Genomic DNA, 72,089 nt, shown 5'->3' with positions numbered 1-72,089 from the left:
CGGCCGTGTCACCGACTCGGGGCTCCTCCACCTGCCATGGATGGTGCTGGTGAGGATCTTGTGACAGATCCGAAGAGCGGTCGGGAGCCGGGTGCCCTTCACCCCGGCATGATAGTCTTCGTGGCCCGTGATCGCTCTCCACATGTCGACCGGGGTCCACTGATCAGGCCACTCGCATATAGCATCTCGATATGCAAGCTGATCAGTCCTGCTGAAAAATCCTGCCTGGACGTTGAACTCGTCCAACGTCAATGAGCGGTACCCCTGGTTTATCCAGAAGTCAACTGAGCAGACGGCCTCCCCAAAACTGTTTGTCGACTCAGTAACGCCGACAGTGGCCAGAAACTCCTTCGTCGCCGTCAAGTACAGGTGAGAAAGGGGATCAAGGAGGAATCCCCATCCTATACTGTCGAAGTAGCCTCGTACTTCATCCTCCAAGCCCACTGTACGGAGGATGTCGAAGTCGAGCACCCTCGACGGCTCGAAGGTGAATGACTCTATGAGCTGCAGCCGCTCCTGATGTCTGTCTGTCATCTCACGTCGAGCTGGGGCCCTCTGCCTCTTTCTAGATGATTCTGCCATTTCTGAGGTTTCTTCTTGGGGTTCACTCACAAACAGGATGCAGAGGAATGAAGATTGGAATGCAAAAAATGAGAAGGAAAACGCTTATTTATAGACAAATTTTTGCCAATACGGCCCGTATTGATTCAATACGGCCGTATTGGTGTAGCCGTTATTGGGCAATTTTGGCAACCAATACGGCCCGTATTGAATTCAATACGGGCGTATTGGAGGTCAATACGGGCGTATTAGATTTAATACACCCGTATTGAAGCTGAAAAGTTGCTTCAACAGTCGTCTTAATACGACCGTATTGAATTCAATACGGGCGTATTAATTTTTTTTTTTTTTTTTTTTTTTATAAGATAAACAGAGAATAAGTGATCTTCTAGTACACCTATCATCTGTATGCATGTATGCAGTATGATGCACCTAATTCTATTTGATTCATTTTTCAAAAGAATTAACCGATGCGTTTTTTGCTTGGATTTTGCCATTCCTCTAGACGGACTGTGCGCTGCCGACTTTTATGACCGAGGAATGATGCATATTTGTTTTTTGTGTCATCAACCCAATGATCTTTCCCTTCCTTTAGAAGATGTGTCAACCCTCCTATTGACCACTATATCTCCATGTTTCCACTAGATTATTAAAAAATCGTTGGGACAAGAGAGAAAAGAAGGAAAGGATATATTTTCAAAAGTTTGTGTTTTAGAAGGGATTATTTATTTTCATTTTGAAAAATGGATTTTGTAAGAATGGCTTGGCCAATGGTAGGCTTAAGTGTTTAGGCTTGTTTGATTAAACACTTATGAAGTTAAGCACGTCTTGGTTATTAACATTTGTGATTTGATAACTTGGATAGCTTTTCTTGAGCCCCTTTGTTGAATTCAGTTGGAGGTACCATCATGGATTTATTCTGTTTTTCGATTGCCCTAACTTTTGCCTAAAACACCCATTTGTGGTGTCTTAGCGGGCTTTTGTTTTTGTTCATTATTTTGTAACCCTAATTTTTGCCTAGGTCACCCTTTTGTGGGATTCCTAGCGGGTCTTTTGCTCTTATTTTTGCGCAGTCCCCTTTTTGGGTTTCCTGCCGAGCTTTTTGTTTTTTAGGATTTTTGTCCTGAATGGATTTCTTTTTATCCATGACGGCACTTATTGAGGCCAAGGAAAGGTGCTCCAAGTTGTCACACACACTTCCACATAAAAATGATGCGGGTTTATTGATTATTAAGACGATTTTAACCTCATTTATGTTTATTCAAACAGGGTTAAATAATGTGGTCTAGAATTTTATTGTAAGCAAGAAAAGAAGCAACAAGAAATAATGAAGAATGATTTTATTATAATCATAGTGGAAACATGTGCCCTATCGAGGCTCGGGGGTCGGGCTGTCCCCGAGGAGTAATCTCTAATAGTCATCAGGTTTACACATCCCTATCGGAAGGAGGAGAACACTTGATGATGACGACTGGCCTTGACGTTTGTGAACCAGCCTTCCTAAAGATCTGGCTTAAAGAACGTCGAGAAGGATCTTGATTCCTCTTCGTTCTTTGATCTTTAACAGGGTTGTATCCTAACCCTTGTTTCCCCGGATTATCCTTAATGATGGGTAGCTCCGGAATTCCTTGGGAGTCCTTGCCAAGTCCTTGTCCCGGCAAGTATCCATTCTTGGTGAGCATATGAGCTACCTTCTTCATTTCTCGGGGAAACGTCTCAACATTGGCAATTTCCAATGCTTGGAAGGCGGTTTCCAAAGCTTCCTCTGCTGCATCCACATAAGGTATGGTGGATGGCTTGCTGATGAGTATGTCATCTTCAGCTTGTACGGTCACCAGTTTGTCACCCACTATGAACTTGACTTTCTGGTGGAGCGTAGAAGGAACAGCTCTTGCATCATGAATCCAAGGTCGGCCGAGGAGACAGCTGTATGCAGGAGTAATATCCATTACTTGAAATTCGACATTAAAGATAGTGGGCCCAATTTGGATTGGAAGACTGATTTCTCCCACCACTTCTCTTTTAGAGCCGTCGAAAGCTCGAACAATCATGTTGCTCGGGCGCATTTGGACTCCCTTGATTGCCACTTGATCAAGCGTTCTTTTGGGCATCACATTCAAGGAAGATCCGTTGTCTACCAAGACTTTTGCGATGTGATACTCCTTGCACTTTACAGAGATGTGCAAGGGCTTGTTGTGATTTGATCCCTCGGCGGGGATCTCTTCATCGGTGAAAGTGAGGTGATCATTAGCCGTGATGTGACTAACAATCCCCTCAAACTTGTCTTGGGAGATGGTATGCGACACATATGCCTCGTTCAAGACTTTCAACAGAGCTTGTCGATGCGGTTCGGAGCATAGGATCAACGACAACAGAGTAATCTTTGCTGGCGTCTTATGAAGTTGATCCATGATGGAGTACTCGCTCTGTCGGATAAACTTTAACAGCTCATCAGTCTCCTCCTCGGATTCTTTTTCCTCGGTTTTCTCCTTTTCTTTTCCTTTATTCTTGGGAGCTTTATCGTGAAGATCTTCGGGAGTGTAGATCCTGCCACTCCTAGTCATGCCCCCAAGTCCAGCGATGTTATAGATATCGCTGTCAGCAGAAGAGTGGATGTCGTATATCCATGGCACAACCTTATTTGATTCGTAGGGGAAAGGCCTTGGAGTGATGATCCTTAACGGTGTCGGACCTTTTCCTTTGTCTGTCTTGATTACCAACAACGGAGTCGCCGTGTGCTTGCTTGGTGCAGTTGTTTGTTTGCATTTAATTACCAATGGCGTACGATCCATTCTGAACATACGCATCGATTAATTCTTTCTTTTTATTAATATTTATTATTAAATTACCGAGAGAGATAAATGCAAATGAATGACTAATGAGATGCAAAGGCAATAAATCTCAAAAATACAATTTTATTAATTGAAGAAAGTGTACAACTTTTATACAATGCTTTGAAGCAGCTTTTTACAAAAAGAGAAAAGCCGGTAAAAACCCACAGGCGGGTTCATATGTCTTTGCCATTCATCTTCGGCTTCCTCCACATGACGGCCCATTGCTTCAATCTGAGTATGGACCGCTTGGCTCATATCATCACTGATTTTCTGAGCATCTTTCGCTTTTTGTATATGATAGTTGATCATGGCCTGCAGCTCATTAAGCTCATCCTCAGCCCGATCTTTCTCCTCTTGGAGTTTGGCCATTTGTGCCAATCCTTCCCTTTCCTTTTTGCGGAAGTCGGAAAGGTTTGCGGCTTGTCGTTGAACAACTTCCCGCCATTGTTGCGCATCGGATCGAGTCAAAAGCAGATCGTCTTGCATATCCTTGATCAACTGTGCCTGCTTTGAATACTCAGCCTCAAGGTGTGCTATCTTCATGTTGACTTCTTGGAGTTGACTACTCGGTTCAACCTTTGGCATTTTGGGTGCCCGAGTAGCCTCCTCATTGAGGTTAGCACAATCATCCTTGAGCCGCTCTATCTCGTGATCTTTCTTCTTGCATTGCCTTTGAAGACCATCAATAGTAAAACTGGATTCTTCATTTTTCTCTTCAAGAACTCTCATCTGAGCTCCCATGATTTCCAGTTTCTTGGTCAAGGCGTCGACTTGCTCTTGCAACACCTTCCTTGTTGCTGTGGTTGCACAAGAAGTGGATGGTTGAGGCACCCCCCTCTCGCTCCTCCATTCCTCATAATCAATGGAGACGGATACCCGAGGCTTTCCAAGCTCGAGATCTCCCTCATAAGTTGGTCTCTCCCACGCTCTCATGACAACGTGCATGTCCTTCTGATGTTCGGAATCGAAGGAGAAACACAACCCTCCAAGCTCCTCTATAGTAGGAATGGTCTGAGTCCTCATCAGTTGCCTCATAACCAATCTAGGTGAGTAGGCCATGCAACCTCTGAGGCCCATCAATGGTATGCTTGGATAACTGCCGCATCTCATCAATACATGGCTTGGACGGAACCAAGGGCAAACCCACGTGAAGTGCTCGATACTCCACTGTTCCATCTCTTCCTTCCACTCAGAAGCATATCGGCGGCGTACGGGAATTTTCGAAAAACTCCTCAAAGGGTCGGGCAAGGTCCCCATATGACTAGAGGCATAGAAATGAGTGATGCTCCACACATACAGCAAGGAGGTGCAGCATCGGATGATTTTTCCTTGCTTTTGTTGAGACAGATGAACAGAGAGCAAGGTGTCGGCAAGAATAGCAAGCACGGGACTCTTCATGTGTACGTCCCAAGCGAAGAAAGCGTCCATCGCAGCATGGTCCACTGTGTTAGCGTGAAAGGTGAATAGGATCATCCCAAACACAGCTAACGCTAGAGTCTTGTTGAAAGCTAACCAATCTCCCTCACCAGCCAAGGAAGAAAGGTGGTCCTCAATCATAGCAAGCTTCCAACCTTTAATACTGCCGTTCCCCACTAAGGCAGCTGATCGTGATGGTAATTTGACCTGAGTGGCAACTCTCTCCACGGCCACATGGTTGTCATGAAAGATATAGACCCCGGCTGATTTGGGCCATCGTAGCATGAGCTCGTACTCCTCGAGAGTAGGAACTAGGTCAAACTGGGGGAACTCGAAGCAGTGCAAATCGAGACTCCAGAAGTGAACCAGTGCTCTCAGAAATGCTGGATCCACACAGATCTTCATCAAGTCGAGGACTCGTCCATATGATTTCTCAAACTTGACGCGAGCCTCTCTTGGCATCAAAGTACAGAGGTGATCCAACCTCTCAGCACGGTATAACAAGAAGTCTACTTTCTTCAACTGCCCATGCATCTCCTTAGACCTCTCCATATTCTACAATACAATGCATGATATGAGATGATGGAGATGAATATGCATGCATAGTGTTTATTCAACTAAGCATTATCATGTTTTGGGATTTTCCTAAGATGATGCATGATATTGCTTGGTTTGGGTACATACATATTTTTTCCTTTTGGATATTTTGTATCTTTTTTGTATTTTTTGGGTGAAAAGGGAAACTACCTATATGAATGCAATGAAGGTAGATGTTAACACCATGTACTAGAAGATCTTTATTTCTATTTATTCTTTTTATTTAAAAAAAAGAATGTTGTATGTTTAAAAGGTGCAATGTATGCTCATACAATGTCACATAAAAATGCACAAACAATTCACTCATCCACGAACAGTCACGAGCGAATCACGAGGTAGGGGTATCCTGCAGAAAAGTGCATATTCAAGGTGGTTCTAACTGTTCTCACCGGTCTGAGGCCCCCAAGGTGCCCCCATTATAGGGACCCAATTTCTCTCGTCGTAAGTCGATGGAAAGCTCCAACGCACTGTCGGACTCGAGTTCATGGTTATCACCTTGAGTGATGCTTTCCGACAACGGTCTACGGGCACCTATAGACCCATTCGACAACCGGCCGTACTAACATCCACTCCCTATGGCTTACCACTCATGCCCCCGGGTATAGAGGGAACTGTTGTGTGCAAAGGTTTGTGTGCAGTTTTTATTTCAAACAATTGCAAAAAATTAAACATACAACAGTTATTTAAAGCCAAATAAATAAAGCATGTTATCATACAAGTGAGGGGTAATAAAGTAATTTTAACTATTATTTGTTAAAAATAATCTGTCACTAAATGGGACTGACTCTCAAGGCTTCCCCAGTGGAGTCGCCATCTGTCGCCACCGGCCCGAAACGGGCTTTCGGCATTCGCGAAGGATGGTTGGACTCTTTTATTTGTTTAAAAATATGGATTGCTAGAATGACTTATTCTCAAACTGAGACCTCGTCAAACGAGCAATTTTATTAAAAGGCTCACCAATCCATGTTAATCCCAAGCGGGACCCTCCATGGATTAGCGGTTTTCATAAAAAGGAAGGGTTCATGGAGTCGCCACCAATGTTTTACTCAAAACATTGGAAAAAGAGATTTAAGGCAATCGATTCAAAAATCGACTTCGGCCATTACAACCAGAGTCGGGTAAGGGAGTCGGTTACGCGTGGGGAAGGTGTTAGCACCCCATAGCGCCCCTTTCGGGTTCCCTATGACAGATTATTTAAAAATAATAGTGCGAAATTACTAAATTACCCCTATTTATTCTAAGCTATTATAAATTAACTATCTACATGATGACAGTTTAAATATGTACACACAGAAAGTGGTAAAAGAAGGGACTTTAAAGAGATAAACCTTTGAAGCGTGCTTTCTTATATATCTTGACAGAAATTGGGAAGCGTTTTGGCGTTCCCTCTCTCTACAAGACCGCTCGCTCCCTCCTAAAAAAAAATAATTTTTGACTTGGAAATCCGATGGATTTCCCTTCGACTTAGTTTGAGACTCAAGCAAAATGCTCAGAACTCAAAAACTTCGTCGGATCAACTCTCCGAGTGATTTCTAGGCAGAGCACTGCTCAAAAAACCCAGAATACTCAAGAAGAGGGTTAAAACTCAGTCCCAAAAGTGTGAAATGACGTCCCATTGACGTCATATTTATAGGGAAGAGGCTCAATACGGTTTATGAGGGTCAATACGGTCCGTATTGAAGTTTTGAACTACAATACGGCCGTATTGAATTCAATACGGCCGTATTGAAGTTCAAAAACCTCAATACGGCCGTATTGAAGTTCAGTGCAGCCGTATTGAGTTCAATGTAGCCGTATTGAACTTCAATACGGCCGTATTGAGTTCAGTGCGGCCGTATTGTAGTTTAAAATGTTCAATACGGCCGTACTGAACTCTTGGGAGGCCGTATTGGGCTTCATTCCCTCCACTTTCTTATTTTTTTGCTACTCTAAGACCTCTAAACCTACAGATAATCATCCTAGGGTCATCCAGGGTCTTCCAGGAGTCCTTCCGGCTGACTTTCCTTTAGTCTTCGATAGTCTTCAAGCTTTATTTCCGACCCGGACAATTTTAGGGATCTACACCCATCATATGGTTCATGGCTAGAAGAATGGAGGAAGATAAAAGAGATATCATGTATGGATCCATCTCCTAGGCCCAATTTGAGTAATACAGAATTTTATTGCTTTATTCTAATTTTACCCTTGTACATTGGGGTATTTTAGTCATAGAATTATTTTATTTATATTTCCAATTTTACCCTTGTATTTTGGGGTATCTTAGTCATAGGACTTATTTTCTTTTGTATTTCCCATTTTACCCTTGTATTATGGGGTGCTTTAGATAATAAGGTTTTAATTTTTGGGCTAGGGTTTTTAATTAGGAGGGTGACGCATTTTTTGGTAGCTTTCGACCTATTTTTGGACTTAGAAAGGCTTAGGCCCAAGTGGAGGGCAAAGGTTGCATGGTCTTATCATGCACCTAGATGTAGCCTAACTAAACCCAAAGATTTCATCCTTGGCCACTAAGTTGCATCTAGGGTTAATTTAGGTTTCATTTGGTGTGCATTTGGCAAGGTGAATTTTGGCCAAGGCACCCTAAATGCAACCCTAGATGCCTCCTACTCCTATAAATACCCAAGGCACCACACCTTGTAAATACTTTGGATTATATGATATTGAGTGAGCATTTTTGCCTCAACATCTCTTCCTTAGTCACTAGGTTATCTTTGGCTAACCTTCTCTTATCTCCACCATTGGAAAGTGAGAAACCTAGAGTGGCCTCCATCTTCATTTTGGAGTGAGCCAACCCACCTTGAGCACTAAACACATTCGCCTAAACCTTCACCATTCTCATGCCCAAAACTCTTTCACCTTAAACGTCCCCACTTCTTGACCTTTGGTGAGCCTAGATCTTTTGGCAAGGTGACCCTCTTCAAGACACCATCATCAACCATGGAAGGGAGGTCTCCATCAAAGGTAAAGTAGTAAGAAATAAGGCTAGATTGGTAGTCAAGGCTACAATTAGCAAGAAAGTATTAATTTCATTGAAACCATTTCCCTTGTTAGAAAAGATGGCCTAATCAAGAAAGGCGGGGGGTGAATTGGTTGATTAAGATTTCCTGCACAACTATCTTGGATTTTGAAAAGCTTTTCTAAAACTTCCCAAAGAAGTGTATTGATTTATAGTTGTATATAGGATACTTAGTTTAGATTCACTGTCGCCACCGGCCCGAAACGGGGCTTTCGGCATTCGCGATTGATGGTTGGACTCGTTTTTTGTTTTAAAAATGTGGATTGCTAGAATGACTTATTCTCAAACTGAGACCTCGTCAAACGAGCAATTTTATTAAAAGGCTCACCAATCCATATTAATCCCAAGCGGGACCCTCCATGGATTAGTGGTTTTCGCAAAAGGAGGGTTCGTGGAGTCGCCACCAATGTTTTACTCAAAACATTGGAAAAAGGGATAAGGCAATTGATTTAAAAATCAACTTTGGCCACTACAACCAGAGTTGGGTAAGGGAGTCGGTTACGCGTGGGGAAGGTGTTAGCACCCCACGGCGCCCCTTTCGGGTTCCCTATGACAGATTATTTTTAAAAGAACAGTATAAAATTACTAAATTACCCCTATTTATTCTAAGCAATTATAAATTGACTATCTACATGATGACAGTTTAAATATGCACACAGAAAGCAGTAAAAGGAAGGATTGAAAGGAAACCTCTTGAAGCGTGCTTTTATATATTGCAAAGAACTGGGAAGCGTTTTGGCGTTCCCTCGCTCTACAAGCCCGCTCCTCGCTCTCCTAGAACAAAATTTTAACTAAGGGAATCAAAAGATTTCCCCTCGACTAAGTTCGATCCTCAAGCAAAATGGCTCGGGGCTCAAGAACTTCGTCGGATCGACTCCCAGAGAGATTTCTAGGGCAGAACACTGCTCAAAAACCCCAGAATACTCAAGGAGGGAGTCAAAACTGAGTGAAAAAGTGTGGAATGACGTCCAATTGACGTCATATTTATAGGGAATAGGTGCAATACGGCCTACAGGGGCAATACGGCCGTATTGAAATTTTTGAACTTCAATACGGTCGTATTGGAGTTCAATACGGTCGTATTGAAATTCAGAAATTTCAATACGCCCGTATTGAGTTCGCTGCGGTTGTATTGAAGTGTCAATACGGTCGTATTGACTTCAGTACGACCGTATTGAAGTGCCAATACGGTCGTATTGACTTCAGTACGGCCGTATTGGGCTTTTTCCCTCCACTTCCTTATTTTGAGCTATTCTAAGACCTCTAGACCTACAGAGAACCCTCCTAGGGCCTTCGAGGAGTCCTTCTGGCTGATTATCCTTCAGTCTTCGAGAGTCTTCAAGCTTTATTTCCGACCCGGACAATTTTAGGGGTCTACAGCTGCCCCCCCTTTACTTAGTCGGACGGCCTTTTGGTGTGTCGGCTGACAAGTAAAGGAGTTGACCCAATTGTCCGGGTATTGTGCCGACCTTCTGACTTGTAGCGTCTTCCGGTGGAAAAATGTTGAGTAGCCTCTCCAGGTGGGTGCATACCTCGGCGCTTCTGACATCCTCGGTAGCTGAGTTTACCTTCTCCAAGGTCAACTTCACTCGACGTCCGAGCCGGAAGTTGGACATCAACGCGCCTCTGATGACGCTGATGGTTGAGTACCGCCTCTCCAGGCTTAGCTTCACTCTTTGTTCGAGCCGGAAGCTAAATATCCTTGTGACGACGGTGAGCAGTGTGAGTTTTGCCTCTCCAGGCCTTGCTTTGCTTGTTGCCCAAGCTGGAAGCTGTAAGTACCGTCTCTCCAGGCTTAGCTTCACTCTTTGTTTGAGCCGGAAGCTAAGTACCTTTGTGACAACGGTAAGCGGTGAGTACCCCTTTTCCAGAGATAGCTTCGCTCATTGCCCGAGCCGGAAGCTGCATACCTCCGTGTTTGTGACGACGGGGTAGCGTGAATATCTCCTTTCCAGGGATTCGTGATGATTTTGTCTCCACAGTCCACGATGCTGCTTCGACGGTTGTTTTTTGATTTTGTGCCACTAAGGGCTGGATAACGCAGGGATCCGTCTAGGGGATGTGCAGTTACTCATAGGTTCTTGTGTCCCAACTTTCCATTGCGTAGTTGGTTCCCACTGGGGAATTTCTGATTCCTTTGGGTGCAGACACAAAGATGCTCTTTCTGATGTGAGCGGTGCCTTATGATTGGCTGACGTCCTTTCGACGTTAGTGGAGTATCCCGGTTATCCTTGTTCGGGTGTCTCTTTTGGTTTTCCGATTTTGCTGCCTCTGTGTAGGCTGTTATCCACTGGGGGATTTTGTCGTTGATTTTGATTAGCCTCTTCTGTTAGGCGTATCAGCTTGACGTTCAATGATTGGCTGAGAGCCAGATTCCACTTGGGGAATGATTATTGATTTTTTTATTTTTCTCCTTCTGCAGGGATGCCTCTTGAGTAGGCGACTGGGGATTTGGGGATTTTATGTATCCCAGAGTATTATTTAGGAAGCCTCTACAGGCTTAGCCTCACTCGACACTTGAGTTGGAGAGCTATCTTCACTGAGGAAGTTTAAGTCCTTTGACTTGGATATTCTGCTTGGGTGATCGTGCGTCCATTGGGAATGTCGTCGATCTTGCTTTGATAGCTCTTGCTGGGGATTTTGAGTCCGTGAGCGTGAGTTGAGGTTTCTCTGGGGAGTATTATTTCTGCGAGCCTCTCCAGGCTCAATTATTCTTTGATGTGGGGGATGAGGAGTATTGTTTCGGCAAGCCTCTCCAGGCTCAGTTATTCTGTGCAAACTGATTGTTGGATTTTCTGTATCCTTGCCTTTTTTATTTTTTGGCTTTTTCTGTATTTTGCCATTTTTTTATGTTTTTTGGCTTTTGCTGTACAGAATTTAAATTGCTAGAGAAAAAGTGGCAAATTTCATTAAAAATGAATTTATACAAGAAAAATTTGGGAAATGGGGCTAAGCCCAACCAAACTAGTACATGAAAAAGCAATAAAACAGAAGCCAGTCTTCACTCCTCTGCTGGCGGGTCCTGTGGCGAGTCCGGGAAGCGGCGATGCATCCAGACGGAGAGGTTGTCGAACCCCTGCACCAAGGTATCTAGTCGAGCATCGGTACTCTGCTGCCATGTACCGACACTATGCTGAAAAGCATCGAATCGCGTGTCGATGCTCTGCTGAAAAGCATCGAATCGCGTGTCAATGCTCTGCTGCAGTGTGTCGAAGCGGGTGTCAAAGTATCCCCTGTCCGACCGTGACGTGCTAGCCTCTGGCTGCGGGGTGTCGCCTCCCTCAAAGTCGAGGTTGTTGAGGAGGTCGTCGAAGGTCTCGAGGCCATCTACTCGCACAAACCCCCCTCCTGGCGATCTAGCGATGATCTTCATGTTAATCAGGGTGGAGGCACCAATCAACTTTGGCGCCAACGCCCCTGGCTCTGCACCATCGGGACATCCCCATGTCTCCGCTAGCTGTGAAAGGAGTGGGGCAACCAAGATGTACCCCTGTCTGGACTCTCCTCCCTCTCGTACCCCAAACTTCTTCACGTGCTCAAGGAAGAAATATCCAGGATTGGCCTTCCGGCCGGTGGCCATGCAATATAAGGCCAGCAGATCCGGTCGTGTAATCGACTCCTGACTCTTGGACCTGCCATGAATAGTACTGGTGAGGATCTTGTGACAGATCCTAAGAGCAGTCGGGAGCCGGGAGCCCTTCACCCCTGAATGATAATCCCGTCGACCAGTGAGCAAACTCCACATCTCAACCGGAGTCCACTGATCAGGCCACTCGCATATGGCATCTCGGAATGCCAGCTGATCAGTGCGGCTGAAAAACCCTGCCTGGATGTTGAACTCGTCCAACGTCAGCGTGCGGTATCCTTCATTCATCCAGAAATCCACCGCGCAAACATCCTCCCCATAGCTGTTAGTCGACTCCGTGACGCCGACTGTAGCCAAGAACTCCTTCGTGGCCGTCAAATATAGCTGGGATGGTGGATTAAGGACAAATCCCCATCCTATGGCGTCGAAGTAGTTCCTGACATCATTCTCCAAGCCCACTGCTTGGAGAAGCTCAAAATCGAGCACTCTTGACGGCTCGATGGTGAACGTCTCTATAAGCTGTAGCCGGTCCCGGTGTCGATCTGTCATTACACGTCTGGCTGGGGCTCTCTGCCTTTTGCGAGAAGATTCTGCCATTTCCGATAATCTCTCTAGGAATGCACTCACAAGCAAGGAATGTGGAGAATGAAGAGAGGTATGCAAAATGAGGGAGGGGAAGTCTTTATTTATAGGCAAAAATTCCGCCAATACGGCCCGTATTGGATTCAATACGGCCGTATTGGCCTTTCCGTTGATGTACAAAGTTTACAATCAATACGGATCGTATTGGATTCAATACGACCGTATTGGGGTTTAGTACGGGCGTACTGGGTTTTAATACGCCCGTATTGGAGTTGAAACGTTATCCTTAACGTTAACTCCAATACGACCGTATTAATACCAATACGGGCGTATTGGATTTTTCTGATTTATGATGATTTTTTTTTTTTTTTTTTTTTTTTTTTTTTTTTTTAGATAAACAGAGAATAAGTGATCTTCTAGTACACCTATCATCTGTATGCATGTATGCAAATGAGATGCACCTAATTCTATTTGATTCAGTTTTTCAAAAGAATTAATCGATGCGTTCTTTGTTTGGATCTTGCCATTCCTCCAGACAGACTGTGCTTTGCCGATTTCTGTAACCGAGGAACGATGCGTATTTGATTTTTGGTGTTATCAACCAAATGATTCTCCCTTCCTTTAGAAGATGTGTCAACCCTCCTATTGACCACTATATCTCCATGTTTCCACTAGATTATTCAAAAATCGTTGGGGACAAGAGAGAAAAGAAGGAAAAGGTATATTTTTCAAAAGTTTGTGTTTTAGAGGGGATTGTTTTATTTTTGAAAAATGGATTTTGTAAGAATGGCTGGCCAATGGCAGGCTTATTGTGTTTAGGTTTGTTCGATTAAACATTTATGAAGTTAAGCACATCTTCGTTATTAATGATTGTGCTTTGACAACTTGGATAGCTTTTCTTGAGCTCCTTGTCGAATTCAATTGATGGTACCATCACGGATTTATTTTGTTCCCTTTTTTTGACGGCCCTAACTTTTGCCTAAAACACCCATTTATGATGTCTTAGCGGGCTTTTGTTTTTGTTCATTATTTTGTAACCCTAATTTTTGCCTAGGTCACCCTTTTGTGGGATTCCTAGCGGGTCTTTTGCTCTTATCTTGTGCAGTCCCCTTTTGGGTTTCCTGCCGAGCTTATTATCTTTAGGATTTCTTTATCCATGATGGCATTTATTGATGCCAAGAAAAGGTGCTCCAAGCTGTCATGCACATTTCCACATAACAATGATGCGGGTTTATTGATTTTTAAGACGATTTTAACCTCACTTATGTTCGTTCAAACAGGGTTAAATAATGTGGTCTAGAACTTTATTGTAAGCAAGAAAAGAATCAATAAGAAATTAATGAAGAATGATTTTATTATAATCATGATGGAAACATGTGCCCTATCGAGGCTCGGGGGTCGGGCTGTCCCCGAGGAGTGATCTCTAATAGTCACTGAATTTACACATCCCTATTAGAAGGAAAAGGACACTTGATGACGACAACTGGCCTTGATGTTTGTGAACCAGCCTTCTTAAAGATCTGGCTTAAAGAACGTTGAGAAGGATCTTGATTCCTCTTCGTTCTTTGATCTTTAACAGGGTTGTATCCTAACCCTTGTTTCCCCGGATTGTCCTTGATAATAGGTAGCTCCGGGATTCCTTGGGAGTACTTGCCCAATCCTTGTCCTGGCAAGTATCCGTTCTTTGTGAGCATATGGGCTACCTTCTTCATTTCTCGGGGAAACGTTTCAACATTGGCAATTTCCAATGCTTGGAAGGCGGTTTCCAAAGCTTCCTCTGCTGCATCCACATAAGGTATGTTGGATGGCTTGCTGATGAGTATGTCATCTTCAGCTTGTACAGTCACCAGTTTGTCACCCACAATGAATTTGACTTTTTGGTGGAGCGTAGAGGGTACAGCTTTCGCATCATGAATCCAAGGTCGGCCTAGGAGACAGCTGTATGCAGGAGTAATATCCATCACTTGGAATTCGACGTTGAAGATGGTAGGTCCAATTTGGATTGGAAGATTGACTTCTCCCACCACTTCTCTTTTAGAACCGTCGAAAGCTCGAACGATCATGTTACTCGGGCGCATTTGGACTCCCTTGATTGCCACTTGATCAAGAGTTCTTTTGGGCATCACATTCAAGGAAGATCCGTTATCTACCAAGACTTTTGCGATGTGGTACTCCTTGCACTTTACAGAGATGTGCAAGGGTTTGTTGTGATTAGGTCCCTCAGCGGGGATTTCTTCATCGGTGAAAGTGAGGTGATCATTAGCCGTGATGTGGCTAACAATTCCCTCAAACTTGTCTTGGGAGATGGTATGCGACACATATGCCTCGTTCAAGACCTTCAACAGAGCCTGCCGATGCGGTTCGGAGCTTAGGATCAACGACAACAAAGTGATCTTTGCTGGTGTCTTGTGAAGTTGATCCACGATGGAGTACTCGCTTTGTTTGATGAATTTTAACAACTCATCAGTCTCCTCCTCGGATTCTCTATCTTCCTCGGTTTTCTCCTTTTCTTTTCCTTTATTCTTGGGAGCTTTATCGTGCAGATCTTCGGGAGTGTAGATCCTGCCACTCCTAGTCATGCCCCCAAGTCCAGCGATGTTGGAGATATCGCTGTCGGCAGAAGAGTGGATGTCGTATATCCACGGCACAGCCTTATTTGTTTTGTAGGGGAAAGGCCTCGGAGCGATGATCCTTAACGGTGTCGGACCTTCCCTTTCGTCTGTCTTGATTACCAACAACGGCGTCGTCGTGTGTTCGCTTTGCGCAGTTGTTGGTTTGCATTTAATGACCAATGGCGTGCGATCCATTCTGAACATACGCATCGATTATTTCTTTCTTTTTATTAACATTTATTATTAAATTACCGGGAGAGATAAATGCAAATGAATGACTATGAGATGCAAAGGCGATAAATCTCAAGAATTCGATTTTATTCATTGAAGAAAGTGTACAACTTTTTATACAATGCTTTGAAGCAATTTTTTACAAAAAGAGAAAAGCCGGTAGAAACCCACTGGCGGGTTCATACGTCGTTGCCATTCTTCTTCGGCTTCCTCAACATGGCGTGCCATTGCTTCAACTTGCGAGTGGACGGCTTGGCTCATATCATCACAAGTCTTCTGAGCCTCCTTCGCTTTCTGAATGTGATAGTTGATCATGGCCTGCAACTCGTTAAGCTCGTCTTCGGCTCGATCCTTCTCCTCTTGGAGTTTAGCCATTCGTGCCAATCCTTCCCTTTCCTTTTTGCGGAAGTCGGAAAGGTTTGCGGCTTGTCCTTGAGCGACTTCCCGCCATTTCTGTGCATCGGATCGAGTCGATAGCAAGTCCTCTTGCATGTCCCTGATCAACTGTGCCTGCTTTGCATGCTCGGCTTCAAGGCGTGCTATCTTGACATTGGCTTCTTGGAGTTGACTACCCGGTTCAACCTTTGGTATTTTAGATGCCCGAGTAGTCTCCTCGTTGAGGTTAGCACACTCATCCTTGAGCCGCTCTATCTCGTGGTCTTTCTTCTTGCATTGCCTTTGAAGACCATCAATGAGGAAACTGGATGCTTCGTTTTTCTCCTCGAGAGCTCTCATTTGAGCTCCTTGGATTTCCAGTTTCTTGGTCAAGGCGTCGACTTGTTCTTGCAACACCTTCCTTGCTGCTGTAGTTGCACAAGAAGTGGATGGCTGAGACACCCCCCTCTCGTTCCTCCATTTCTCGTAGTCGGTGGAGGCGGATACCCGAGGCTTTCCAAGCTCGAGATCTCCCTCATAGGTTGGTCTCTCCCACGCTCTTATGACAGAGTGCATATCCCTTTGATGCTCGGAATCATAGGAGAAACACAACCCTCCAAGCTCCTCTTTAGTAGGAACAATTTGGGTCCTCATTAGTTGTCTCATAACCAGTTTAGGCGAGTAGGCTATGCAACCTCTGAGGCCCATCAATGGTATGCTTGGATAACTGCCGCATCTCGTCAATACATGGCTCGGATGGAACCAAGGGCAAACCCATGTGAAGTGATTAATGCTCCACTGTTCCATCTCTTCCTTCCACTCGGAAGCATATCGGCGGCGTACGGGGATCTTGGAGAAACTCCTCAATGGATCGGGCAAGGTCCCCATATGACTAGAGGCATAGAAGTGTGTAATGCCCCACACATACAGCAAGGAGGTGCAACATCGGATGATTTTTCCTTGCTTCTGTTGTGATAGATGAACAGACAGCAAGGTGTCGGCAAGAATGGCGGGCACGGGACTCTTCATGTGTACGTCCCAAGCGAAGAAAGCGTCCATTGCAGCATGGTCCACTGTGTTAGCGTAAAAGGGGAAAAGGATCATCCCAAATACAGCTAACGCTAGAGTCTTGTTGAAAGCTAACCAATCTCCCTCACCAGCCAAGGAAGAAAGGTGGTCTTCAATCATAGCAAGCTTCCAACCTTTAATACTGCCGTTCCCCACTAAGGCAGCCGATCGTGATGGTAATTTGACCTGAGTGGCAACTCTCTCCACGGCCACATGGTTATCATGAAAGATATAGACCCCAGCTGATTTGGGCCATCGTAGCATGAGCTCGTACTCCTCGAGAGTAGGAACTAGGTCAAACTGGGGGAACTCGAAACAGTGCAGCTCGAGACTCCAAAAATGGACCAAGGCTCTCAGAAAGGCTGGATCCACACAGATCTTCATCAAGTCGAGAACTCGTCCATAGGATTTCTCAAATTCCAAACGAGCCTCTCGTGGCATCAAGGTACAGAGGTGATCCAACCTCTCGGCATGGTACAATAAGAAGTCCACTTTCTTCAACTGCCCATGCACCTCCCTAGATCTCTCCATAATCTACAATACAATGCATGATATGAGATGATGAAGATGAATATGCATGCATAGTGTTTATTTGAACTAAGCATTATCATGTTTTCGGGATTTTCCTAATATGATGCTTGATATTGCTTGGTTTGTGATAAATATATATTTTTCTTTTGAATATTTTATATATTTTTGTATTTTTTGGGTGAAAAGGGAAACTACCTATATGAATGCAAATGAAGGTAGATGTTAACACCATGTACTAGAAGATCTTTATTTCTATTTATTCTTTTTATTTAAATAGAATAGGGATGTTGTTTGTTTAACAAATGCAAATGTATGCTCATACAATGTCACATAGTCAATGCACAAACAATTCACTCATCCACGAACAGTCACGAGCAAATTACGAGGTAGGGGTCTCCTGCAGAAAAGTGCATATTCAAGGAGGATCTAACTGTTCTCACTTGGTCAAAGGCCCCCAAGGTGCCCCCATTATAGGGACCCAATTCCTCTTGTCGTAGGTCGATGGAAAGCTCCAACGCACCGTCGGACTCAAGTTCATGGTTATCACCTTGAGTGATGTTTTCCGACAACGGTCTCATAGGCTCCTATAAACCCATCAACCGGCCGTACTAACATCCACTCCCTATGGATTACCACTCATGCCCCCGGGTATAGAGGGAACTGTTGTGTGCAAAGGTTTGTGTGCAATTTTATTTCAAACAATTGCGGAAAATTAAACATACAACAGTTATTAAAGCCAAATAGATAAACATGTTATCATACAAGTGAGGGGTAATAAAGTAATTTTAACTATTATTTGTTAAAAATAATCTGTCACTAAATGGGACTGACTCTCGAGGCTTCCCCAGTGGAGTCGCCATCTGTCGCCACCGGCCCGAAACGGGGCTTTCGGCATTCGCGATTGATGGTTGGACTCGTTTTTTGTTTTAAAAATGTGGATTGCTAGAATGACTTATTCTCAAACTGAGACCTCGTCAAACGAGCAATTTTATTAAAAGGCTCACCAATCCATATTAATCCCAAGCGGGACCCTCCATGGATTAGTGGTTTTCGCAAAAGGAGGGTTCGTGGAGTCGCCACCAATGTTTTACTCAAAACATTGGAAAAAGGGATAAGGCAATTGATTTAAAAATCAACTTTGGCCACTACAACCAGAGTTGGGTAAGGGAGTCGGTTACGCGTGGGGAAGGTGTTAGCACCCCACGGCGCCCCTTTCGGGTTCCCTATGACAGATTATTTTTAAAAGAACAGTATAAAATTACTAAATTACCCCTATTTATTCTAAGCAATTATAAATTGACTATCTACATGATGACAGTTTAAATATGCACACAGAAAGCAGTAAAAGGAAGGATTGAAAGGAAACCTCTTGAAGCGTGCTTTTATATATTGCAAAGAACTGGGAAGCGTTTTGGCGTTCCCTCGCTCTACAAGCCCGCTCCTCGCTCTCCTAGAACAAAATTTTAACTAAGGGAATCAAAAGATTTCCCCTCGACTAAGTTCGATCCTCAAGCAAAATGGCTCGGGGCTCAAGAACTTCGTCGGATCGACTCCCAGAGAGATTTCTAGGGCAGAACACTGCTCAAAAACCCCAGAATACTCAAGGAGGGAGTCAAAACTGAGTGAAAAAGTGTGGAATGACGTCCAATTGACGTCATATTTATAGGGAATAGGCGCAATACGGCCTACAGGGGCAATACGGCCGTATTGAAATTTTTGAACTTCAATACGGTCGTATTGGAGTTCAATACGGTCGTATTGAAATTCAGAAATTTCAATACGCCCGTATTGAGTTCGCTGCGGTTGTATTGAAGTGTCAATACGGTCGTATTGACTTCAGTACGACCGTATTGAAGTGCCAATACGGTCGTATTGACTTCAGTACGGCCGTATTGGGCTTTTTCCCTCCACTTCCTTATTTTGAGCTATTCTAAGACCTCTAGACCTACAGAGAACCCTCCTAGGGCCTTCGAGGAGTCCTTCTGGCTGATTATCCTTCAGTCTTCGAGAGTCTTCAAGCTTTATTTCCGACCCGGACAATTTTAGGGGTCTACATTCACTGCAATTCTAAATTCACTGATCATTATGCAATGTTTATACCTCACAACACATACCAACAGGCATAGAAATATAGATGAATGCAAGGTCAAGTATAGGGAGAGAGAAAAATACACAACCAATTTATCTTGGTTCAACCACGTCCACTTGTGACCTACATCTAATCCTCAATCAACCCAATTGAGATTTTCCACTAGTCTTTAATACCAAAAGTTTTACAATCATAATACCACATGCAATACATTTTTACACCATTAAATAAATCATTTCTTGCACCCCAAGAAGCATTGTCTTGTAGCAACCCACTACAAAATTTTTCCTTCTTAAGAAACCTACTTAAGAAAATAATCAATACAAAAGTTGAAGGAACGAAGTCACCCAATGTACAAAACATATCAGAGTAGGTGAATCAACTAAGTAGCTTATCCTTTCACTCCATGAACAAGATGATCAATTGAATTTTTGAAAACTTTCTTGAGGTTACCGCAAATGTTAAAAAACCTTTTCTTACAAATAAAAATGTATCTCAAAGAGTATTTGTATAAGATATCACAAAGAATCAAATCTATCTATTCAAAGTGTGAAAAATGATATATATATATATATATATATATATATATATATATATATATATATACAAGTTTTCTAACTAAAATAATTGATTATTTACATGGATAATCAATTATTTTGTTCTTAGCAATTTTGGAAATCAACTAAGAATAGCTTAATCGATTATTTTGAGCAACAATTGATTATTCCAAAAACCAATGTCTGAAATAATCATTTATTTTGTTGAATAATCAATTATTACAACAATTGTCCCTCAGGTAATTGAAAAATAGAGCAAATAACTAATTATTACTTGAAATAATCAATTATTTTAAGTGAAAACTTAATATCTTGATTTTTCATATCATTTCTCTTTACAATTAAATTATAAAACATATCTAAATCATCAATCATCATCTAGATAGAGATAAAAGGCTAAGATACTTACCAAGCACAAAGCACACAAGCAACAAATCTTAAAACCACACAAAATAAGATATAATTTGCATTGTTATTTATCTAGAGGCTCAAAACACAAAACAAACTACAAGTTTATCTCTTATCTATCAATAGGCTTATTTGTAATCATCAAAACAAACTAGGATCATGTCTTCATCTTGAGCTTGATCAACACTTGTTGCTATACTTGAAGCTATTAGAATCATGGTAACTTTTATTGCTCTGAAAAATATTAAGCTTTTTCAAATGGACATATCAAGCCCCTTTTTAAATGGAATAATTAAGGAGGAAATGTATGTTAAACAACCTTTGGGTTTTGAAAATCCAAATTTTAGAGAACATATTTTCAAACTTAAAAAGGCTTTTTATGGTCTGAAACAAGCTTCTAGAGCTTGGTATGATAGACTAAGTAATTTTCTACTTAGCAATGATTTTGAGAGGTAAAGTTGACACGACCCTTTTTAGAAAAAAGTCTATAACCAATTTCATTATAGTTCAAATTTATGTAGATGACATAATTTTTTGTGCTACTAATGAATATTTGTGAGGAATTTTCCAAGTTAATGTAGAAAAAATTTGAGAACAACATGATAGAAGAACTAAAGTTCTTCTTGCGACTCTAAATTAAGCAGATTGACGAATGCATCTTCATTTTCAACAAAATTATACTAAAAAAAATTCTTCAGAAGTTTGGAATAAATGACTTCAAGCCAATGCCCATTGATGGAAACCTTAGGAGAGACTAGATTGATATAGCTTCTTCTTCAAGATTTTTGAATAGATGTTTGACTCCTTGGACTCCTTCAAGCTTCTTCAATGGCTTTCATTGATGTTAAAAGCCATTTCTAACAAACAAAAGAAGATATGAACTCTTTTAGGTGATGCCACACTCTTGAAGAATGATAAGTCTTTTCAATTTCTCACCATACTCAAGAGAGGATAAGAGAAAATACAGAATTTCAAAGAGAGAAACAAGCTTTAAGAGAGATAATTGGAGAAATTTTTTTGGCCAAATCTCAATAATATGCTCAAAGTTATGTACAAATGGTTCCAAGAACCTAAATATATAGTTTAGGTAGCTTGGAGAAGAAGCTAAAGTCTTAGGTAGCTTAGAAAGGAAGTTAGACATCTAAGAGACAAGGATACACTTAGATCTAGTTCCACCAATCACATACAAGCTTTAGGATACATGTTTGACACATGTAGGAGACAACTAGATATAAAAGAGCCTAGGAGCAAGTGCCAAGTGTCCTCTTGTCTCTAGGTGGTTGGAGAAGTAGTTCTAAGCGTGGAAGCTAACCAAGGTGTCCTTGGCAAGTCTTAGCTAAACTAAAAACCAAGGAATTGGTTTGCTTTGATTAACCAAATGAAGGTTAAATCATCCAAATCAATTCCTTGGGCTAAGAGAAGAAAAACAAGCTCAATATCACTTTTGGCTATTTTCATACCTTTACTACTTCCACACCATTCATAATGGCTATTGCCATACCACTAGAATGACTATTTCCACTCCAACTACTAAACTCAAAAAAATAAAATTGGTGACCATGAATACAAGGTTAAAAGGAATACATTTCATTAAGGAACATGCCTTTCAATATGGATTATGCCTCTAAATCCTATAGGCATGACCTAAAAATAAGGAAACATACACTCCTAAATACAAGGGTAAAAATAACCTATACATTTAACTACTACATAAAAAGAAATGGAAAACAAACTATACAAAGTATATACAATAGTGGACTAAGCAACTAGGAGAGAACACATACTCTATGCTCATGATAAACAAAGGTCTAAGAAACACATCCTCTCTAGTGGCTTCCTCTAGCCTCCCAACCATAGACCTTGCCAAAGGTTTTATAGCCTTCAAGGATGGTCCTCTATCATAGACTCTAACCTTCATCCTTCTTCGACTTATCTCTTCCAAAGGGATCCTTAGGAAGTGTGTTTCCATCACCCACAACCATGCACCCGTCTGTAAGTCTATCAAAAGATGAATTAGGTAAACCAGTAGATCAGACGATCTATAAAGGTATGATAGGATCCCTACTCTACCTAACTGTATGCAGACCTTATATCATGTTCAATGTTTGTCTCTATACTAGGTTTCAATCTGATCCCAAAGAGTCACATCTAAAAGTTTTCAAATGAATATTTAGATACCTTGTAGGTTTTATTAACCTTTGTCTATTTTATGAAAAGAATAATAATTTCAGGTTAGAAGTATTTTGTGATGCTAACTATGCTGGAGATGGGATTGAAATAAAAAGCACAAGTGGAGCCTATCAATTCTTGGGAAACTCCCTCATCTCTTGGTCAAGAAAGAAACACAACTCCATAACTTTTTCAACTACAAAGGTAGAGTATATCTTAGCTAATGGGTCAAGTATCAACTTGAAGACTACTTTAGTCTTGAAAATGATATACCTCTATTTTATGCTAACACCAGTGTCATTAATTTGTCTAAAAATCCTATACAACATTTCAAGGCAAAGCACATTGAAATAAGATATCATTTCATTCATGATTATGTGCAAAAAGGAGTTTTTGATATAAAATTTATTGACACTGATCATCAATGGACTGATATCTTTACAAAGGCTTTAGTTGAAGAAGGCTTTAGATTCATTATAAATCATTTTGATTTAAAATGTATGTCAAATTGAACATGCATCATCTTACTATGTATCATTTGACTCATATCATCTTATGTTTACGTGTCAGCTTATTAATTTGACCTGATATCTACACTAACCTATCATCTGAGTTTTTCATAGGGCTTTAGATGCATTTAAAGCTCATTAATATGAGGAATCATGAGATACATTGTTTTTTTGGGAAAATAATGCATGAAATAAATAGAAACCCAGATACTTGTTATTTCAGCAAACAATTTTTCTCTCATGAATCTTATCACCACACAAAACCATGACATCATACCTAACCTGTGACTCGTTGTACCAAACTCATGCTTAACTTTATCCTTTTCCCCTATCTTTAAAACTCCAATCATCTCATATCTTCTTCTCACCAATCCTCTCCCACGAACTCAAACATAGGTATCTCTTTCACCATAAAAAACTTAGAACAAACAATCTTGTACCCAAACAACCTCTCATTCATTCTCTTGTGAAAGTTTACTCTTTACCATGTCTTTCCAATCACTTTATTTGACTGGGTTGTCCAGGGACTCTAGCCTTCATTTGCACAATTCCTATCACCAAATTTATGATGACAACTCAAGTCTGTTGTCAAATCATTATTATTCATTACCCTTTGGTCCATCTACTTCTTCACCACCATTCACTCCACCGCTCCCTCCATTCAAAACTAAAAAGGACCACGACAACATGATCGTTGGCCTTTATTAATCTCTACACTACATCCTGAGGAGGCAAGCATGTATTGAAAGGATGTTCAACAAGCAACTGTCTCACCTTAATCTTGACCTATGCTCTGAGAAGGAGGATGACTTGGCCTAACTTTTGTTAGTGCCAAAAAGGGGAGAGTGATTAAAGTTTTTAAGTTTTTCTTTGCACTTTTATTTCATTATTAGGAAATTTTATTTTTAAATATATATATTTTTTTTTGCTTTTATTGATTCTATTTTTCCTTTAAAGTACAAGCTCTGAATAGATTACATTTGATCTATATTATACAAGTTTTATTTATCATATCATGCATATTTTCAAGGGGAGTCCTTTATGCATTACATAAAACATCTAGAGTAGATTCACATAATATGATCATATATGCTATGACTACTAGAGTAGAAATACATGTTTTGAATGAAAATATATGCTCTGATATAAGCATACTATGTTATAATGATTTCATATGCTTTGATATATTTTTTATATGCTTTAATATTTCTTTTATGCTATGATATAATTCAATATAGCATATGCTCTATGACACTTTAATATATCCTGACTTGCTTAATAATGAAGAGATAAAACAAGCACGCCATGCTAAATCTATCTTATATGGTTTGTTTTAGCTTTGAAATATGAATACCATTTCACATAGAAGTTTTATGCTCTAATTTTGCTCTCAAATTTGAAAACTATGTCTCATAGAATATGTATGTTTACTAAGTTTGATGTAATAGCTTAGTCTGTCTCATACGCATTTACAAATGTTGATAGATCTAAGTTAATGCGAGAGTAAACACGTCTTTAAAAAGAATATACTTGCAAAAATCAAATTGCTTGAACAATCTTTCAGCATCTTTGCTATGTATCTTACATCAATCGGATAAAAATATCTTCAAATAATGATTTTTTTATTCTCATTTAAAGTTAAAAAGGTAATGATTTCTAAAGAAAAATACTTTTTGAAATATGACAAATCTTCTAAAATGATGGAAATTCTTGAGACGCAGATATATTAAGGAGGGAAGCACCTAAGCCAAAAGAGCAAAAGATTTCTCACAAGGTGCCTAATCTAGAAGTCTTCTAAGATCCCTAAATCTAGACGTCAAAATGGACTTTCACGAATAGAGAAAATTGGTTGAAAGCTCAATTTTTTTGAATATTATCTCAAAAGTGAATATAATGGAGTGAGGAGAGTTCTATATATTTTATAGGCAAGATTAGAGTGAAATTGGAGCCACCTTTCATGAAGCTTAAATTGGCGCCAAGAAGTTGAAAATTCAAATATAATTTGAATTTCAAATTCTTGGGCAGCTAACTTTTGTCACATGTGCAGCCCAATTTAATTTGAGTATCTTTTAGGGTTAATTTAGATGTATTTGGGGTTGATCATGTGCTACCAACCTTAGGTTAGCACATGTGCACCAAATGCATCTCAAATTACTCCTAAATGTAACTTAAATTTGCTAATTTTTCCTAATTAATATTTTACTCTCAAATCCTACTCTAATGGCCTAAATACAATTTCCAAACTATATCAAACACTAAGAAATAATAAAAGAAGCAAAATGAGCCCAATATTGGGTACCAAAATATCCAAGGCCCATTAAGCCCTAAAATAGGCCCAATAAGCCTATATCCCAAGAACCCTAATCTAAATGGTCCAAAACACAAGACCAAAATATATGGATCCTATACTAATATAATACATACAAATAGTGTGTCTCAAAGTGTGGCCTAAGAAAATAGTAACTTGGGCCCACTAGGCTCTAAAATAACCAAATCTTCATGTCTAGCCTATTCGTCTTGGGTCTTTCAATGTGTCACATCTTGACCTCCTTGGAATGATTTCATCATAAAAAATAAAGAAAGATTCAAAAAGCCGATTGTCTTCTAAAGCAAAATACTTTTCAAGAACAAAGAAAAAAAAAACATTTCAAAAATACAAAAACGTATTTGTCACCATAAAAAAAGGGAGATAGTAAAAAGATGAACCCTTAAACTCAGAGTTTTGATGCTATCAAAAAATAAATTTTTATATAGAAGAAATATATGTGAAAAATGCCTTTGAAATGTATCTTTGAAAGACTTATCAGATGAAGTGTAAGACACAGATCGTTTGTAAGACACTGTCAATTAGACAAAGCATACAATATGTTCATGATGGATCCCTTCATGAGTCATTATTTTCCCTTATTTATTTATCTTTTTGGTACTTATTTTAATTGTTGATTTGGGCTTAATCGCTTATTAATTGAACAATTTCACTCTTTGGGCTTCATTGGGCCAGTAATTCAAATTTTAATTAATTCTAATTCACTTGGTCTAATTTTTGTCTATTAATTATTTTCAGGTTAATTGTGAAGCATTTTTGGGCTTGGATATTATTTTTGGACTTCAAGAGATAAATGCCACGTCAACACCACTTCACCACATCAGCATTTTATTTTATTTTATTGTATTTTCAGGTCAGACTTGGATTGGGGGCCATTTTGACTTTTCTAGGGTTTTTAGGGACCTAGAGTAGGGACTATCTAGCCACCATCTAATGTGACCATGTTTCCCATTTTTGACTGCTATTTTATTTGAGTCCTTCTTGCATTTTTGTTGCTACCTTCACGTTTTTTTGTTGTTCTTCTTATTTCTTTACGTTTTGTTGCTTTGTTTTGACTAGAGACTTGCATTTTGATATTGAAAGTGAATACAGATTCTCAATTTTCTCTTCTTCTTCCTTATTGACTATGTTCTACTGTATTTTCATTTTAATGGAAGGCTAAAGCCCTTGGGGTTGGCTCCTTGAGCGGATTGAAAACTCTATTTGAGGTTTTATTCGTATATGCATCTCTGTTTCGCTTTCTTCTTCTTCATTGGATTTTTGTATTAAATGTTTTCAATATCCGTTCATGCTTAATGAATCCAGGTTGGCTGTGTTTAAGACCACAGTTTGCTTAATCTTGGGGAGAGGTTCAATGTTGTATACATTTGCTTAATAGGTGTAGGGAAGTCTTGAGTTAATCTTCGCTTAGTTGGTTAACTCAGATGGAACAAGGATTAAGTTGTTAACAGAGAAATCTGTAGTGAACCAGGGATAAAAGAGTTGCAATCTTAACGAGGAGTTAACCTGCTTTACTTACTATTTTACTTGCATTTTATTGTGTTTTAAACCTTGATAAATCTGAATCAACCCCCCCCACTTCATGTTTAAACCTTTGACAGAAAAGAGTGGTCCTTGGGAGATGACCTAGGAAAGCCTCCTAGTACTATATTTACTTGTTTTTATTTGACCGGGTATGGCCTGAATCATCCCTCCAAACATTGATGGATGACAATTACTAATGAGAGAACTCCTTTACCCCAATGATCATGATTCTTCAAGCTCCCTAGACTTAGATGATGATGATGACTGAAAATGACAATGGAGGTTAGGTGTTTGATGAAGTGTTTAAGAGGTGCTTTAGGGTTTTGGCTCACTCTAAGGTTGATAAAGGCCACTCCTAGGGTTCACTCACTCAAGGTGGATTTAGGTAGGGTTTGGCTGAAATTAGCTAAGAGACTAAGGAGAGAAATCAAGACACAATGGCTCACTCAATATCAATATACTCCAAAGTGATTACATGAAGCATGTAGGGTATTAATAGATTAGGATGTGAGGTTATAAACCAATTTAGGGTGACAGCTAGGTCATCAATATGCATGCATTTCCAGAAATTACTCCAATAAACACCAAGAACACATCTAGGTCTAGTTTCTGAACCCTAATAATACCCTAATAATAAAATAAAATCATATCATCTAGGGTACCCCAAAATACAAGGGAAAAATAGGAAATACAAACAAAATCAATCCTACTATCTAAGGTACCCAAAATACAATGGTAAAATAGGAAATAAAAATAGAAAACAATAAATCCTATACTAGAATATCAAGGCTTAGAAGAGGATCTATACTTTACACACATGATGAGCATAGCTCTAGGCGTGGTGGCCCCTCTATCCTCCTCTACTCTCCTAGCCATGGACCTAGTAAAGGGTCCCAAATGAAGCTCCAAAGATAGTCCTCCATGAGTTCATATATATTAAATATTTATCATTTATTGAGACTAACAACAAAGTTTTCTTTGAATGCTTCATTCCTTAACAGATCAAATCAAAATACCATCTCATGAATCTATTAAAGAGAAGAACTTTGATTTACATTAGAATCCAATCCCTGAAATCACAGAGAAAAGTAGATAAAGTCACTACCGTAGCTGCTCTACATTAATATCTTTTCTACAAGCTCTGTTTGGTATCGAAAGTTGATAAATAGCCTCCTTGATCAAATAAGAGGTACTATTTGATGAAATACATTTAATGCTTGTATTAAATGAGTCGAATAGTCACCTTCCATCATAAGGGAAGACGAAGATGAAAACAAATGGAAAAAACTTGTGAGTTAAATTCAAAGTGTTACAACAGTCATCTTCTCCAGGCTAATATATAAGAACGAGACTCAATGGAGAAGAAAAAGAGAATGAACATATACATTGATACTCATACATTTGTACAAAAACTCTTTCTATAAATCTACTATTTCTTGTAAGCATTTCTTGCTCTGTAATTGGTTGTCTAATGTCTAAGTGAAACGAACACAAGTTCTATATAGCCTTCATAACTATTCTTATAAGGTTGAGCCTAGAGAGACTTATCTAAAAAAGGATACTTATTCTTAAGCTTGGAGAAGCTTGTTTGCAAAAGAATTGATGGATCTAATACAAACACAGTTCATAATCATGAAAAGTGAAAATTAGATATAAAAAAGACAAGAAGAGAAGGTGAAAAATTCATATGGTAAAATTAAATCAAAACTCGAATTTTATAGAAATTCATGGAATCTCGAATTAATTGAGTTGGTTAGCCATACATCTCCATCAAGATGTTATAGTTAATTTGTGTAGAAAGTGTACAGAGAGAAATCCATGAGAGAGAGGGGGAAAGAGAGAATTTGTAGAAATTTACAAGAGATGAAACTTTAAATCTAAAAAGTGATGTAAAAGTGGAAAAAGAAAGTCTCCTAGCACCTATTAATAGAATAAATTAGTGGGCCTAATCATAATAATTACAACTCTGACCCACTAATCATTTAATAACCCAACTAAACTACTTCTAAATATAATTTCCTAAAGAAAAGTCAATACAAAGTGCAGAGGTAGAAACTTGTGGTGCATTTAAAGACCTTGATACATTCGAACTGGTTGAAACTCATAATTAGAGCTTTGTCTTAAGTTTCCAAGGACACAAAGAACTTTCGAGTTTGATTTTGGGATCTTAAGATATGTTTTGTGCAAGACAACGTATAAAAGTGAGAAGAAATTACTAAAATTAACTAGAATTTAGAAACAAACCAATATAGCCCACTAAAACAAATCTCAACCAATTCATCAATTTAAGACACTTATAAATGTCAAATAAGTTCAATGTAATGCACAAAAAGATGTATCAATTATGCTCTGTCAATCTTTATCATATATACTCTAATATGATATGTTTGACATGCTCTATATGGCCATATATTCATCTTATAATAAGACTCAAATAGATCTTATGTACATAAAACTATGATTTTCAAAAACGTGTTTGTCATCATAAAAAGTAAAGAGATTGTTAGAATAAATGACGATATTATATTCCTTAGAAATATATGTTTTAATGACAACAAACTTGAATGTTTTTTATGAAGAAATATTTTTGAGATCATACAAATAAGACTATAGCATAAGATGAGTCTATATGATGATTGTTTTCTAATAAGTCTCTCGGCCAGGGCACTTCGTATGTTTAAGAAGAATGCATTTAATATAACATTTATTATGTCTGATGATCATATAATATATTTCTATGTTATTCCTTAATAGATCGAAGGAATATAAACTTCTTTGATACTTAAACTTCATAAAGGAATATAATATATTTCTATGTTATTCCTTTATATTTTTATTTTATTAATAGGGGTTGTTAAATATTAGTTTTAATTATGTAATATATTTTAGAATATATTATATGATATTTTATTAAAAAATAGTATAATATTTTATTAAAAAGGGAAGGAATCTTTGGGATAACTAGGTTTAATATGTTTAACTAGAAGATTAAAGGGATGTTAGGACTTTTAAAAGAGGAGTTTTTTGGTCAAACCTTTCTTAACCATCTATTTTCACGTACTCACTTTAGATCTTAGAGAACAAGAGCAGGAAGGAAATCACCCCAGAGTCGTGCACCCATCATGTAGAGCTTATATAGGTAAATAGGAGTGAGAAACCTCACTTTGGGTGTGATATGTTATGTATGAGGGGGTTTTCATAAATGTGTACTCTTTATCTTCTCTATTTTTCCTTGAATGATTTTGATTGATGTAATTAGTATGAAGTTGTTGGTAACTTTTAGTTTGGCTTATAACTTTTAATTTTAGTGCTCTTGTGGGTTCTAGTAGGAAACCCTAAGGGAATGCATTAGTGGTTGTTCGAGGAGATGGTGTGAGTATGTATTTATGTGTAAATTGTGTCTTTTAGAAGTGCACCATAACCTATGGAGAGTTTTTACCGATTGGATTCGAAGAAAAGAGTTTGGGCATGACTTATACCTTCTACTGAAAACTTCTAGTATGAATATACTTTGATATTTATGTGATTTCTCTATGTGTGATTAATGAAATTGGGTTCCAATTATTAGGTTATAAATTATACATTTGGGGATACAGTTTACACTCAATAATCACATAAAAATGTTAAAGAATAAACGAGTTATCTGAGTTAAAAGATAAACCTCATATTTTGTGCGTGAAATGTAATATGCATATGTTGTAAGCCTTTTGAGTAGACTTAAATGGAAGAATTAGGTTTTGTAATCTTCAATAAAGTTGTATCCTTGGATTTAGCTTTCAAATGTCGTTGAAATAACCTAAAAAGAAGGTTTATAACTCAAGTTATGATCAAAATAGTGAACAAAGGTCATACTATCAGATTTAGGCTGAAACATGACGATTTTGTATTTGTTTAAAATAGTAGATTGCATATTTAACTCTTTATGTCAACATATAAGTTGGATATAATTGTCTTACCTTTATAATAAAATTAAGATTAACTTAATATCATATATATAGCTCTAGTTAAGGTGTTTGGACCATGCAATATTGTAGAAGATTGTTATGGAAATGTAGTATGTGATTGTTCTGTTGATATGCTTGTGAGCTATGTATGAGTTGTAGTGATGTGATGTCTTATTCCATTAATTGCTAATATTTAATTGATATAGTTGAATTTTTAATAGCTATATTGAGAATGGTTGATGATTTTATGATAAAGGATTAGTTGACAATGAATTAATGAGATCATGCATGTGAAATGTTATGCATAGAGTCTATTTGCATGCATTATATGCATAAAAGTGTTTTTTTAAAGAGCACGATATGGAATACATCATTACGGAAGGTCCCTTATGTAAAAGCTTGGGAATCAACATTGGGGATAAATCGGTTTGGAAGTCCTAGTCCTACCCTCGTGAACATGGGATGTATATTGCACAGTTTAACTATCTCAACTAGGCCCTATCCTTCTAGTGAGAGTGCATAGAGGGTGTGACTTGGCATGTACTCTTATACTACTCTAGTATGTTGCTAGCGGCAAATGCACAAGTGTGATGTTTTTACTAGCGTCACATTTATGATATTATGTAGTTCATGTCCATTGCATACACATTATAATTATATATGTTGTCATTTATTATGTTGTGGATGAGTTGAGTATGATGATGATGTGTAACTATGTATGCTATTTCATTTTATGTGTTGTTTGTGTTTGGCTAGTCGGTTTGCATTCCTACACTATGAGCCAAAGTGAGATGTTTCTCACTCTTTTTTTTGTGTTGTTTTCTTGTGATTTATGTAGGAAACCACCAGCATGGTGCTAAGGGTGTTGGTAATGAGGCCTAATCCTCAATGTTGGATTTTGCTATGATAGGAAATGTGACATCAAGGATTAGTTAGGATTTGATTTGTGTTATTTAAATTGAATAGTTGATTTTATTTCCTTTGTAATTTGATATTTTTGCTAAGTCTAGTTATGTTAAATGTGATTCTTTCTACCTATATGAATTTTAAGTCTATTTATTATATTGAGGTATATCATGTTATTTATTATATTATATGTTATGGCATGTGGGGTGGAGGGTGTAACAATGGAAACCTTATGATAGACTAGATTGATGTAGTTTCTGTTAGAAAAGAATGACTCAATCCAAGAGCGGGGGTGAATTAGATTCTATGACACTTAAATTTTTTTTCCAGAGTTCTAAGGATCTTTATTTCAACTTAAAATTTTCTAATATGAATTCTCAAAGAAGTTCCTCGAAAGACTTGCCAATGGGAATGAGTCCTATATGCTTTCTTGATTAATCTTGATTAAGTTCAATGTTAAGAACACTTAATATGCAACACTTTGGTTTAGTTTAAAGCAATGTTATGCATACAAACATATTAATCAAGATCATCCACTTTAACACTCAACCAAGATTTTGCTCAATGTAAAAGATAAGAGTGAGAGAGAAGAATGCACAAGTATTTTATCCTGGTTCAGCCACTCCACATGTGACCTACATCCAGTCCTCAATCATAACTTGATCAAGATTTGTTCCACTATCTTAATGAAGAAGTTTTACAAGCATAGCACACATGCATATACTCCTACATTCAAGATAACCACTTTCTTGCCCCCAAGAAAGCGCTTCTTGTAGAAACCCACTACAAGAATTCCTTACCACTTGAGACACCTACTCTAGATTTTCCTTACACTTTACATAGAATTAAAGGAATGAATTCACCTGGAAGCTGAACAAATCAGAATGTGAATTCCAAAAGAAAATCTTAATCTTCCTCTCCCAAGAATGTAGTGATGATGATGATCTTTTTCAAAGCATTTCACAGAATGTTGTTCTTCTTGGTTTCACAAAGAAAACACTCCAAGAAGGTCACAAAGACTTCACAATATAGTTTTCCTCTCGTTGATTCTCAATTCATTCTTTGTTATGAAGTTTCAAAGTGTGAAAGCTATTTATAAAAATTTCAGAACCAGATAATCGATTATTTTAAGGGATAATCGATTATTTTGTTCTTCATGATTTCTGGAAATCACTCAAGAACAGAATAATCGATTATTTTGCAGGATAATCGATTATTCCAAAGAGTGCTTCCTGGAATAATCAATTATTTCACAGATAATCGATTATTACAGCACGACTCTTTTCACCTGTTGCTGGAATAATCGATTATTTTGAGTTAATTCTCAAAAACTCAATTTTATACTTCAAAAATCTTTCCAAGTATTTTAAATCATCATCATACTCACTCTTAGTCAATTTAGATTAAGATTAACTCATGCACAAAGCACACACATGGAAAATAAGCTAATCAAAACAATACAACTCATAAGAACTTATAAATTACTCCTATTACACGTCATTGTATTCATATCTTCTTCTTGACTTAGTTTGTGTCCTTGGTCAGCTTCAACTTTCAGAATCCACCCTTTGTTATCATCAAAACTCTCATGCTCTCTCATACTTCAGAGTTTAGTTGATTCACTACTCCATGAATCTCAACAATCTCCCCTTTTTTGATGATGACAAACCACTATGTTTTGCCAACCAGCTTTTCACATTATTAGGTATGAGTAGCTTATTCCTTGTTCATATTTAGACACCTACAAAAAAAACTCAAACCTTTCTCCCCCTTTGAACAATATTAGAAACAAATAGGTACAGATATATGTCCAGATATGGAGAATTAAATTTTGCAGATTCCACATGTATAGATCCATGCACAAGAGTCACTTGCTCAAAATCAATGCCACAAGACTAACTTAATATCAAGAAATTAGTCAAGCATTATCACCATAGGCATTGTTCCAATTAATCCAAATTAATATCAGAACTTGTATTAGAGAATTTGATACCAAATTTACACAATTGTATTTCAACACACAATACATCAGCCACATTGTCATAAGTATAATTTCTAATGCACTAGAAAATGTGCATTAATTCAATAAAAAAAATGCATACCAATGCACAAACTAAACCAATATGGCAACATCAAAATTCAAATCAGAGTAACCAAATGCAATATAACCACAATTAAATTCATATTGCACCAGAATTAAAATTGTTCAAACCAAGATAAAACCAAATTGTTCAGAAATTAAAACGATTATAACACAATTGAAATTTCAAACTAGAAGTTTTAAAACTAAAACTAGAACTTTTAAAACTCCTAAACGCATCACTATGAATCCTCTTGCATTCCAAGTTGAGTCTTAATCCTAGCAATCTCATGATCAAGGTTATCAAATCGATCAATAATACCAGAATAATATGACTCATGTTTCCTTGTCATTTCCATCATAGCATCAAGCTTATTGATCATAATTTGTTCAAATGGAGAAAATGCTTTAGGTTCTGGTTCTTGCTCTTGCACTAGTTCATGCTCTACTTGAGGTGGCAGTTCCTCATCATGAGATGGAACTCCATCTTCATCCGTTGCCGATTCAGGTGTTGGAGGAACATCACCTTTAAACTCCCATTTATCTTCTTGCTTTAGCATCCACATATGATGAAAAAGAATATTTTTCAATCTTGTTCGAGGCATGGAGATTATCTTTTTCTCCCCTTTAAGATCCACATCAACTTTCTCAAAAATTCTAGACAACAATAAAGCATAGGGTATTGGACCATCCTTCTTTCTCCTAGCCTTCCTAATACAATCATTCATAACAGACACCCAGTCTATCTTTATCTTTTTCTTAATGACATGCATAAGAAAAAATATCATTTCTAGACATTTTTGCATGGTTATGAAGTCTAGGTTTAAGCATCCAAGCTATTATGAAAGAAATCAACCTAGAGTTTTTCTTCATACCTCTAGCCAGAAATTTGTTGTAATTTGTGGTTTCCGGGTTCCTTTGACAATCCCTAAAAGTTGTCAACTCTTCAAAGTCACCAAAATTGAAGGGTTGGGGCTTCATACTTCCTAGTTATATCTCTCCTAATCTACTAATTACACCTTCAAGTAATACAACGAAAAAATTACCTACACTACTTGATCCAAAATATAAGGCTAAAAATATCTTAATACAATTACTACTAAAATGAATTAAAAATAAGAAAAATCTATAACAACAATAGTAGTCCTTTAAGGTAGGATAGGACTCTAAAGTTAGGGTACCTTACAAAATAAAGGTAAGTACCCTACAATTCTTCAAAACAACTTTATCAACCTTTTCCATTCTTCGACTTATTGTTAAGTCAGACGAAGAAATTCCCAGCAAGGTTTTGAATGAGAAAAATATAATACATGTTGTTATTTCTAACATGTTTGTTAGTGTTTTAGATAAATATAAGAACAAGCAAAACTGAAAGACAAAGTACGCATCATTACACATACTATGGTCAAACCAAACGAAGCCTGGCTGAGCTATACAAAAGATCAGTCGATCAAAAGCCAAATACAAGATGAAGCGTACTAGTAGTCAAAGTCTTGAAGTATTAAACAAGACTAAATTAAGAACAAGATAAAAGCTGGTCAAGCACCGGATGAAGTCTGTACATACGTTGGATGAACCTTAACGCACTGCAACCCAAAGGTCAATAAAAGTATCAGTCGGTGGGTAATACAAGACGAAGAATCGCTCCAGATGGAACTAAAGTATTCCATCTTCACAACTGACTAGACGAAAAGAAAAAGTCAAACCGGATGAAAGAAAAATCAAAATAGACGAAAACTCAAATTCCAGACGCAGACAAAGAATATTGAAAAGCGTTTGAAGTTCACTATTCACAACAAGAGAAATCATATATCGTCTACACTCATAGAAGAGCACACGAAGTCATCAAAAGAAAGAAGGAAAATAGGCAAAAGCGAATCCACAAATCAAAGTTGCGTGTGTCAAAGCATGTACACCTACTTTTCAGAAAAAGATAATGCCTCTACAGCTAGAATGATGTAAAGAGGACAGATATGCCTAGGTCATGATTGAAGTCAGATATAAAAGTGAACAAATTACGCAAAAGACTTCATGTAACACAGATTTGGCAAGAAAACATTTAATGCAAGATCAAGTGCATTAAATGAAGGATCTACATAGCCATGAAAGAACTGCTATCTGCACCAACGGGAAGCTCCGCTCCAATGAACACATTCAAATTCAAACAACAGGAAAATTTTTCACAAGGCTATAAATATCAAGACTTGAGAAGATAAGAAACAAAAAAAAAAAAAGTGAAGCAACGAGAAAAGCTAACGTTAAGATAATCTTACATCTTTTCTTGTACAGTTTTGTATGTCTGCGTAAAACTAAGATAGCTTATCTTAGTGAGTGTAGAAATTACCCTATCCTTTCTACGAGAGTTATATGCACACTCTAAACACATATCCTTGTAAAACTAAGGTTGAATACCTTAGCGAGTGTAGGAACCATACTATCCTCTTTGTGAGAGTCGCATACACACTCAAAATATTTATCGCTTGTAAAGCCTAAAGAGGCTAGTGAAAGAATACTTGGAGAACCAAGAGTAGTTGAGAATACTCAGTGAACCAGAAGTGGTTTAAGAATACTAGCGTCAATGAGTGAATTTAACGAACCAAGAGTGGTTGAGAATACTCGGGGAACCAGAAGTGGTTTAAGAATACTAGCTTCGACGAGTGAAGTTGACGAACTAGAAGTGGTTGAAAATACTTGTAATCCGTTGTGATTAGTGGAACCCTTCAGTTGAAGGAGACTGGACGTAGCTCAGGTCGAGCGAACTAGTATAAAAATCTTTGCACTCTTTATCTATTTTCAGGCACAATTTTATTTAGTTATTATATCATACTGAAAATTTCGTCTACTAATTATTTTTACCTACAACTATTTTCAGACGAAAAACATACTTGCACAACTCATTATCTTAAAGAACACTTTTCTTCTAAGAAACTTTTTTCCTTGTCCAGACGATAAACCTTCAGACGGAGAATCTCTTATTGAGCCAACCGTGCACAGTTCTCAAGTGTTCTAGATAATACTATTTTTAGACCAAAAATAGTCTCTTTGTGAAAACGATTTTTAAAATTCCTTCGTTCTTGCACACACATATTCAAAGCACGATTACCTTATCAACTTGCGAAGCTGAGTATGTCACCGTAGGATATTGCCTCACGCAATTGCTTTGGATCAAACATTAGTTGGAAGACTACGACATCTATGAAAGTAGTATTCATGTACTTTGTGATAATACTACTACAATTAGCATCTCTAAAAATCCTATTTTGCATTCTAGGACTAAACACATAGAGATAAAACATCATTTCGTTAGAGATCATGTGCAAAAAGGAACCTTCGACCTAGTATATGTTAAAATAGAAGAACAACTAGCAGATATATTTACCAAGCCCCTTCAAGAAGATAGATACACTTGGCTGAGAGATAGGCTAGGAATGGAACTGATAGGCAAACAATAAGATATTGTTATATATACACCCCTATTTCTTTTTGATGATTACAAAGGGGGAGAAGTAGAGAAGAATCTATCAAACCTATCTAAGGGAGAAGTAGGAAAGGTAGAATCTATAAGGAATAATCAAGTGAGGGGGAAAGCATAAGAGCATATATTAAGGGGTAGAACCTTAGAATAACCTAAATGCTTAAATGTTTAGTGATTGATCAAATGTATGATATGAAATATGCATGTATGTTATATTGTATCTGAAACAAATTGATAGATTATATTTGTCATCATCAAAATAGGGGAAATTGTTAAGTCAGACGAAGCAATTCCCATCAAGGTTTTGAATGAGACAAATATAATACGTTATTTCTAACAAGTGTGTTAGTGTTTCAGATAAATATAAGAACAGACAAAACTGAAAGATGAAGTATGCATTATTACACATACTATGATCAAACCAAACGAAGCTTGGCTGAGTTGTACCAAACATCAGACGATCAAAAGCCAGATACAAGACGAAGCATACTAGCAGTCGAAGTCTTGAAGTATCAAACAAGACTAAATCAGGAACAAGATAAAAGTTGGTCAAGCACCAGATGAAGTCTGTATAGACGTCGGATGAACCTTAACGCACTACAAGTCAAAGGTCAACAAAAGTATCAGTCGATGGGTAATACAAGACTAAGAATCATTCTAGATGGAACTAAAGTTTTCCATCTTCAAAACTGACTAGACGAAAAGAAAAAGTCAAACCAGACGAAAGAAAAGTCAAAATATACCAAAACTCAAATTCCATACGCAGACGAAGAATATTGAAAAGCGTCTGAAGTCCACTATTCACAATGAAAGAAAACATATATCATCTACACTCATAAAAGAGCACACGAAGTCATCAAAAGAAAGAAGGAAAATAGGAAAGAGTGAATCCACAAGACAAAGCTACGTGTGTCAGAGCAAGTACACCTACTTTTTAGAAAAAGACAACACCTCTACAGCTAGAATGATGGAAAAAGGACAGATATTCCTAGGTCATGATTGAAGTCAGACATAAAAGTGAACAAATTACACAAAAGACTTCACGTAACACAGATTTGGCAACCAAGCATTTAATGCAAGATCAAGTGTATTAAATGAAGGATCTACATAGCCATGAAAGCACTACTATCTGCACCAACGGGAAGCCCCGCTCCAATGAACACATTTAAATTCAAACAACGAGCAGATTTATCACAAAGCTATAAATATCAAGACCTGCGAAGAGAAGAAACAAAAAAAAAGTGAAGCAAAACGTTAAAACAATCTTACATCTTTTCCCGTACAGTCTTGTATATCTGTGTAAAACTAAGATAGCTTATCTTAGTGAGTGTAGAAATTACCATATCCTCTCTACGAGAGTTATATATGTTAGAAAAGAATGGCTCAATCTAAGAGGGGGGGTGAATTGGATTCTATGACACTTAAAATTTTTTCAGAGTTCTAAGGATCTTTATTTCAACTTAAACTTTTCTAATATGAATTCTCAAAGAAGTTCCTTGAAAGACTTGCTAATGGGAATGAGTCATATATGCTTTCTTGATTAATCTTAATAAAGTTCAATGTTAAGAACACTTAATATGCAACACTTTGATTCAGTTTAAAGCAATGTTGTGCATACAAACATATTAATAAAGATTATTCACTTTAACACTCAACCAGGATTTTTCTCAAAGTAAATGATAACGGTGAGAGAGAAGAATGCACAAGTCTTTTATCCTGGTTCAGCCACTCCACATGTGACCTACATCCAGTCCTAAATCATAACCTGATCAAGATTTGTTCCAATGTCTCAATGAAGAAGTTTTACAAGCATACAACACATGCATATACTCCTACATTCAAGATAACCACTTTCTTGCCCCAAAGAAAGCACTTCTTGTAGAAACCCACTACAAGAATTCCTTACCACTTGAGACACCTACTCAAGATTTCCCTTACACTTTTCACAAAGAAATACAGGAACAAATTCACCTGGAAGCTGAACAAATCAGACTGTGAATTCCAAAAGAAAATCTTAATCTTTCTCTCCCAAGAATGTAATGATGATGATGATCTCTTTCAAAGCATTCCAAAATGTTTTACTTCTTGGTTTCACAAAGAAAACACTCCAAGAAGGTCACAAAGACTACACAATATGGCTTTTCTCTTTTTGATTCTCAATTCATTCTCTGTTCTGAAGTTTCAAAATATGAAAGCTATTTATAAAATTTGCAAAACCAGATAATCGATTATTTTAAAGGATAATTGATTATTTTGTTCTTCATGATTTCTGGAAATCACTCAAGAACAGAATAATCGATTATTTTGCAGGATAATCGATTATTCCAGAGAGTGCTTCCTGGAATAATCGATTATTTTACAAATAATCGATTATTACAGCAAGGCTTCTTTTCACCTGTTGCTGGAATAATCGATTACATTTAATGATAATCGATTATTTTGAGTTAGTTTTCAAAAACTCAATTTTATACTTCAAAAAATCTTTCCAAGTATTTAAATCATCATCATACTCACTCTCAGTCAATTTTAGATTAAAATTAACTCATGCACAAAGCACACACATGCAAAATGAGCAAATCAAACCAATACAACTCATAAGACCTTATAAACTAATCCTATTACACATGATAATAGTCATATCCTCTTCTTAACTTGTTTTTGACTTGTTGATGTCCTTGGTCAGCTTTGATTCTCAGAATCCACCTTTTGTTATCATCAAAACTTTCATACTCCAAATCTGAGTTGATTCACTACTCCATAAATCTCAATAATATACACACTCTAAACATATATCCTTGTAAAACTAAGGTTGAATACTGTATCGAGTGTAGGAATAATACTATCCTCTTTGTGAGAGTCGCATACACATCCAAAACAGCTATCGCTTGTAAAGCTAGAAAAGGCTAGTGAAAGAATACTTAGAGAACCAGAAGTGGTTGAAAATACTCGGTGAACCAGAAGTGGTTTAAGAAAACTAGCGTAGACGAGTGAAGTTGACAAACCAAGAGTGGTTGAGAATACTCGGAGAACCAGAAGTGGTTTAAGAATACTAGCGTCGACAAGTGAAGTTGACGAACCAGAAATGGTTGATAATACTTGTAATCCGTTGTGATTAGTGGAACCCTTCCATTTAAGGAGACTAAACGTAACTCAGGTCGAGCAAACCAGTATAAAACTATTTGCACTCTTTATCTATTTTCAGACGCAATTTTATTTAGCTATTATATCATATTGAAAATTTTGTCTACTAATTATTTTTACCTACAACTATTTTCAAACGAAAAATATACTTGTGCAACTCATTATCTTAAAGAACATTTTTCTTCTAAGAAACTTTTTTCCTTGTGCAGACAATAAACCTTCAGACGGAGAATCTCTTATTAAGCCAACCATGCACAGTTCTCGAATGTTCTAGATAATACTATTTTTAGACGAAAAATAATCTCTTTGTGAAAATGATTTTTAAAATTCCCTTGTTCTCACACACACACATTCAACCCCCCTTCTGTGTGTTTTTTTGGTAACTACACTTATCTCTTCTAAAGAGATTCTTGGTAAGTTGGTTTCCATCAAAATATCTCAAAGTGTGCAAAGTCATCTAAAAAGCCATTTCAATTTGACACACACAGTAGTTCCTCCCGTTTTGTACCAAAAAGGTGGTAAGTAACTTTCTTGATCAGATATAATAAGTCACATTTTAATGAAACTTATTTAATGTACCAATGAACATGTTACTCTTCAAGGAAGAAAGACAAAGCAAGCCTACGATTAAAGCTCAAAGATTTGAAATGTTCATCTTCATTATGCACCAATATAGCGAAGCTTGAAGAATTCAAAAAGAAGATAGAACAACTTCAACTATTTTATTTATTCTTTCTTTTTGTATAAATCTTATACTTAAAAGTCGCATCACATTTTATGAGAAAGACAAAAACAATTGTTATCCTTACTCAACTTTAATTGTGTGTTTTAGCTTGAAGCCTGAAGAGGCTTTGATGTTTAAAGAATACTTAGTGATTGAAGTTTGGATAGATTTTGTTGTTCAAATAATACTTGTGTAACTTGTTTAAAGAAGTAAGTCAAAGAAAACTATTAAGTCATCATAAGTAGTTTGTTAAAAAATATTTATATCTTTGTAAGAGATAGTGAAACTTGATTAAGTTGATTAAAAATTAGATGTAATCTCGATAGTTGAGATGAATAAGTATAAAACCACATTATGTTCTTTGTTTTTGCTTCGTCTGCGTTCCTTAATGCTTATGCTACTAGTTCACTATTTCAAAAAAATGTTGAGTTTTTTTTATTGATACTATTTAACTCCACCTTCAAGTGTCTTTCATTTCTCAATAATAAGTACTTTTAAAATTGGTTATTAGGCAACGTTACATTTTAAAAATAATGACATTATTTACAAAAATTTTTTACCACATCACATTTTAAATTAGTCACCCAATAACTAATTCTAAAGTATCAATTTGGTATCTTACTTTTGCCCTAGTACATATTAGTAGTTGAAAATTTAAATTAAAACAAGACATGATTTCATGTAAAGTCAATCACAAACTTTTAAGAGAATTCCAGTAGAATATAGAATTACAGATTGTCTACTCCATCATAAACGTAAGTCTGTAAAGAAAGATATAAACTATAAAAAAAGTATATTTAATCCTTAGTCTTAACTAATAAGAGTGAAAGAACCGAATCAATTCAATTGCATTTTATCTTCATTGGTTGAATATAGCCGATTTTATCTGTTACATGCACACTTAAACAACCAAAATTCGTCGGAAATGTTATATTATCAACTTTAATGAAATAATCTCTAACACCTTGGCTAATCGAATTTAGCATAATTTCAAAATCATTTTGTTAAGGCTTTACTAGCCGAGAGACCTTGGCTAACCCTTGGTCAATTCTTCGTATCGTTTCGGCTAATTTCACGGTTGATAGATGAAAACCCAAACAGAACTTTCTATCTGCTAAATATTAATTTTACTCATTGCTAGCCAAATAGACGTCTAAGTCAGCCGAAAATACTCTTTGCTTTATACTGATTCTCTTTTTCTTTCTTCGAAACCCATTCAAGTAATTTTATGTGCTAATAGTTTGTAAGATGATCTTGAATCATAAGAGACAAAGCAAATATATTCCGGTCAATATCTTAAGGAATTGGATCCGTACCTTCATTTTTCTCGTATCTTGCCCTCAATGATTTTGAGGTTATATTTTGTTCATTCATTTCATTTGGACCACTTGTAAAAGTGTTCCTTATCATTTTAGCATCATTTTCTACCACCACACCAATCCGAACGCAACTAGAACCATTTTCTACCTCCACACCAATCCAAACGCAACTAGAACCCACCTTATATACTTTGAAAGCTACGTTTCTAAGATAGTCCACAAAAACTCTACACATTAATTATTAGCGATTTGATATATTCAAAGTTTATTTGTTGTTCTTGATAGTTTGTGATTCGCAGAGAATTATTTCCCCCTCCGATAAGTAAAAATATAACCATAATATGTTGCAACGTGCAAGTACATATCACATTGAACCTAGTCATATTAAAACACGATTGTACAACAAAAAGAATAAATATTCTGCCACTTAGCTTGAGCTATGCTCAAATTGTTTTTGATTCACACATATATATCTATTATACATATCAGAAAAAAATATGAACCTATATGCTTCCGTTCCATTTATGTATATAAGTAGATAACTTGTTGCTAACCCCAACTGAGCTGGTAACTTATTTCTGTATATGTTAAGTTGAAAAGGAATAGGACCCATTTGGTAGGGAATTGCTAATATTTCTAAAACCCTCAACGAAGCTTACTTCTTTATTTGATTTTATAATATAAAGTATTTTTTTTAATATAACCTTCTTCCACCAGAACCAGATTCTCTCTGAATGTTAAAATAGACAGCAGCAACTGGCAATCCAAGATTGTAAAGTTCAGCAAATTCTTTGGTATTGAAATTCTGGCGCCACCCAGGTGCATACACTGTCTCCCTGCCCAGTTTCCGAAATAACACAAAGACTACACGATGGATCCCCATCGTAGGTCGCGGACTTTCATATGTTACAACCTCATGACCTGACAATGCATGTTAGTCAATGGAATTTATATATATCCACTAAATACGTTTCAGTATAGAAGGACAAAATTTAGGTAAACAAGTTATAAGGTGTGGTAGATTTTGTTCTTTTATCAAAATTGAAGTTTTCTTTTACTTTAAGTAATATAATTTAATGTATATTTCATTAATATTGTATATTACCGAATGTCCAATCATTTATTTTGATTTAGACAAGATATTATTATAATGTTTAGATATTTATTTGGCCCTACTTCGGCTGTCCTAACTGACTTAAATAACCTGACTATGGAGTAAATGTCTTGTACGTTTTAGAAAGGAACTGAATGCCTATCTAATCTTGTGTCCCTTTCCCTTCCAAATTAGAAAATAATACAACAATGGAAGAGAGGTGTAAATTTTAATTAACTGACATTTTCTAATTGAAGAGCTAAGAAAGGAAATTAAATAGGAAAGGAGGAAAGAGGAACGCGTGATTTCAATTCAGTGGAAAGATCTTGGTAGCAATTCAAAGGAAAAGAAACATTCAATTCTTTCTGGTAAGCTCTGGTTTTAAAATGCTGATAGGTACCTGATGGAAGCAGTTTTTTTTTTTCTTTCCGGTAAATGTGTGGGTTCACTAGATTGATAGATCTCCAGAGTCTTTCAAAAAAGTTTAAATGATCAATTGTTTCTTATTTCAGATGAGATTGGGTCTTAAAATTACTGAATTTGATGATTAGGTTGATGGGGTGTTGTGTAAGTGAAATGGAGGAAGTCCCTTTTCACTTAGAAAGAACATATGTTTGTTAAGATGCGGAATTTATTAAATTATATATGTTGCTCACTTTTGGTGAATAAAATGTTTGGAAATGGAGTTTAAGAAAATGATTCTTATTCTCCCAACCCACGTTATCACTTTTTTGCTAAAACAATATTTAAATTTTGCATCAAGAAGTTATAAAGCTTTTTCTATGAAATTCTGAACTCTATAGCTGTGATTCTGGATAGATGGCCAACAAAAGGTAATCTATTCAATAGGAATATTCTCCTTTAGTCACAACATTGCTTAGTGTCTTCCTTTTTTGAATGCAGTGAATCTTCTTCTCATCATTTTTCACATTTCCAAGATCGTTATTAAGAATTTGGATGGCAATCTATACTCTTAATTATAAAGCTAAGTGAGGTGTTTGGCTAATTTTGATTCCCCAACTACTACCTGTTTTGAAAATTATCAGGAAAAATACGTTCTTAATTCTGGTAAATATGGTTTAATGTAGTCTTATCTACCAAGTTTTGCTTTAGTCACATTTTATCCTCAAATTTGAAAATTTTAAATGATTAGTGCCAAATCTTATGGATAATGTAGTATGCATGTAACTATACCTCACATTACATGTTATTTTAGAATGGTTGTTGATGAGACATATATAAATGCATATCATATATTATCACAAAGTAATGACGGAACGATTTCAAGAAATTTAAAATTTGGGAAGATTAAAACTAATACATCAAAATCAAAATTAATTTTCATAATTGAGTGCCTTTTAGGATAAGTCTAAGAATAATGTTATTTTCTCGTGGTGCACTCTCCTTTACGTACATTGCTTGAACCAATTCTGTTCTTCATTTTAAAGATTGAGTGTGATTGTAAAGTTGGATTCTTTATAAAAGAAAAGAAAACAAAATTGTTGTTGAGAGTCTTTGTTAATTAGTAACTAAGCCTGACCAATAATCAAAGGATTTTGTCTCAAACTCCAGACATATTCCCCAATATCTACATAAAGTTCTATGCTTTTATACCTCATGTATGCAAAGTGATGATCAAGTTAAATGATATTAGTGTGTCACACTGTTAGCCATTAATATGAATTAAAACTACTTTATATATCTTTGGTGTAAAAGAAAACTACTTTATATCCAAATTCAATTCACGGGAAAACATAAAACAACAGGATGAAAAAAATTAAAATTATTTATGTATAATTATGACTGGGTATTTTTTTGCGGTGCATAATTTAATTCTTAACCAGATCATTTATTTCTTTCCTTTAATCAAACATTTTCTCTCAAGTATAATTAATAAACTTAATAATGCTACCAAGTATAAATATTAATTACATAAAAAGTTATTTAGTACTATTTTGGACAACATATATATTCTGATAAACTCGGACACTATTCATGTGAGAAAGGAGACGTACTGCTTGAAACGACAAAAGATAAACTTTTGAGTAAGAAAAAAGTTGTTGGAACCTTGTAGAATATCCTTAGTTTAATTTCCGTCCAGTATTTATAAGAAAAATAATTATCAATGATGTTATAGATTCCTATCATATAACCACTTGCTATTATTACCAAACTTTTTTCTGAATCAATTATTACAAAACTTAGGAGTTCACGAATTCAGTGTTCAGTGAAATTCTAAGAACTTCATCAGTTAAAATAATAATTAATAATGATTTTGAAAATTTGAGTTTCTATCACTTTAATTATTACTTGTGTAACAATCACCAGTTTAATGAAATCACAAATAAATCACTAATACACATAAGAAAAAATATTAAGCACCTTGAGTCTTGACTCTAGATATTTGCTTATTCAGACCAGGCCAAAATTAATAGTTTTTCTTTTCCACGTAAACAGAATATGTGAACTAATTTTGTTACTAACATACGACAAGACTCGTTAATTTTAAGATAAAAAAGGGTTTGATTAGGTTAATTTAAGCACAAAAAGTTAGGTTTTAAAGAATGGGCGAGAATCATATACATACCGAAACTAGGCCCCGTTGTTGCTGGAATATCAGTCACCAACCTGAGATACATTGAGATGGAGTGGTATAATATTCGAATAATAAACTAGAAAAACTCATAATTAATGTATAGTTCACTTCATTTATATGTGTATAATCCCCCAAACAGAAGTTCATGCATGTATAACGTATACATTCATGGCATTTTCGAATTGAATACCACAATTTTTGACTCACCAATGGAGGTATTCTCTCAAATAGGGGTCACTTGGGCTAGGTGCATCAGGATCAACAGCGATCTGTGTAATGAAACCTCAGTTGGATTAAGGTAGAAAATACTATATTGTAACATCTTATAATCCACAATTGCAACGAGACCCGTAATTAATATTGTATTAACCTCTTACATATGTATATCTTGTAATTTTATTGAATTACATTTTAAATTCTTATAAATTTAATGAATAATGATTTTAGTTTTTATAATTTTTTAACTTTTACTTTTTTAAATATGCAATAATTATTTTTAGTCTTGCAAGAAGAATAGATTTTAGTTTCAATCTCTGTAAAAGATTCTTTTATTTTTCATCCCCATAATATAAAATCATTAATTTTAGTTCTTAAATGAACATTTAAGATAACATTTAATTTAGACATTTATAAAAAAATTTAAGTATCACATATGCTAATATCGTACATAATGTGACAATTGGGTTCTTCTAGCTAGAGATGATATACATAAAAATTAGTTTACATGCAATTATCATAAACTAACAGAAAGCTTGTAAGGTGGTTGAAAATTATAAACTATAGATTAAAAACTGAAAAAATTAAAGCTTATAAATTAACAGATTAAATTAAAAGTGTTTGATAAGATTAACTAATAAATTAGTTGATAAATGACTTAAAATGACATATTTAGTTATTTTAGACAAAATTATATATATTAATAAGGATAAAAATAAAAAATACATATAGGTCACTTTAAGTAACTTTTGAAATTATATTACAAAGTATTCAAATAAATTTATATATTAAATAAATTTATTTACGTTTAACTAACTTGTGGGGCCGTCGAAATAGTTTATTAGTTCTCTTTTATTACTATGCCAAACACAATTTAAAAACAATATTTTATATTTTTGAAAAATGTGAGAAATAACAACATATAATAAACTCAAAACCAATTATAATCATGATAACCAGAAAGAGAAATTGGACAAAATTAACTGATTACCAAAGTGTAGAAGTTCCTGAGGTCATCTCCACCGATATTTATTCTTGGTTGGTTGCCAACTTGTGAGGGTTTGAATTCACATCCATTGCTGACATCTTTATTACCGTACGTGACCCTCATAGGAATAGAACATTCAAAAGGGTCCAAAACATCCCCGATTACACGCGCTACAACCAGAGGGTCCCTACTTCCTCCAGGCATGATCGATCAAGACACTGAAAATAAACTACTTTTACACAAAATTTTGATTTCTTATACACTCGTTTTGCTTTGTTATGAAACCGTCTATGAGGACTCTATATTTATACTCAAGTCAGTAGCCTTGGTTCCCTTGTTCTTGAAGTGACATGCTGTCGCTTTCAAAAATAATTAAGATATCTCTTAATGAGAAAGAGTTTCTGCGAGTCCCACATAATTTTTTTTTGTCCTTTGCTACTTGTAAATAAGGGAGTAGGGGTGTATAAAATTAAAACAACTCCAAAGAAAGAAAAGTAAAAAAAATTGAAAATATCCGTGGAAAATTATAAATTTGTAGTTCGGTTTAGATTTTAAAAATTTTAAAATCACACGGTTCAGTTCAGCTTTCATATTAGAATAGAAAATTATACTTATTTATAGATATATTTTTTATGCAAATATAGAGTATATGTATACAAAATTGACATATAACATAAAAGTGCTTTGTAAATATTCTAAGCTATTAAAAGGTGTGTTATTCTCTTAAAATATATGTTAATAAAAAGGTTAAGTATAATTTTTTTAAAAAGTCTATTTATAAATAAAAAAAATCTAGACTTAGACTTAATAAAAAAAATTAAAAATAAAAAAGTCTATTAGGCCTAATTAGGGATGTGAATAGGACAAAATTTGAATAGACTAGACCTATTTTGTAAAATTAAAGTTTAAGCTTGACTTATTATTTATTATAAGTTTTTTATAGGTTTGGTCTGACCATTTTGAAAGTTTGGCCTGACCTGTTAGCTTATTTAAATTATTAATATTAATTAGACCAATAAACTTAATTTTTAAAAATAATTTTTTAAATATAATTTACTCAATATTATTAAAATTTAAGTTTTAAAAGAAATATAAGATAAATTTGGAATAATTTTTTATTATGTATATTAATGTACACTCATACACAGATCCTAAATTTATAAATTTATAGTAAAAAGATAATTTTATAAAAAATATTTTAATTATTGATAATTTTTTTTTATAAATTTATTTATTTATATTTTAATAATATATATATATATATATATATATATATATTATAAATAAATAGGTTGATCTATCAACTCTAATAAACTTTTCTATAATCTTAAGCCTGACCTTTTTTTTTAACAAGTTAGACCAGATCAAGCTTTAAAGAGGTGAGACCATAGATTAGAGCTGTCAAAACGGGCCAACCCGGCCCATGTGGGCCGGCCCACCTTGACCCGCTTTAAAAACGAGCCAACCCAACCCGGCCCACTTGTAATTTTTTCAAAAAAAATTTGGCCCGGCCCGGCCCACCACGGGTTGGTGGGTTATACGGGCCAGCCCACCAGCCCACCAAAAATTAAAAAAAAATTATTAACAAAATTCAAAATTTTAAATTAATTATAAATTAACATAATAGTCATAAAATTAACATCATTAATAGTTATAAGTCATAATTCATCATACAAAATTAAATACAAATCATGATAAAAGTTTAAAATAAAAATTTTCAATATATCATCATACAAAATAAACTACAAATCATATTCAAATTTTTATTGAAAAAAAAAATGGTGGGTTGGTGGGCCACCCGGCCCACCACGGGTTTAGCCCGGGTGGGCCGGGTCAAAGTGGGCCGGGTTGAAATATACCCACCTACTATAAAACTTCAATTTTTTTTGGCCCGGCCCGGCCCGTTTTCAAGGTGGGCCGGGTTGGCCCACGGGTCCCGGCCCACTTTGACAGCTCTACCATAGATCCTTATTTAAGGTCTGACTTATTCTCATCCTTAAGCCTAGTTAATAAGTCAATATGTTTTATTTATATAATATAATACAAATTAATATACATATATTATTAAAATATAAATAAATAAATAAATTGATAAAATAGAAATAAATTATTGATTTTTAAAATAATTTTTTATACAATTGTCTTTTTTTCATTATAGGTTTATAAGTTTATGACCTCTACATGAGTTTAGGTCAACATATATACATTATTAAGCATGCATTGTCTCTCCAACAGAAAATGATTCACTTTTTTCCCTAAATTTCTTTTAAAATTTAAATTTTAATAATATTAAGTAAACTATATTTTTAAAATAAATGTTTTATATATAATATAATAAAAAAAAATAATATACATATATTATTACAAATATAAATAAATAATTAAATTTTTTTAAAAAAATAGTATCAATATTTAAAATATTTTTTAATACAATTTTTTTCATTATATGTTTATAAGCTTATAACTTGTGCATGGTATACATCAACATGCATGATTACGCATGAATTATCTCTTCAATAGAAAATGATTGACTTTTTTCCCTATATTTCTTTTAAAATTTTAATTTTAATAATATTGAATAAATTATATTTTAAAAATAAATTTGTTATTTTTAAAATTAAGTTTATTAGTCTAGTTAACATTATTAATATAAATAAACTAATAGGTCAAGTCAGACTTTAAAAAAATCACGTCAAGCCTATAAAAAAGGTTTATGATAGATAATATGTCAGATTTAAACTTTAATTTTGTAGAACAAACTCAACTTATATATTCAAAGTCTAGCATGATATGCTCTATTCTCATCCCTAGTTATAATATTTTAAAGATATTTTATAAAATTGTAAACTACTAAACTAAATTTTAGCATAAAAACTATAAATTGTTTATAACATTCTAAATTTTTAAAATATCAAATTTTATATATGAGAAATAAATATTTAATATGATAATTAAAATTTCATGATAAAAATATTTTTACTAAAATAATAAAATAAAAATTAGTGTTAAATTCATTAAGTGATTAAAATATTTTAGTATTTTTATATTTTTAGTTTTATTTTTGACATACGATCTTAAACAACTAATATAATATTACATATTTTTAGTTTATTTTTAAATGAAAAATTTTAAAAACAGAAAAAATCGAACGAAACCAAATCGAGAAAAGTTCGTTTGGATTGGTTTTGAATTTGTAATTCATTCAAATTGATCCCACTTAATTTTTGCTTGGTTTGGATGATTTTTAAGGTGAAAATTGAACCAAACTGCACTAAAAACACCCCTACGTATACTTGCACAAGGGTACAAGATAATTGTATTCTTATTATAGTCTTCATCTTTCAAGCCTTCATTACTAATATCTTGTTATCTTCAAATTTACTTGTCCGAATGAATGAATGTCCTTGGTCTTATTTGTTCAAATAGGGTATGTGTCTTCAGCCTTTCTTGTCTGAATTGGGTAGAAGCCTTCGGCCATACGCGTTCAAGAAGAGAAAGGAGTGTACCTATAAAAGTCACTTCAACGCTCAAATAAGTATTCGCAGTCAGGGTGACATAATAAATGCAACCTAAAAGTTTCTTTTTACCTTAAAACATCATTATTTATACAATCTTAATTGGGTCTAAGCCTTAATGGCAAGTCCAATACCCCTCTAATTACCTTTGACTCATGCTTATATATTGTATACTTGAAGTATTTGTATCGATAGTCCTTAGTAGGGTTTCAAAGAGTCTTTGGTTTATCTTTCGACCAAGCTTTATCGGTATCCTTATATTGTATTCTTGAAATACTTATTTCATAGTCTTTATTAGGGATGCGAGGAGTCCTCGATTTAGCTCTCGTCTAAATCCTACCAATTTAATGCTCTAAGCTTTCAATATTTTTCATAAAATCAAAGAAAACCTAATCAATGTGTCTTTTTAAAAGTTCTTGGTAAACGTTACACCTTATTAATTTCTCTAACAACATTGACTCCAAAATACTTCTCCTATGAATCATTATGCCTCTTCATTTTCTTTCTTGAAATAAGTTACTACTTTTTGCAAGCATACGAATGGTTGTTTGTTAATCTATTGATTGAACTTTAATATGATGGTTGCAACTCTTGGTATTGTTTGTTCCCCTCCAATTTCTCAACAGGTGGTTGAGTGTTTGCTACTAATAGCCAGTAGATGTGTAGTAATGGTTTGTATCAACATGTGGTTGAGTTCTTAAAAAACAATTGACTATGACTGAGTGAAAATTCCACAAGGTTGTCTGTTAACTAGATGTAGCATAGTTGGGGTGAACCAATATAAATTTATGTCCAAATCTCTCTTTCCTTATCTATTTACTTGTTTATTTAACTTATTGCATTCATCATTATAATATTGTATAATCTAAATTATAAACAAGTAAATTCAAAAATTGTTTTCAAAAAAATATGCATAACTCCAACACTAAGAAGATTTGTCTTCTAAATAATAGAAATAAAAAAGAACATATTTTCAAATGGAAACAATTTAACCCCTTTCTTGTATTCTAACATTCACTTAACTAAAGTGATGATCGAGTAGTGATTATTTTTGTGTGAAAACCTTAAGCAAAATTTTTTAAGTTAAAAATCACAAATATCTTGATTTTAAAGTACATTTTTGACCGAGTATATCCTCTATACGGATACTTTATCTTCAAAAGAAAATATCCTTTAAAGGTACATGCTCAACCAAATGTATCCTCAATAAAAAAGCTTCAAACTTAAGCATAAACATTACTTAAAGACACATCCTTGACCAAATGTGATGTTAGGAGAAAAGCCTTATTTTTAAGCAAAAAATTGCTTAAAGGCACATCCTTAACCAAGTCTGTCTTTGGGAGGGAAACCTTGATCTTAAAGTAAAGATATTTCATTGAGGCATATCCTTAGCCAAGTGTGTCCTTGGAAAGAAATCCTTGATTTTAAGTAAAAATAAGCACATCCATAACCGAGTGTGTCCTTAGGAGGAAAGCCTTGTTTTTAAGAAAAGATATTGCTTAAAGACACATTGTCAATCGAGTGTGTCATCAAGAGGGAAACCTTGATCTTAAAGCAAACATATTTCTTGAAGGCACATTCTTAATTGAGTGTGTCCTTGAGAGGGAAGCCTTGAATTTAAGTAAAAACATTGTTTAAAGGCACATCATTAATTGAGTGTGTCTTCAGGAGGAAAGCCTTGATATCATTGAAATTTAATATACTTGAGCAACTTATGTATTTGGAAACTTCTCGTATTATTATTTATATCAAGGGTTCCAAAGTAAAAATCCTTTAATGTTCTTATAGGGATAAAAAAAATGAGTGAGGAAAAGAGTACACCATTAATGCAAGAACTTCAACTATAGTATATCTTTGAATGTGTAGAATTCCAGGTCCTCGAAATCACTTTCCCATTTAAATCTTCTAACTTGTAAGCTCTCTAGGTATTAGGCCAGAGTTGAACTTTCATGCCATTCTTCTTTTGCATGGTTCAACCATAATTAATGCTTTCTCTTGGGTTTCTTCTATTAAGTCCAAATTCTATTGCAACTCTTCTTCGTTCTACTTTTCTTGAAAATAGACTCTTTGAAAGGAAGACTTTCCCACCTTGACGGGAAACATTATATCACTACAATATGTGAGCCTAAAGGGTGTTTCTCGAGTAGTTGTTTGAGTAGTAAACCTATAAGCACATAATACTTCTGGTAGTTCTTTAGCCCAAGCCTCTTTTGCTAAACCTAAACACTTCTTTAACTTTTTTAGAATTACCTTGTTTTCCATCTCAATCCATTTGACTGTGGATATTCTACTAAGGTTACCCAATGCTTGATTCCCAAACTTTCCATAAACTAGTTTATCTTTCTATTTGTGAATTGTAATCCATTATTTTTTATAATGGCATAGGGGACACCAAAGAAAGTAATAATATTCTTCCACAAATTTTTTTTGCATGTTTTGTGCCAAGATGGTTACCAAGGGTTCGACTTTAATTCATTTTGTGGAAAGGGCAATGGCTACTAGTAAAATCTGTATATGTCCTTTAGCCTTAGGATATGGATTAAGAACATCCATTATTCATATGCAAACAACCATGGTGATTTTTGAAACCTGAAAGATTCCGATCTTGTCCACATATGGTTTTGACATCCATTTGAAAATCTTGTCGATTTAGGAATGCTTGAAGACCAGACTAATCCTTGACCAACGATTTTTCAGAAAGGTTCTTAGGCGTCGCCACCAATATTTTACTCAAAACGTCAAAAAAAGGAATTTTTTTTTTAAAATTCAATAATTGGCTTGACATCTAAAATTGGGTTCGGTGGTCGATTATGTGAAGGGAAGGTGTTAGGTGCCTTACAACACCCAAATTCGGTACCCTATGACGATTTTAACATAATAATAAACAATAATTTAAATATTTACCCCCTTTATTAATTATTTACATATTAAATGTCTACATGGTGAATGATGTTTCTATGGCAATAATTTAATTAAAAACAATCAAATAAATAATGAGAGAAGAAGGGAATTTGGTGAAAATACCTCTATGGCAAGCTTTCGTAGAATAAACTTCAAGATCTTAATACAAAGATGCGCTTTAGTAGCCTTTTGCTCTACAAAAGCCTCACAAACACTCAAAAAGTATAGAGAAAGAAGAGAGAGAGTTTCTTCTTGGACTAGGTCAACTGAGCAGTGTGTGTCAGAATACGTGCATCAGACACACATTTATATAGGCTCCAAGAGGCGTGGAACAACCATTCTAGTTTTGGAACGATCCGTTCCCAACTAGGATTTTAAGCCATTGCAGTGGGTAGGAATGACCCGTTCTAGATTAGGAAAAGGTTGTTCCTAAATAGGGTTCTATGCCATTTTTGTGGGTTAGAACAACCCATTCTGAATTTGGAATAGATCGTTCCCAATTAGGGTTTTAGGCCAATTTTATGGCTTGGAACAACCCGTTCTAGTTTGGGAATGGTTGTTCCACATATAAAGTCAGCTTTTGAGTTTTTGGGCTCTTTTGGAGTCGTTCCAGTCTATTTTGGTGCTCTATTGGGCCCTTAAGGGTCGTCTGTGTCGTTCTAACAGTCTTTTGTTCTTAGTCTTGACAATCTGGACGAAATCTGGTGTCTACAGTGATGAAATACCATGTAACTCTTCAACTAGTTTTCTTATCAAGTTTTTGTATTGTTGACACTATATGCACTTTTTTACAAATGCTTCATAGTGTAGGCCAATAATAACCAACTCTCACAACCCTAGTAGTCATTACTCTTGCTCCTATATCCATTCCATATAAACCTTCATGTATTTCTCTCAAAACATAATTTACTTGTTATGAATTTGAATACTTGAGTAATGGTGTGAAGAACCTTCTTCGGTATAATTCATCAACTATTACCACATACTTTTCCGATTACGTTCTTACTTTCTTGGCTTCTAATGGGTCTTTGGCCAATGCCTCTTCAGTAATATAAAGCAAGATATCATCCATCAATCCATTAATTGAGGTGTCAATTTGCAAACATTCCTAAATTGCTATAATTGGAGTTTGCAACTATTGTTGGATCAGTGTGCATAATTGTCTTGGTTTTTGGTTACTAACAAGTGTAGCTAGCTAGTTGACTCTTTCATTGTCATCTCGAGGAGTGTGTTTCACTTGAAACTCATCAAAATTTTCCTTCATCCTTTGAAACATGTGGAAGTAACTCAATAAATGTGGTTCTTTGATTTGGAATGATCTATTAATTTGTTCTACTGTGACTTTTGAATTAGTATAACATATTACCTTATAAACCCCCATTTTGTTGACTATTTGAAACCCTGCTAATAAAGCCTCATATTCTACTTGGTTATTTGATGATTTGAAATTGAAGTGAAGTGATTCTTCAATCATTATACCTTTCGATCCTTCTAATATAATTCTTGCTCCACTTTTTTGCTTCTTTTACAAACCAATTGTATGTATCACCCACCATTTTCCTTCAAAGGTACCTTTCAGATTTAACTCATTCACAAAATTTGACAAAAGTTGTGCTTTGATTAAACCTCTCAACTCAAAACATAATGTGTTTTGATAACTCTATGGCCCAAGCCATCATTATTCTTTCTAACTAAGGTTTCCTTAACACTTTAGAAATTGGCCTATCAATTTTGATAACAACAACATAGCTTTGAAAATGTTTCCAAAGTCTCCTTGTCGTGTATACCAAGCTTAAAGCTAAATTCTCAATTAATTGATACCTAGTCTCGACACGTGCAAAGTTTTACTTGCAAAGTAAATAGGAACTTGAGTTCCTACCTCTTATTGTACAAGCACTACACTAACTACTTCATCTGATGCTGATACATATTTAGTAAGATCTTTCCTTCAATTTGGCTTAGCCAATATTGGTGGTGTAGCCAATGTTTTTTTTTTAACGATTGAAATTCCTATATCCATGAAAATTCTTTTAATTTTTAGAGCAATTTCATTATAGGCTTCACTCTCTCCACCAATCGTGGAATGAAGTGTGTTAAAAATCTTATTCTTTTTGTCAATTGTTGTACTTCTTTTAGTGTCTTTGGCATCCTCATCTCTAAAATTGCTTGACACTTATTAGGAATTGCTTGTAATCCGCAAGTCGAGAGTATGAAACCCAATAATTTACCTCTACAAACCTTTGTAGACCCCTAAAATTATCCGGGTCGGAAATAAGACTCGAAGACTCTCGAAGACCAAAGGAAAGTCAGCCGGAAGGACTCCTGGAAGACCCTGGAAGACCCTAGGATGATTATTCGTAGGTTTAGAAGTCTTAGAGTAGCTTAAAATAAAGATGTGGAAGGATTGAAGCCCAATACGGCCTCCCAGAAGTTCAGTACGGCCGTACTGGACAATTTGAACTACAATACGGCCGTACTGAAGCCAATACGGCCATACTGAAGTTTTTGAACTTCAGTACGGCCGTACTGTAGTTCAAATCTTCAGTACGGGTCGTATTGATGTTAGAGGCCGTACTGCGCCTCACCCCTATATATAGGACGTCATTTGGACGTCATTCCACACTTTTCCACACTTCTTGGACTCTCTTCTTGAGTATTCTGGGGTTTTTGAGCAGTGTTCTGCCCTAGAATTCTCTCCGAGAGCCGATCCGACGAAGTTCTTGAGTTCTGAGCATTTAGCTTGAGAATTCGAACTAGTCGAAGGGAAATCTTTTTGATTTCCATAGTAAAGATTAATTTTTAGGGAAGGAGCGAGCGAGCGTGTAGTGGGAGGGAGCGCCAAAAAGCCTCCTAACATTTGAATATATAAAAGCACGCTTCAAAGGTTTCTTCTTCAAAATCCTTCCTTTTACTGCTTTCTGATTGTTGCATCGCATGTTTAATTTATTCATCATGTAGATATCTTATTCATAGCCGTTTATAATAAATAGGGGTAATTTAGTAATTTTACACTGTTATTTATGAAATAATCCGTCATAGGGAACCCGAAAGGGGCGTTGTGGGGTGCTAACACCTTCCCCGCACGTAACCGACTCCCTTACCCGACTCTGGTTGTAATGGCCAAAGTTGATTTATGAAATCAATTGCCTTATATCTTTTTCCAATGTTTTGAGTAAAACATTGGTGGCGACTCCAAGAACCCTTCTTTTTGCGAAAACCACTAATCCATGGAGGGTCCCGCTTGGGATTAACATGGATTGGTGAATCATTTAATAAAATTGTTAGTTCGATGAGGTCTCAGTTTGAGAATAAGTCGTTCTAACAATCCACCATTTTTCCAAAACTTAAAAAGAGTCCGACCATCGTCGCGAATGCCAAGGTCCGTTTCGGCGGGTGGCGACAGATGGCGACTCCACTGGGGAAGCCTCGAGAGTCAATCCCATTTAGTGATGGATTCTTTTCAAAATAATAGTTTAAAATTACTTTATTACCCCTCACTTGTATGATAACATGCTTTATCTATTTGGCTTTAATAACTGTTGTATTTTTAAATTCTCGCAATTGTTTGAAATACAAACTACACACGAACCTTTGCACACAACAGTTCCCTCTATACCCGGGGGCATGAGTGGTAAGCCATAGGGAGTGGATGTTAGTACGGCCGGTTGTCGAATGGGCCTAGGTGCCCGTAGACCGTTGTCGAAAAGCATCACTCAAGGTGATAACCATGAACTCAAGTCCGACAGTGCGTTGGAACTTTCCATCGACTTACGACGAGAGGGATTGGGTCCCTATAATGGGGGCACCTTGGGGGCCTCAGACCAGTGAGAACAGTTAGAACCTCCTTGAATATGCACTTTTCTGCAGGATACCCCTACCTCGTGATTCGCTCGTGACTGTTCGTGGATGAGTGAATTGTTTGTGCATTGTTTATGTGACATTGTATGAGCATACATTACATTATTTAAACATACAACATTCCTTTTTAAATAAGAATAAATAGGAATAAGAATCTTCCATTACATGGTGTTAACATCTACCTTCATCACATTCATATAGGTAGTTTCCCTTTTCACCCAAAAAAATACAAAAAACAAAATATCCAAAAAAAAAAAGATATTTATCCAAACCAAGCAATATCATGCATCATCTTAGGAGCATTCCGAAAAAATGATAATGCTTAGTTGAATAAACACAATGCATGCATATTCAACGTCATCATCTCATGTCATGCATTCTTATCAAAGATCATGGAGGGATCTAGGTTTGCATTTCATACATCCCTCCCAATAAATCATTAATAAACATTAATAAAAAGAAAGAATTAATCGATGCGTATGTTCAAGATGGATCGCACGCCATTTGTTATTAAGTGTAAGCCAACAACCGCGCCAAGCCAGCGCACATCAACTCCGTTGTTGGTAATCAAGACGAATAAAGGGGAAGGTCCGACACCGTTAAGGATCACTGCTCCAAGACCTTTTCCCTACGAATCGAATAAGGCTGTGCCATGGATATACGACATCCATTCTTCTGCCAACAGCGGTATCTCTAACATCGCTGGACTTGGGGGCATGACTAGGAGTGGCAGGATCTACACTCCCGAAGATCTTCATGATAAAGCTCCCAAGAATAAAGAAAAGGAAAAAGAAAAAGAGAAAACCGAGGAAAACAAAGAATCCGAGGAGGAGACTGATGAGCTGTTAAAATATATCCGACAGAGCGAGTACTCCATCATGGATCAACTTCATAAGACGCCAGCAAAGATCACTCTGTTGTCGTTGATCCTAAGCTCCGAACCGCATCGACAAGCTCTGTTAAAAGTCTTGAACGAGGCATATGTGTCGCACACTATCTCCCAAGACAAGTTTGAGGGGATTGTTAGTCACATCACGGCTAATGATCACCTCACTTTCACCGATGAAGAAATCCCCGCTGGGGGACCAAATCACAACAAGCCCTTGCACATCTCTGTAAAGTGCAAGGAGTATCACATCGCTAAAGTCTTGGTGGATAATGGATCTTCCTTGAACGTAATGCCAAAAAGAACGCTCGAGCAAGTGGCAATCAAGGGAATCCAAATGCGCCCGAGCAACATGATCGTCCGAGCTTTCGACGGTTCTAAAAGAGAAGTGGTGGGAGAAGTCAATCTCCCAATCCAAATTGGACCCACCATCTTCAACGTCGAATTTCAAGTGATGGACATTACTCCCGCATACAGCTGTCTCCTCGGCCGACCTTGGATTCATGATGCAAAAGCTGTTCCTTCTACGCTCCACCAGAAAGTCAAATTCATTGTGGGTGACAAGCTGGTGACTGTACAAGCTGAAGACGATATACTCATCAGCAAGCCATCCACCATACCTTACGTGGATGCAGCGGAGGAAGCTCTAGAAACCGCCTTCCAAGCATTGGAAATTGCCAATGTTGAAACGTTTCCCCGAGAAATGAAGAAGGTAGCCTCCATGCTCACCGAGAACGGATACTTGCCAGGACAAGGACTTGGCAAGGATTCCCAAGGAATTCCCGAGCTACCCGTTATCAAGGATAATCCGGGGAAACAAGGGTTAGGATACAACCCTAATAAAGATCAAAGGACGAAGAGGAACCAAGATCCTTCTCGACGTTCTTTAAGCCAGATCTTTAGGAAGGCCGGTTCACAAGCGTCAAGGCCGGTCATCGTCATCAAGTGTTCTTCTCCTTCCGATAGGGATGTATAGACCTGATGACTATTAGAGATTACTCCTCGGGGACAGCCCGACCCCCGAGCCTCGATAGGGCACATGTTTCCATTATGATTATAATAAAATCATTCTTTATTATTTCTTACTGCTTCTCTTCTTGCTTACAATAAATTTCTAAACCGCATTATTTTTAACCCTGTTTGAATAAACATGAATGAGGTTAAAATCATCTTAATAATAATCCCGCATCATTTTTATGTGGAAGTGTGTGTGACTACTTGGAGCACCTTCCCTTGGCCTCGACAAGTGCCATCATGGATAAAAAGAAATCCTTTAAAATAAAAGAAGCTCGGCAGGAAACCCGAAAAGGGGGCTACGCAAAAATAAGAGCAAAAGACCCGCTAGGAATCCCACGAAAGGGTGACCTAGGCAAAAGTTAGGGTTGCAAAAATGAACAAAAACAAAGGTCCGCTAAGACGCCACGAAAGGGAGTTTTAGGCAAAAATAAGGACAATCAAAAAACAAAAGAAATCCATGATGGTACCATGAGCCGAATTCAAAAAAGGTTCAAGGGAAGCTATCTAAGTTGTCAAAATCACAACGTCAATAACAAGATTTTCTTAACTTCATAAGTGTTTAATCAAACAAGCCTAAACACATAAGCCTACCTTGGCCAACCATTCTTACAAAAACCATTTTTGAAAAAATAAATCCCCTCTAAAACACAAACTTCAGAACAAAAATATCTTTCCTTTCTTTTCTCTCTTGTCCCAAACGATTTTAGGATAATCTAGTGGAAACATGGAGATATAGTGGTCAATAGGAGGGTTGACACGTCTTCTAAAGGAAGGGGAGGATCACTGGGTTGATGACGCCCATCTCAATATAACACGCATCATTCCTCGGTTACAGAAATCGGCATCGCACAGCCCGTCTGGAGGAATGGCAAAATTCAAACAGAGAAACGCATCGGTTAATTCTTTTGAAAAATGAATCAAATAGAATTAGGTGCATCATACCGCATACATGCATACAGATGATAGGTGTACTGGAAGATCACTTATTCTCTGTTTATTGAAAAAACAAACAAAAAAAAAAAACAAAAAACAAAAAAAAAACAAAAAATAAAAAAAAAACAAAAAAACAAAAAAAACAAAAAATATAAACTTCAGAAAAAACAATGCGCCCGTACCATGTTCAGTACACCCGTACTAAAATCAGGGTTATGAACAAGTTTTCAACTCAATACGGGCGTACCGAAATGAATACGGCAGCATTGGCCATAACGTCCACACCAATACGGGTGTATTGAATTCAATACGGCCCGTATTGGTCCATTCTCATTCATCACAACATCTTCATTCCTCTGCATACTTCATCTGTGAGTGTGTTTGAGATCCTTCCGTACAGAAAAAGCCAAAAATCAACAAAAAAAGCAAAAATACAGAAAAAGCCGAAATCAATGAAAAAAGGCAAAATTCAGAAAATCCAACAAATATACAGAATAATTGAGCCTGGAGAGGCTTGCCGAAATAATACTCCCGCATCATACAGAATAACTGAGCCTGGAGAGGCTTGCCGAAATAATACTCCCCAAGAAACATCTCAGCTTGCATTCTTGGGCTGAACAGAAAATCAACAAATTGTACAGAATAACTGAGCCTGGAGAGGCTTGCCGAAATAATACTCCGTCATCATACAGAATAACTGAGCCTGGAGAGGCTTGCCGAAATAATACTCCCTCATCATACAGAATAACTGAGCCTGGAGAGGCTTGCCGAAATAATACTCCCTAATTGTACAGAATAACTGAGCCTGGAGAGGCTTGTCGAAATAATACTCCCCAGAGACTTCTCAGCTCGCACTCTTGGGTCGAATCCCCAGTAAGAGCTATCAAAGCAAGATCAGCAAAATTCCCCAATGGAAGCATGATCATCCAAACAGAATATCCGAGTCAAAGGACTCTGACTTCCTCAGTGGAAGATAGCTTTCCAACTCAAGCGACGAGTGAAGCTAAGCCTGAAGAGGCTTTCTAAATAATACTCTGGGATACATAAAGTCCTCAAATCCCCATTCGCCTACTCAGAGGCATTCTTTCAGAGAAAATCCAAAAAGATCAATACCCATTCCCCAAGTGGAATTTGGTATTCAACCACATACCGAACGTCAAGATAATCCGCCTAACAGAAGAGGCCAGTCAAAACCAATACGACAGGATCCCTCAGCGGATAATAGCCTACACAGAGGCAACAAAAATCAGAAAATCAAAAAGAGTCACCCGAATAAGGATAACCGGGATACTCCACCAACGTCGAAAGGACGTCAGCCAATCATAAGGCATCGCTCACCTCAGGAAGAGCATCTTTGTGTCTGCATCCCCACGGAAACAGAATTTCCCAATGGGCACCAACTACACAATGGAAAGTTGGGACACAAGAACCTATGAGTAACTGCACATCCCCTAGACGGATCCCTGCGTTATCCAGCCCTCAGCGGCATCAAAATAAAAAAAAAACCGTCGAAGCAGCATCGTGGACTGTGGAGACAAAATCATACGACAGAATCCCCCAGTGGATAACAGCCTACGCAGAGGCAATAAAACCAGAAAATCAAAAAGAGTCACCCGAATAAGGATAACCGGGGTACTCCACCACCGTCAAAAGGACGTCAGCCAACCATAAGGCACCGCTCACATCAGAAAGAGCATCATTGTGTCTGCACCCCCAAGGAATCAGAAAATTCCCCAGTGGGCACCAACTACACAATGGAAAGTTGGGACACAAGAACCTATGAGTACCTGTACATCCCCTAGATGGATCCCTGCGTTATCCAGCCCTCAGTGGCACAAAAATCAAAAACAATCGTCGAAGCAGCATCGTGGACTGTGGAGACAAAATCATCACAAATCCCTGGAGAGGGCAAACTCACGCTACCAAAGTGATCAGAAGCACGGAGGTATGCAACCCTGGGGAGGGCAAACCGCAGACCCTGGAGAGGGCAAACTCACGCTACCAAAGTGATCAGAAGCACGGAGGTATGCAACCCTGGGGAGGGCAAACCGCAGACCCTGGAGAGGGCAAACTCACGCTACCAAAGTGATCGGAAGCACGGAGGTATGCAACCCTGGGGAGGGCAAACCGCAGACCCTGGAGAGGGCAAACTCACGCTACCAAAGTGACTAGAAGCACGGAGGTACGCAACCCTGGGGAGGGCAAACCGCAGACCCTGGAGAGGGCAAACTCACGCTACCAAAGTGATCAGAAGCACGGAGGTACGCAACCCTGGGGAGGGCAAACCGCAGACCCTGGAGAGGGCAAACTCACGCTACCAAAGTGATCAGAAGCACGGAGGTACGCAACCCTGGGGAGGGCAAACCGCAGACCCTGGGGAGGGCAAACCGCAGACCCTGGGGAGGGAAAACCGCAGACCCTGGAGAGGGCAAACTCACGCTACCAAAGTGATCAGAAGCACGGAGGTATGCAACCCTGGGGAGGGCAAACCGCAGACCCTGGAGAGGGCAAACTCACGCTACCAAAGTGATCAGAAGCACGGAGGTACGCAACCCTGGGGAGGGCAAACCGCAGACCCTGGAGAGGGCAAACTCACGCTACCAAAGTGATCAGAAGCACGAAGGTATGCAGCTTCTGGCTCGGGCGTCGAGCGAAGCTAACCTTGGAGAGGGCAAACTCACACTGCCACCGTCGTCACAAACACGGAGGTATGCAGCTTCTGGCTCGGGCGTCGAGCGAAGCTAAGCCTGGAGAGGCGGTACTCACGCTACCCCGTCGTCACAAACACGGAGGTATGCAGCTTCCGGCTCGGGTGTCGAGCGAAGCTAAGCCTGAAGAGGCAGTACTCACACTACCCCGTCGTCACAAACACGGAGGTATGCATGAGCCTGGAGAGGCGACGACTAATACTCAACCTGGAGAGGCTACTCAACAATTTTCCACCGGAAGACACTACAAGTCAGAAGGATGGCCTACTCCCCGGACAATTGGGTCAACTCCTTTACTTGTCAACCGGTACACCAAAAAGCCGTTTGACTAAAATTGTCCGGGTCGGAAATAAGACTCGAAGACTCTCGAAGACCAAAGGAAAGTCAGCTGGAAGGACTCCTAGAAGACCCTAGGATGATTATTCGTAGGTTTAGAAGTCTTAGAGTAGCTTAAAATAAAGATGTGGAAGGATTGAAGCCCAATACGGCCTCCCAGAAGTTCAGTACGGCCGTACTGGACAATTTGAACTACAATACGGCCGTACTGAAGCCAATACGGCCATACTGAAGTTTTTGAACTTCAGTACGGCCGTACTGAAACCAATACGGCCGTACTGAAGTTTTTGAAACTTCAGTACGGCCGTACTGAATTCAGTACGGCCGTACTGTAGTTCAAATCTTCAGTACGGGCCGTATTGATGTCAGAGGCCGTACTGCGCCTCACCCCTATATATAGGACGTCATTTGGACGTCATTCCACACTTTTCCACACTTCTTGGACTCTCTTCTTGAGTATTCTGGGGTTTTTGAGCAGTGTTCTGCCCTAGAATTCTCTCCGAGAGCCGATCCGACGAAGTTCTTGAGTTCTGAGCATTTAGCTTGAGAATTCGAACTAGTCGAAGGGAAATCTTTTTGATTTCCATAGTAAAGATTAATTTTTAGGGAAGGAGCGAGCGAGCGTGTAGTGGGAGGGAGCGCCAAAAAGCCTCCTAACATTTGAATATATAAAAGCACGCTTCAAAGGTTTCTTCTTCAAAATCCTTCCTTTTACTGCTTTCTGATTGTTGCATCGCATGTTTAATTTATTCATCATGTAGATATCTTATTCATAGCCGTTTATAATAAATAGGGGTAATTTAGTAATTTTACACTGTTATTTATGAAATAATCCGTCATAGGGAACCCGAAAGGGGCGTTGTGGGGTGCTAACACCTTCCCCGCACGTAACCGACTCCCTTACCCGACTCTGGTTGTAATGGCCAAAGTTGATTTATGAAATCAATTGCCTTATATCTTTTTCCAATGTTTTGAGTAAAACATTGGTGGCGACTCCAAGAACCCTTCTTTTTGCGAAAACCACTAATCCATGGAGGGTCCCGCTTGGGATTAACATGGATTGGTGAATCATTTAATAAAATTGTTAGTTCGATGAGGTCTCAGTTTGAGAATAAGTCGTTCTAACAATCCACCATTTTTCCAAAACTTAAAAAGAGTCCGACCATCGTCGCGAATGCCAAGGTCCGTTTCGGCGGGTGGCGACAACCTTGAATGTGCATTTTTATTGATTCAACCTCATCTTGTGCTTCCAAAAATCTCTTGAAATACTTTTTCCAAGTCTTCTATATGTTCCTCGACACTTCCTTACTTAACCAATATATCATCCACAAAAAATTCAATATTTATCTCAATTTACTTATTGAATACCTTGTCCATTAATCTTTGACATGTTGCCCCAATAGTTGTTAGTTGACTCAATTATAAATTTTGTCCTTACCTTGTCTTTCGATACATCCTTATCTGATTATAACCCAAATATGTATCCAAAAATTAAAAACTTGATGTTCTATAGTGCCGTCAACTAAAGATCTATGGTTGGTAAAGGATACACATCTTTTGAGCATGCCTTGTTAAGATCCATGTTTATGGAGGATTGTCGGAACACAAAAAATTTCAATCTTACCCACAGATGGTTTGGACTTCTATTTTAAAAATCTCATGGTTAGGGAATGCCTAGAAGCTTTTAAGTCAGACAAAACAATTTCTAGCAAGGTTTTGAATGAGACTGATCGGTGTCATACCTGATCAAATAAAATATAAAATTTGTAGTACTAGGAAGTGACTCCTAGGTCGTCTCTCAAGGAGAAACAATGCCAATCCGAGGTTCGTGTAATATAACCAAACACACACAAAAAAGGGGGGGTTTCAGATTCAATCATTGAAACAGTAAAGCAATGAAACAGTAAGTAATGAAATAGTGACTCTTCAACTAAGTTATAGCATCATATCCTTGGTTCGAAATATTTTCTCACTGATCTAACCCTCTATTCAAATCCAAGCAACCACTAAGCGTCATTACCATCATTGAACCCATACAAACAAACGAAGCATTAGCATGCATCTCTACTCATAGGATTAAGAAAACCATTAGTAAAGCAAGGTGAACCAATTAAGTTGAAAATAAAACCATCAAGCATGGAAACAAGACCAACATAACAGATTCATAAGGATTAAAATGTAAGAACACCGGGAATGAATAAACCTCAATGAATGCATTTAACCGAGTTAGAGAGTATTACAATCTAGCCTTTCATGGAGGAAGACCAAGAATAAGAAGAAAAAAAATAAGAAGAAGAAGAACTACAAAAAATAAGCTACAGCAAAAGCAAGCACAAATGCAGTCCAAAAATGGTGTTTCTCTCTATCTCGTTTTTGAACCAAAAAGAGGTGGTGGCTGTGTCCCACTTGTCCCCTTAACGTTTGTCCTAATAATGATGCCTAGTGTGCATCTTGTCTCTGTTACAAAAAGAATGGCTCAATCCAAGAGGGGGAGGGGTGAATTGGATTCTATGACACTAAATATTTTTTCAAAGTTCTAAGGATCTTTATTTCAACTTAAACTTTTCTAATATGAATTCTCAAAGAAGTTCCTAGAAAGACTTGCTAATGGGAATGAGTCCTATATGCTTTCTTGATTAATCTTAATAAGTTCAATGTTAAGAACACTTAATATGCAACACTTTGATTCAGTTTAAAACAATATTGTGCACACAATAAACATATTAATCAAGATTATTCACTTAACCAAGATTTTGCTCAAAGTAAAAGATAAGGGCGAGAGAGAAGAATGCACAAGTCTTTTATCCTGGTTCAGCCACTCCATGTTGAAGATTGAAGAATCTACATCTGGAAGATGTTCCCTAGAAGTTTTAGTTTTGATGTTTTGCTCATGTTGCTTTTTATTTTAAGCCTATGTCAAAAGGATAATGTATTGATTGTTTAAAAGATTAGGCTTGTATGTGTTTGTTTGTTATGTGTTAAAAATTAGTAATTAACATGAAGGTGAAAATATCATAATACTCATTTTTCTTATTTCATTCATTGTTGAGAACATGAAGTATTAATTTACTGAGTGTTTGAGACTTTAAATGAAAACTTGAAAACATCAGAAATTTTCTGAGTTAAGGAATAGATTACCTGAACTGGTAATAGATTACCTGACTCATGTTGAAAAACTGATTGATACTGGAATAATCGATTACCATGTGTGGTAATAGATTACCAAACTGATTCTGATGATTTCAAGAGGAAAAAGGATCGTGTTAATCGATTACCTCTTTAAAGTAATCGATTACCTCTGTTCCAAATGTGAGTTTTGTGTTATTTTGGCATCGTGTTAATCGATTACCATGTTAGGTAATAGATTAAAACAGGAGCTGAAACAATTAGTTCAGTTATTCTAACTCGTGGTAATAGATTACCATCACAGGTAATAGATTATCTCTGTTATGATTATAACTGAAATAACTGTTTCCTTGCACATGAAAATTGTCTTTAAATAAGATTAAAACTGAAGTTTTTTTTAACAAGAAAAAAGAAGAGAAAAAAGAGAATTTTCACACACGGAAAGAAGAGAAATACTTACACGAACAAGAGAGACTTTTTTTTAGAATACACATTACTGCAAAAGAGAAAAAGATTTTCTGAAAAAGAAAGAAAGATCATATCTGCTGAAAATCAACTTTTGGAAAAAGAAGTGTGCAAGATCAATTCAAGAAGATGAAGTTCATATAGAAAATTCATTCTAAACTGGTTTACGTTGTTGAAGATCATATCTACACGAACAGGTGTACTCGTTTCTGATCTTTTATTGTTTGGATGGTTTTAACTCTTGAGATTAGAGAATCTCTGGAAGAGTTGTGTAAAGAGAAATCTTGAGATAGGTTTTTCTCAAGTAGGATATTGTGGGATCAATATTCTTGGGTTATATGTTTCTTGTGGAGTCAAGAAATGGTTTGTTAATCTTGTGGGTGTCAAGATTTGCTTGTTAAATTCATTGATTGGATATTGCTTGTGCAGGGTGCTTGTAAAGAATATCAATAGTGGATTTGACTGGATTTAGAGGTGTATCTAAATCTGAAACTGGATGTAGGCCTTTGGATGGCTGAACCAGTATATATCTTGGTGCATGATTTTCTTAACCCTTACACTCTTTACATTCTGTATAAGTTTCTTGATTAATGTTGATGAAGAAAAACATTATCTGCAGAAACTGAACTTTAAAGATTCTTGGTAATTGATAAATTCAATCTTTACATATCTTGTTATTCAAATCTTGTTGGATAAGCTGTGCATATATAACTCTGAATTACCTTTTATGTTTAAAGGTTTGTTTTAAATCAAGATTTGTTTGGTAAAGATTTAGAAAGCAAAGAAGAAAAGGAAAAATAACATAGAATCTATTCAACCCCCCCTTCTAGATTCTAACCGTAGGGACCAACACTCCACATGTGACCTACATCCAGTCCTCAATCATAACCTGATCAAGATTTGTTCCACTATCTTAATGAAGAAGTTTTACAAGCACACAACACATGCATATACTCCTACATTCAAGATAACCACTTTCTTGCCCCCAAGAAAGCACTCTTGTAGAAACCCACTACAAGAATTTCTTACCACTTGAGACACTTACTCAAGATTTCCCTTACACAATACAAAGAATTAAGGAACGAATTCACTTGGAAGCTGAAAAAATCAGACTGTGAATTCCAAAAGTAAATCTTAATCTTTCTCTCCCAAGAATGTAATGATGATGATGATCTCTTTCAAAGAATTCCAAAATGTTTTACTTCTTGGTTTCACAAAGAAAACACTCCAAGAAGGTCACAAAGACTTCACACTAGGTTTTTCTCTTTTTGATTCTCAATTTATTCTCTGTTCTGAAGTTTCAAAGTGTGAAAGTTATTTATAAAATTTTCAGAACCAGATAATCGATTATTTTAAAGGATAATCGATTTTTTTTTCTTTATGATTTCTGGAAATCACTCAACAACAAAATAATCAATTATTTTGCAGGATAATCGATTATTCTAGAGAGTTCTTCCTGGGATAATCGATTATTTCACAAATAATCGATTATTACAGCAAGGCTTCCTTTCACCTGTTGCTAGAATAATCGATTACATTTAATGATAATCGATTATTTTGAGTTAGTTTTCAAAAATCTAATTTTATATCTAAAAAAAATCTTTCCTAGTATTTAAATCATCATCATACTTACTCGCAGTCAATTTAGATTAAGATTAACTCATGCACAAAGCACACACATGCAAAATAAGCTAATCAAACCAATACAACTTATAAGAACTTATAAACTATCCCTATTACATATCATGATAGTTATATCTTCTTTTTGTCTTATTTTTGTCTTGTTGATGTCCTTGGTCAGCTTTGATTCTCAGAATCCACCTTTTGTTATCATCAAAACTTTCATACTCCAAATCTGAGTTGATTTACTATTCCATGAATCTCAACAATCTCCCCCTTTTTGATGCTGACAAATCATACAAGCCATTTTTTTTGCAAACCAGCATTTCACATTTTTAGATATGAGCATATCATACCTTTTCCATATTTAGTCCTGCAAAACAAACTCAAAAACCTTTCTCCCCCTTTGGACATCATAAAAAACAAACAAATATGTATGTATGTCTAGATTTCACATGTATTGATTTATGCACAAGAATCATTTGCTCAAAATCAATGCCACAAGACTATCTTAATACCAAGAAATTAGTCAAGCAATATCACTATAGGCATTGTTCCAATTAATCCAAATAAATACCAGAATTTGTATCAGGAAATTTGATACCACATTCACACAATTGTATTTCAACTTAGACATACATATGCATGAAGTTTTGATTAAACTTTTCAACGTCATCTTCAGTGCATTGAAGTGCATTGGCGGGATCCTGTGGCTTGTCCAAGCTTACCCTTGGAAAATGACGAACCTCATCCCTTAATGGTTTGCGCACTGGTCTGAGATGAAGTGTGGGATCCTTCATCTTGTTCTGATCGACTAGAGGAAGACGGGGCAGATGCGGTCAGGGTAAGTGAAGATTTTGGTGTCTTTGGTGGTGTATAGTGAAGGAGTTATGTATAATTGTAAGGGTGTATCTATACACAGGTGCAAATGGCCAATTATTGCAAGGTTGGACGTTGAGAGGGAGCGAAGGTGACCTATATTTACTGGAAAGAATTTGGTTTGTGTTTTGAGGAACTCTACCTTTGGTAGAGGGGATGGAGGTTGTCTCGGATAGATGGTTATGGTGGATGGTATTTTCTTTTTGCGTTTAGGTGGTGAGCATGATGGTTGTTGATGTAGGGGAAGGATGAGTTGAGGAGTTCCATGTGGTGGAGTCCATGCGATTTTGGACTTAATCACCCCTCCTGGGTAAATCTTCCTCTTGAAGGTTGGTGGAGGAAGAGTAGTGATTATACCTGGTGGGAGTACCAGGTAAGCCTCAAACGGAGTGAAGGGAATGTCTGGGAAGTATGGTGTGCACTTGTACACCCCTTCCTCGTATTCATACACCGACGCAAGTAAGTCTTGTTGTCACGGTGGAGAGGAGGCTTCAACTGTTTGACCATGAGGGTTAGTGACAATAAGAGTTGGGAAATTCTTTAGAAGATAGTACACAGATGGAGGATGTCTGGAATGATCTTCAAGCTCTTTTGGAGAGGACGGAAGAGACTTTTGCTTGAGTCCAAAGGCAGGTGGATGTGAAAGCATGGAGAATGGAGCTGGAGGAGGAGGTTGCTCCCAATGGTAGTACTCTGGTCCATAAGTTGGTTTGTTTGAGAGAATGGCTTCATACTTGTAGGTGTTCCCTTGCGAGTCGCATAGAGGGTTTCTTGAAGTGTCTAGTATGGTAGAGCCTTCTTCAAGCCAAGAGTACACTGGCCTACAGTACCCCAGGGCATGTTTAGTGGGCTTCTGCAATATATAGCGCCCAACCTAGTTGATGGGGTATAGTCCACAAAGCACACTTAATGTCCTGTCCGTGATGTATGGACGTGGCTTTGGACGCAGACCAACTTTATTTCTCTTAATTATGTCCTTGTTGGTAGTGATTTGGACGCTCTGAAGCAATTTTACTTTTTTGTCTGGGTTAGCTGCACCAGGAAAAATGATGGAGTATAAGTCTGTCTCTGGATGCATCCCTTCTTGAATTATCGGATTCGAGGTTTGCCTGGATGAAGATGAAGGAAGAGGCCTTAAAGGTACGATTAGACGATCGACTCTGATTGCTGGCTTTTTTTTTTTGCAAGAGTATTTACAGGAGTGACCTGTAAGGAAATTTAGGTTTAGATAGAGTTTAAGAAAAAAATAGATAGGAAAGAGTCATAGGAATATCACTTACAGATGAAGAATGTACAATGATAAGGGAGAAAAAAACGTCCACAAGAATTTTAGACTGAGCTGAAGGGACAATTATTTCAACTTTAGGTTTAGCAACCACCTTTTCAGCCTCAGGTGGAGGAGTGCATTCTGACCACTCCAATTCAGCAACCACCTTTTGTGCCAGCCTTATAACCCTTTTCTTCTTAGGGTGAGGTGGTGTGAGAGGAGGTAGAGGAGCTTTTCTTTTCAAAGCCTTCCCGATGGGTTGTCTATCCTCTACATCAGACGTAGAGTCTTCGTCTGATTGGAGAACTATTCTCCTCTTTGTTGATTATGCAGCAACAACCAAATGTTCATCCTCCTTGGGAGACAAAGAGGGTTGGTTCTTCCTTCTTGAGCGCGTCGCATCCTGTTCTTCTTCAATCTCCTTCTTTATCTTTAAGGCTATCGTAGGGTCAGAGATGACATAACTCATTATCATTTTCCCCAGGTTTTCCTTTCCAAAGACAATGGGGTTCAGTCTCTTCTTTCTCCCCATTGCCATAATCCTCAACTTTTCCTCTTCTTCAAGGGTGAAGAAGGTGTGGTAGACTTTGTGGTCCTAGAGGATTTTTTTGAGGAGCATGGTTTGAACCACGAACTCCTTGCTGTCTTTCAAGCACCCTTCCAATGCTAAAGGAGAACTTGAGGGAGGTTGAAAGAGGTTCGAGTCATCATCTGGAACAAGCAAAACTTATGCAAGTCTGAGACCCTGTCCTTGCCGCGTATCTTGTGAAGGATAGACTTGTTCAGTATTTGCTGGTAGACCTTAGCCTTATCTTCAAACTTGTTATAGGCTATAGGTCCTCCTTCACCCTCCTTGTGAAGGACCTTGGTGACTTGGGACAGACCACCAACATCAAACATCCACCCCTTGTGGTAGATGTTGTTGGTCTTCTCTCACCCAATGGCTTGTGTGATGGTGGTAGGGGAGATTTTGATTGTTACTCCAAGCACCTTTCCCTCGAAGGATCCTTGAGAGATCTTCAAGGAATCATAGAACATCTTTACCAGTCCAGGGTATACAACCTCCCTGATGTTGAAATACTCGAGGATTCCACAGTCGGCCAAATCC

The 72,089-nt window shown here is 36.9% G+C and overlaps 1 protein-coding gene across 1 annotated transcript; it reads right to left on the bottom strand.

Annotated features, from left to right (window-relative positions):
- Positions 1-42,986: 42,986 nt before the first annotated feature.
- LOC109791339 (protein FLOWERING LOCUS T) lies at positions 42,987-47,764 on the bottom strand. The gene is made up of 4 exons (XM_020350627.3): positions 47,474-47,764; positions 46,474-46,535; positions 46,258-46,298; positions 42,987-43,498 (listed from the first exon to the last, which is right to left on the bottom strand). Exons 1-4 carry the CDS (start codon positions 47,672-47,674, stop codon positions 43,272-43,274), a joined length of 531 nt encoding a protein of 176 aa, XP_020206216.1. The 5' UTR covers positions 47,675-47,764; the 3' UTR covers positions 42,987-43,271.
- Positions 47,765-72,089: the final 24,325 nt, after the last annotated feature.

This window comes from Cajanus cajan, chromosome 1 (genome assembly GCF_000230855.2).
Source record: "Cajanus cajan strain Asha chromosome 1, NIPB_CcT2T_4, whole genome shotgun sequence".
NCBI lineage: Eukaryota > Viridiplantae > Streptophyta > Magnoliopsida > Fabales > Fabaceae > Cajanus > Cajanus cajan.
The sequence above is the reverse complement of the archived record's forward strand: the minus strand, read 5'-3'. Positions and strand labels throughout refer to the sequence as shown.

Excerpts from the sequence above, each read along its gene's own strand:
- LOC109791339 (XM_020350627.3), bottom strand. The coding sequence starts at position 47,674 with ATGCCTGGAGGAAGTAGGGACCCTCTGGTTGTAGCGCGTGTAATCGGG. Across the intron at positions 46,536-47,473 it reads TCAGGAACTTCTACACTTTG|ATCGCTGTTGATCCTGATGC; the intron begins GTAATCAGTTAA and ends TTCATTACACAG. Across the intron at positions 43,499-46,257 it reads AACAACGGGGCCTAGTTTCG|GTCATGAGGTTGTAACATAT; the intron begins GTATGTATATGA and ends ATGCATTGTCAG.